The sequence below is a fragment of the Malania oleifera genome, chromosome 5 (genome assembly GCF_029873635.1).
Source record: "Malania oleifera isolate guangnan ecotype guangnan chromosome 5, ASM2987363v1, whole genome shotgun sequence".
NCBI lineage: Eukaryota > Viridiplantae > Streptophyta > Magnoliopsida > Santalales > Ximeniaceae > Malania > Malania oleifera.
The window spans coordinates 107,609,682-107,681,770 of record NC_080421.1 but is presented as its reverse complement, the minus strand read 5'-3'; the positions used below and the strand labels follow the sequence as shown (position 1 = coordinate 107,681,770).

Below are 72,089 nucleotides of genomic sequence, written 5' to 3'. Positions count from 1 at the left end.
CTCCTTGGCTTGAGTTCCTTAGAAACCCTTGAATCCATCATATGTTGCAGATCCCTTTTCCAATTTCTCCTTTCTTTCTTTCTTTCTTTCTTTCTTTCTTATTGCAGCTATGGAGGTGAAGTTGCAGAAGAGAAGAAGAAAAGGGCAACGAAGAAATTGAAGTGGATCAAATTCTGCAATTGATTGAGATTTGAGAGAGAGAGAGAGAGAGAGAGAGAGAACGGGAGAGGAAGAAGGGAGGTTGATAAACAGAGAGAGAAGACAAAAACCCAAGTTGCTTTCTTGCTCCCTCTCTTTCTTTCTTTTCATTCATTTAATATAAAGCTATGAAACAACTGTGCATATCACCACCTCCCCACCTTGCAGTAAACAAAACCACCTAGCATATGCATCCATATTAAGATATTTCAATGAGGAAATCAGCATGCCCTTGCCTCTCCCCACGCGTCCCCTGATTGGCTGCCAAGCGCGTGATCAATCCCTGGCTGTCACTTGGAGATCATCATATCATTGTGCTCATGCAGCTTTCCCGTCCCTGTTAACCAAGCCTAAGGTTATCTTGTGAATCTTGACATGCTAAATGTAAAAATGAATACAAATTCAGGGGAGTTTTCTTGCATCTAAGAATTTGGTGGGGAGGGGCACGTAATGGGCTTGTGTTACCAACTCCTACTGCTTCTAAATTTGGCCCACATATTTTTTATGGAAAAATACAACATCATTCTTCCTTGTAATTTCTTTTGTTTAGGATTATTCTTCTTGCAATAAGTCCGCCCATAGTTAATTGTTTGAAAAGTGTCTTTGGATGTATAAAATATTACAGGGACATTTTTTGCTTTAAAATATTTTTAATTAAATGTTTTTTGAAAACATAAAAGATTGATGATGAAATTATTTTAGTAAATTATTTAATGAAAATTAAATAGAAGACTTAAACTTAAAATTGACAAATGAGGAAAAGACTACAAATATAATATTTATTCGTAAATTTAGAGTTAATGAAGTTAAATTTGTACTAAAAAAAATATGAAAAATGGAAAAACTATAGGACCGGATGATATCCCAATTGAAATTTAGAAATGCTTAGGTGATAACGGAATTATATCGTTAACTAATTTATTTAACACAATTTTAAATATTAAAAAAAATGCTAGATAAATGGAGGAAAAAACACTTTAATACTTACATACAAAAATAAAGAAGATATTCAAATTTGTAATAACTATCATGGAATTAAACTAATGAGTCATGCGATTAAACTGTGGGAAATGATAGCTGAATAAAGATTAAGATTAGAAATGAAAGTTTCAAAAAATCAATTTGGTTTTATGTCTGAGAGATTTATTACAGAAGTTACATATCTTTTAAGAAAATTAATGAAAAGGTTTAGAAAAAATAAGAGGGACTTGTATATGACATGGTACCTAGGAAAGTTTTATAGTGGGTTTTAGAAAAAAAAAAAAAAAATGTATGTAGTAGATATACTGATGTCATTAATGATATGTACGATGAAATAATAACTAATGTAATGACTATAGATGAAAAAAATTAGAGAGTTTCCATTCACCATAGGTGTACATAAAGGATCTATTTTGAGCACTTATCTTTTTGCTTTAGTGATTACCATTTGGAAGCCTGCCCCTGACGGCAATTTCTCTACAAAAACGGCATGAGAGGCAGTGAGGAGCAGAAGTGATAATTTTGAGTGGAATTAGTGGTTTTTACATTCTCTAATGCCTAGAAGAATCTCAATGTGTTTATGAAAAGTCTAGTCTAGATGTTTGGCAATAAATGATAGAATTCAACAAAAAGAAATATTGATGGTTTCAGCTTGTGATTGTTGCATGTAAAGAAGTTAGGAAAACACTGATCACGTTCTTTCTTTAGGCGAGGTGGCTTCAAAGGTTTCGCGTCTGGCTAGTGTGATGTTGGGGATTCCTTTCCAACAGTTCCTTCCTTGGAAAAATAGAATTGCAAACTAGTTCCACTATACTTAAAAATCATCTATTAAAGGTATAATCGGTCTGATTCTATAATTGATTACGTGGTGTCTTTGGAATCAAAGATGCAAAGTAAGAATAGAAGGAGTTTACCAAAGTGCGGATCAGACGTAAAGAAGTGTTCGATATTAGGGTAGTTCTTTAGCTAAAAGCTCTAACTCTTTTCAAAAATTGAAGATATTGGACATTACAATTTTGAAAGAGTTTCAAATTCAGCATCAAGAAGTTTGCGTCAGGCCTACAAAAATTATCTTGTGGGTTAAACCCCCAACAGGGTGGATAAAACTTAATTGTGATTGGAGCTGTAGGGACAATCCGGGTACTTCAGGAGGTGGAGGAATCATTCAAGACTGTCATGACATGGTGAAAGCAATTTTTTCAAGCTATTTTGGTAATGGTACGAATAATAGTGCAGAACTAAAAGCAATTCTAGAAGGAATTCATTTATGAAAACGACTTTATTATTTTTAATGTGATTATTGAAAGTGACACAAGAATTGTTGTTGATTGGTTTCGGAAAGGTAAATGTACCTTGTGATATCTTTAAGATTTTTGGGAAGACCTTGTGGCGGAGCTAGATGGAGTGAAATTCATGGTAATTCATCAATATAAGAAAGACAATAGTGCGGCTGATTTTCTCCCTAGAAAAGAAGAAATGAGAAACAATGTTATCTACGAAGAATAACATTTTTACCACGTTCTCTAAAAGGTATCCTTTGGATTGATAGGTTGGGTCTTACTTCCATTCGTCATTAGTTCATCCTCTCGATTTTTGTTTGGTTGATTTAGATTTTTTAATTTTAGTTTATTTTAGTATTTTTGTTTTTACTAAGTCTATTTAGATTTGTTTCTTATTTAGTTTTGTTTGGATTTATAGTTCTATTTTGGTTGGTTGTTGGTATTATTTTTGGGAGGCCTTTAATGTCTTTTTTATCTATAATCTCTCAATACTTATCATGTAATCACGGTATTCCTCTACTAAAAGTGAGGGTATATCAGTAAATAATTTGAGGTACCACCATTCTTTAGTTTAAAAAAAAAAGGTGCATTCAAAATGAGGTTCTATGGCATATGCTCTTTGCATATGATATTGTATTGATATTGATGAAATTAGGGACGACGTAGAGGTTAAATTAGAACTATAGAGAGAAGTTCTTGAATTTAGAGGCTTTAAGATAAGTAAAAATAAGGCAAAATATATGAAATGTAATTTCAATAATGGTAGGAGCCTAGGAGGAATATTGGAGGACAAAGTTAAACTTGAAGACGAAGAAATAAATAACACTTGTAGATTTCGATACCTTGGATCTATAATGTAAGCTAAAGGAGCAATTGAAGATGATGTGATGCGTAGAGTTAAAATAGGTTAGGTAAAATGGATAAATATTTCAAGTGTGCTTTATGATCGTAGAATACCCTTAAAATTAAAAGAGAAATTTTATAGGATTGCTACAAAACCAGTTGTGCTATATGGATTAGAATTTTGGGTGACAAAAAAATAGATTATCTAAAATATAAACGTTGCCAAAATGAAAATGCTTAGATGGGTGAGTGGTATAACACTGAAAGATAAATTAAAGAGTAAACATATTTGCGGTAATTCAGGTGTAGCTCCTATAGAAAACAATATAAGCGAGGAGCGACTCAGATGATTTGAGCACTTGCAACATAGGTCACATAGTGCTCTAGTGAAGAATAGCAAGTTAGTTATTGTGGGGGGCAGTAGAAGGGATAGAGGTAGACTTAAAAAAACTTGAAATGAGATAGTGAGTAAGGATTTAATAACCATGAATTTGTCAAAAGAAATGGTCTATATTCACATAAATTGGCGGAAAATAATTCATATAGCCGCCCTACCTAGTGAGAGTTAGGTTTTGTTGTTGTTGTTGTAATCTAAAATAACAATTTACAAGTTTTTAAATGTCAACTTAAAGAAAAATGTTACAAGCTAAATTATTATTTTAAAAAAATCAATTTTTTTTGAATTGAAATTGTTGATGTTTTGACCAAAATATTTTCTATAAATTAAGGATTAAATAATTTTCACGCTAAGGAATTAAGAATGAAAATACACTTCATCAAAATTTAACTAAGAATATAAAATTTGATTACAGAAGAATTAACCTTTAAAGAAAATAAATTAAACTTAAAAGAATAACTTTGCAAATTCTAGAATCTCAAGAAAGTAAATATAAATTTGTAAAACTTCGACATGGTTTGACACATTTTATTATTTTTTTAATATTGTCATTTAATATATATATTTTTATCTAAGTCCAAAATTTCAAAATATATTTTTCTTAACTTGATTCTAGAATTTGTGCAAATGGATTTTAACAAATCGAGCAATGAATTAAATTCAACTTTGTGATTCCTTTAAACTTATTTGACTTAAATTTGATCCAAACTTTTGCATATATATAAAGAAATTATAAGTTTGTTTACACCATCGATCAGTTTTACAATTCTTAAAAACCAAGTATATTAAGAGCAAAATACCAAATTGGTCCCTAGATCACCACACATTTCTTAAGAGAAAGGATTTTGCAAATTCAAAAATCTTATATAAATAATGCTCTTAAAAACTTCGAGGAATGTTTTTACAATATAATCTTTTTAAAATTACTATTGAACCTTTAGATGTGGCCTAATTATTTGATAACCTCTCTTGATTTAAGTTCAATTTTTAGAATACGTTTTTGCTTAGACTAAAATTAATGCAAATAAGCATAGTTGAGTTGAATAATGAAGTATATTCGACTCGGTCATTCTTCGAAATTATTTTAAGTTTGACTTCTAGTAGAGGAAATAATAATAAGAAACTATATGTTTGTTTACTATTGGTTTTAACAAATCATATGAATCAAGTATATGAAAAGTAAAATGCCAATCTAATTTCTAGACCATTACACATAATTTCTTTAAAAAAAAAAAAAGATTTTTCAAATTTGATAGTATCAAAAGTAAATGCAAATTTAAAAAACTTCACGGAATGTTTTCACATTTTATTAGTTTTTAAGATCACCATTAGTGCCACTTGATGATTTGATAAACCCTCTTAGTCTAAGTCCAAGACAATTTCTATAATTTTTTTTTTCCTAACCGATATACTTCATGAAAACCAACTTCGTTGAATTGAGCAATACATAAAATTTAATACAAACTTCTACACATTTTTTAATATGACTTTCAGTAGAATAAATAATTAAAAAAATCGTAAGTTTGTTTACAACATCGGTTTGAACAAACCTTCTAAATGAAGTATCTAAAGAGTAAAATACTGAATCAGTCTCTAGACTACTACCTATTTTTTAAAAGAAATTATTAATATCTCAATGAGGAATCGAACATGTGACATTTGGGTCACCAAAGTCACTAGTCGCTCTTACCACTTGAGTTTGTCTACACTATTATTATTTTTTAAAAAAATATTATAATTTGAATGCATAAAGAGTAAAATACCGAACTCGTCCTTAAACCAATTAATGTTACATACTCATTGTCCAATCAGACCAACTCAAGTGGTAAGGGCGACGGGTAACTTTGGTGATCCCAATGTCACAGGTTTGATTCCCCCTTGAAATATTATGTCAATGAATTACTAGGGATGCGGTAATGGACGGACAGGTTTCATTCCCCAGATTTAGTGTCGTATCATAGTGTCCAAAGTGGCGCGGTGGTAGTTGGAGTCTCCGGGTTATAAAAAAATATATATATTACATATTTCTTGCAAAAATGGGATTGCTTAGGGTAAGAGGTATAGGGGTATATTCGTCTTTTGATGTTGGAATTATGTGGGAAGAATTGGGTAATTTCCTTGGGCTATCTAGAAGAAATATCACCAAAGATGTGGACTATATATTTTCAGTGGCGCTGGTGTCGCCACTATAGTGTGACTTGTAATACACGTCATGTGTGGGAATTAAGCGTGTGGACTTTCTTGCCAAATGTGGATATTTACCTTATGACCAATGGCCATGCTAGATTTATTTTGTATTATTATTATTATTATTATTATTGGGGGATAAGGATGATATCCGGGACATGGAAATTTGTTATTCAATGGAGGTAATTTTTTTTAATTAATTCATATCTTTGCAAATATTAAACATTGTAAAATTATTACCCATTAATAATTACCGTTATAATATTTGTGCACGCAGAGAATTTTCCTTATGATGTAATATTTATCAGAAAGTAAAACTCTATTTCACAGTCAAATCATTTTTTTTAATTATTATTTTCTTTGTAATTTTCTTGATAAAAGTCAACGCGATAGACTTCCTCTCTATTCCCTCTTTTATTTTTTTCCTTTATTAGATGCACCCACCAAATAGTTGTCTTCGAGAATTAATATTACTCTTAAAAAATATCGTTCCCACTACTAACATGAACTTTTTTTCAAAAATAAAATTTTTTTTTCGCAACTTTCTTCTTATAAGTCAATGAGATATCGACAGGCTCAGTCTCTCTCCCCCTTTAAATTTTCCTTTGTTGTATTTCATTCTTTGTCTCTTATCGAGTTGTATCAACAATTAGTCGTTTAAGTCTTTCATTAAAGTTTACCTTTCTCTTTTTTATTTTTCGATTTACTTATTACATCTTTCATTTGATATACCTCGCTTGTTTTTAATACAACCTAATCACGCGTGACAAATAGAGACAACCCAAGTAAAAGTCAGTAATAGTAGTCGTCTCCACTAAAATTCCATAATAGGGTCTAACCGTAAATTAAATTATCGTTCTCGAAAAGTATATTATCTCCATTAATGTTCCAAAGAAAGATTTAAGTTATTCCACTGATGCCCCATTCAATTTATTGCAATTTGTATAATCCTTCTAAGCAAAAATAGGTTTGTTCCTCACCTTAATCCAACTAAAAGGATCTTTTAGGGATACTCAAGTTGAGAACATAAAGTGACTTTTGAATGGGATGAATCAAACTTCTTGAAAACATGAAGACTTAGGTGGGTATCATACTACCATTAATCAATAGGTTAAAGTGACACTAAATTTGCATAGACATAATTCAAAATTTGATATTTTATAACTAATAACTAATATCCCATGGGAAAAAATCGATCTTACATGGTCTTTCTCAAGAAAAATAAAAAAGAAAAGACACAAAAAAAATACATTATTATTATTATTATTATTATTATTATTATTATATAATGGTATTTGAGACCATTTAAAAATTTGACTAATTTACTAATATAACGAACTCAATTCCCTATGGAATTCAATTGACTATCTTCTTTCACTTAAATACCAAGATTTAATTTGTGTATTCAATTAAAATATAAATCATATAAATAACTCTTCAAATTAATTCAACCTTATGCCTAATTAGAAAGTTCGTAAATCTATTTTAATTAAGAAAATTTTATTTAAATGTTCTGAACTAATTTTGGTGTAATATTAATGTAAAATACAGGAAAAAGAGAAAAAATTAACTTTTTATTTATCATTTTTTTATCTCATTAACAAGATTGAAATGAAAAAATAAAATTAAAATCAAATAATTATAAAATGATACAACTTTATTTATCATGGTATTGATTTTTTAATATTTTTTTACAAAATCTATAATTAAAGTTGGAGCCTAAAATGGAAAATTCTATTGGCATAGTCCCTAATAATTAGCGTTTAGAAAGGTTAGCCTCAAAATTTGACTTTTGTTTTGCAGATTTTTTTATTAAAGAAAAAAAAACTGAGCATGGTCTGAGTTTGGGGCCTGTTTGGTGAATCCATGCACGCACAAATTCATTTATCCATTTTTTTTTTCTAAATTCTCTACTTTTATTTTAATTAATTTATTTATTTATTTATTGATAATTCAGGGACTCTAGTCACCATCGCACGACTTTGGACTTTAAATACTATGGTGCGATACCAAATCTGAAAGGGTGAAAGTCATCCAACCATTGATGCACCGTTGGTAATTTACTGATATAATATTTTAAAATAAAAACGAACTCCTAACTCACCAAAATAACAAGTTGTCCTTAAGCTCTTTACTTTTATGGTCCTCCTTCCCTATGTTTTTGCAATTAAGGCCCTCAACTATTTATCATGTGATCCTTCTCTTCCCAATCTTTTCACCAGCAAGTATAAATTGAATGCAGTGCGTGGCTTGGGGGTTCAATTATTGTACAATTATATGGATGGGTAATTAATTATGTGTCCTCATTGGTGGAGACATGTTCATAAAAAGAATCACATTCACATCAATTGTAGAGAAAATATTTGTGTTGTTTGGTTTACATTAGTTGTAAATTCAAGTTGAGTGAAATTGTATTCAAATTTTTTTATTAAAATTTTAAATGAATTTAAATACAAGTTGAGCTCAGATCAGATTTGAATATATTTGTTTAAATTTATTCATAAAAGTATTGATCATATTTGAGTTAAGTAGAACTTACTCAAGTTGAGCTCTCATCAAACTTGAACACATTTGTTTGATTTTGTTCATTAAAATATTAATTGAGTTTACACGTTGAAATGAGCTTGACTATACTTAGGGGTGGCAAAATGGATTAGCAGGTCGGGTTGACAGATCGTAAGCGGATAAGTGTTAAACGAACTCGGATTCGGATTGACCAATTTACTAATGGGTGACTAACATATAAACTCAATCCCGCCCGTTTAATAAACGGGACCCATTAAGAACCCGTTTAAAAAATATAATTTATTTATTTTTTAATTTTTAAAAATATTTGAATCTAAAGAAAAAAAATTATGGGAAAAATAGGAGGAATGTTTAAAAGATACAATTTAAACATTCTAAGTAGACGGGTCACCCGATGAGTACCCAACCCAAACCTGCCTAACCCATTTATTAAACAGGTGGGTCACGAGTCACTCATCAAGTTTTGACCCATTTTGCCACCCGTAACTGTACTCAAGTTTATTGGTTTTTTTTTTTTTTTTTGAACTTAAATCGAGCTTAAATAAACTTATTTACACTTGTTAATTGAAGCATTAATTGAAGTTTTCGGTAGCCGAATTCGACCTCACATGCACTAAGCGGTTAGTGGATCGTGCGATGTTAGTATGTGTGAAGTCATTTTAGTAGAGCACCACACCTTGCACGTTTGTATTATGCAAGTGTAAAGGTCGATATGCATTCTATAGACTCAACTTTGGCTTATATTATTTTAGCGATAATTATAAAAATACAATTCCACAAGAAAAAAAAAATTATCTTTTCTAAATTCATAGAGACATAATTATTCAACAGAAACATGTCTTTATATTTATTTAAACCTTTGCAAATAAATTAGAAGGATTATTTTTTCCTTATTTTTCCCGCACTATTTTGACATGTCCATTTAACCATTTTTTAAAGAATAAAATAAAATAAAATGAATATTCATACAAATGACATGGAGGAATATCTCAATTTAGAGCATTATTTTAGCTAAAAAAAATACCGACCCCCTTTGTAATTTGACTAGAAAAAAAAAAATACACACTTTTCTTTAGATTTCGTAATTCCCTGATAATTTCGCACATTTAATTTTTAAGCACTTATAATTTGCCGTTAATTTATTATTGTCAAGCGAATGTAAATATTTCAAAAATTAAATGTTCAGGTTCGTAAAATTATTAAAAATTTTAGGGAGGTTCTTATTTTTTCACCAAACATCAGTACAATTTAGTAAAAATTAATTTCAAAATGTTAAAGAAAAATATATAGAGTGCATTTCTTCTTCATTTTCATTTGTAATAAATTCGATCATAGCAGTATATCGATGCGGAAGCATGCGTGATGACATATAGCTCATCAGTCCATTGTATTTAAAGGCTTCCATGGTGTAGTCAGACTCGGCGGTCTCAATATTTTAATAGATACATTAAAAAAAGAGATTCTAAGAGTGTTGTGTAGTCATCGTTGAAAAAAATATCATAAATGCACCCAAGAAGTAGTCAAATTTAACCTAATTTACACCTAACACACACACACACACACACACACATATATATATATATATATATATATATATATATATATATAGGCATTGAATGATACAAAGATGATGCAATCTGTATCTGTTTTGTTTTTTATTTTTTTAAAAATACTATCGTTTGGATAAGAGTTAAAGGGCAAAATTTTGATATATCCAAAATTAATAGACTTGTTCATGAGAGGAAATGGTTACGAAACCACCATTAACACCTCTGCATAATCGACATGCTAAAGTCAATATGCTCATTCATATATAGGGGTGGCAAAACGGATCGAAACTCGACGGGTGACGCATGACTTGCCCATTTAAATCGGGTCTGGATTTAATAAAAGTTGACTCGTTAATAAATAAATCAATCCGCACCCGACTCGTTTATTAGACAGGTTAGGTGGGTTCGGGTCGGGTCCCCCGGTTTATGACCCGTTTAAAAATAAAATGGAGTGTGTGTTTTTAAATGTCATTTTATATGAAATATTTAAAAAATTTTAAAATAAATAAATTATATTTTTTAAACGGGTGACCCGTTTATGACCTATTTAGTAAACGAGTAGATTTGAATTTACATAATAGTCACCCCTTAATAAACAGGTCCATCTGAACCCATTTAACCTCGACCCGTTTATGACCCGCTCGAACCCAACCCGTTTATGACCCACTCGAACCCGACCCGTTAACCCATTTTACCACCCCTACTCATTCATGAAAGGAAACAGTTATAAAATCATAATTAAAACCCCACATAAATGTCTTTAAATTTTTCATAACCATCATAAGCACAATAATGCACCCTTCAAATCCAAATGGAAAGAGGGTCAACCTCTACCAGGTATTTTGAGAGGAAGTAACCATCTCATTCTTATCTACTTCTTTCTACTGTTGCAATTCGAAACCTCCCACAGTCCCTAACTTAGGCATCGGAGTGATCATCTAGAGTACACATTGAGTCTTCTAAGCCATTCATGTTTGGTTCTTTTTTAAGTGGTCGCGGTCAAAGGACGATTCACAAAAGCCGTTTGATTTTCGGCAGCAACAAGATCAATAATTTTTAAATAATTTATTAATTAATAAAGTGCTATAGGACATATTTAGAAAATGTACGGAGTGTCTTTGAAATTTACCCAACCTAAAAATGCATTATTTACAATGAATTTGAGAATTTTCTGAGTCTTTGGAAGGTTTTTGTAAATGAATTGTCCAACAAATGAGTCTCATGGAATTGTGTACTTGGTCTGTATGAGTTAGCCTAGCAGTGTATAGAGTTTGGTCCAGATACATGTGTATCCAAATTTAAAACCTAAAATCTATCTTCCCAAACAAAACCTTATCCTATATTTTGAAACTTATAATCTGGACTTTGAATTTTGAATTTGTATAAATTTAGATAAATTGCAATATAAAATTATAATTCATTTCATTCAAATCTCTCAAATCCAAGTCCAAAACCTAAAATTCATACTCACAAACAGAAGTTTATAGTTTGGATCTCAAGTTCCAATTTTTATAAGTTCGAAAAAGATGTAGCATAAAATTATATTTAATTTTATTTAATCCTTATAAATTCAAATTAAATGTTTCAGTACATGTAATTGAACACAACAGTACAGTGTCGGCAATGTGTACCATACAAGTTTATGTGACACTATTTTATTGGTTGAGAAACACACTATCTTGTGACCTAAGCTTTTTTCATCATCTTTGACCTATATATTTATGTTATATTATCAAAATGTCATGTCGGGAAAACAATTTGATTGAAAAAAATAAAAGAAGAGAAATAGAAAATTTGCATGATAATTTAACCACGTCCCGAACATATATTTGAGAAAGCATTGCTAATTCTTAATTACACTATTTTATGATAATTATTAGTTCATAATTTTAATTCTTTCTACACATACAAAAATTTTAAAATATCCTCATGTTATTTTAATTTTAAGTAGATCATATCCTATTTGACCTTAAACTTAAAAATATAAAATAAAAATAAAAATAATAAAAGAATATAATCACAATTAGGCCTCTCTCTCTCTCTCTCTCTCTCTCTCTCTCTCTCTCTCTCTCTCTCTCCTCTCTCTCTCTCTCTCTCTCTCTCACACACGTTTAATTTAAGCTGCATGACAAATATTCTTACATAAGATTCAAAGACTCGTGCAATGGCCTGTCATCAATTAAATTTGTAAAAAATTAATAGTATTTCCTTTGGCATTATGTTGGGAAAAAGTAAATAATTATTAATGTACATAACATTCAAACTAATCCTCTAAAATTATCCTATCTAGATTCTAAACACATCAAGCATAGTGCAAAAGTTCAAGGAATGTCATTTTTAAAATAAAATAATTATATATTTTTTTCTTGGCGGCATAATTACTAATTAGATAAACCCTTCATCAAGTTTCATTTTGGTTCAGAAATATAAGATGCCACTAGAATGACATACTTTTTATTTTAAGAAACTTTTTTTGAGAGTGAAATGCCTTATAGTTATAGAAATCGTTTTCCTTACTTTTTATTACAATTTACAAAAATATGTGTTTTTTTTTTAAAATAATGGTGTTTAATTCCCTTTGAACACTTAGTTAATTCACCAACATAATAGCTCAGTTGGGTCAGTTCAAGTGGTAAGAATGACTTGTGACTGTGGTAATCCTGAGGTCACAAGTTTGGTTCCCCCTTGAGGCATTACGCCAATGAATTACCAAAGGTGTATCAATGGGCGGGCGGCTTTCACCTCCTGTGTAGAGATACGAAAATTATAATAATCAAATAATAAAGAGAAAGGGAAAATTTTAAAAAGGTCAAATCAGGGTTAGTCAACGAACGCCTTGGCTTTGTCAACAAACTCCTTATAGGATTCGTGGATGAGTCTTAGTGTCTCGTCGATGAAAAGATATCGAGATAGGGTAATTCAAACCTATTGGTTTGTCGACGAGCCCTTTACCTTCGTCGACGAAGCCACGTGGCAACAGATTATATAAAAGCGCAAAAAACAAAATTTGATGAAATTCAGTTGCTCTTCTCTCTCTCTCTCTCTCTCTCTCTAAAAATTTCGGTGCCTCTACCTTCTCTCTAAATTTTCAGCTTCGTCTCTCCCCACTTCGACGATCAGAAACTACCACAATGATCTTGGGGAGATTCTCTACAACTTAACTAGAGCAGAATTTTGATTTGAAAAGTTTGGGCACCATCCCAAAATCAGGGTAAGTGGTTATTTAAGGTATATTTGGTTAGTAGGCTTTTTCTGAGCCCAAATTTTTTTATTAAATATTGATATACTGGTGGTTGGGATGATTAAACTAGGGTGTTACGATTTCAAGGTTTGGGATTCCAAACACCACAGACATAGGTTAAGATCCCAGCAGGTGTTATCTCAAGAATCCAGGTAAAATGATACATAGACAATAGTTTAGGAAAATGTGAGTGTGAAGATTATACTGGTTGTCAGTTGATTGACAGGGAAATATATATATATATATATATATATATACAATTTCAGGATTTTGGAATTATGAACGTCGTGGGCGTGAGTTAGGAATTAGCAGACGAACTTAGTTTGTCAAGTAAGGGAAATATGTTATGCTAGAAATTTTAGAAATTGTTATCAGTAAAGTATATGTACTTTGGAATATGATTTACAGATGTTTAAATGAATTAAATTATATGTTTTCCAGAGCAGCATACAGTTCATAAATTATTTTATTATTAGGAAATACAGATTTCAAAATTTGGATTTATTTATTTAGTTGTGTGGCATGAGTTATTATCAAATCAGTACAGAATTTATACAGCTTTCTATATAACATGATTTACAGTATATGCACAGAAACATATATTATAGCAATTTCAGAATACCATGATATACAGGCTTCAGAACCATAACATTCAGATCTTATAGTACATTCAAATATTACAGATTATACAACATACTCAAATAAGATATTACAATTTTATGGTTATTTCAGTTGTATCAGAATCATGGTAAAATAATAAGATACATATATAATAGTATTATAGAGTATCAGATCCCTAATGAATCAGTTCAGTCGGTAGAGCATGGTACCGTAACTATTTCATATCAGAGTGCAACCACATATCTCAAATAATGTGTGGATTTCAGTCAACCGTGCCTTGGAGGGATTGCAAGCTCCCTAGAAATCTGGGTTGAGGTGGCTGGTTTGACGAGGAAGATGTCAGTTACCATGCCTTTGGAGGAATTGTAGAGTGGTCGGTCTGAGGATGATAGAATTTCAGTTGACTTATCCTGGTAGGCTAACCAGTGTTAAGTCCCGCCTACGCACAACCCTGTCATAAGGGGTTAAATCATGAGATACCGTTTTCTAGGGAAGTTTCACAGTTTTATATATATATATACAAAAATCAGCAGACTTACCTATAGATTATAAAAGTGTGATTAAATAGTAAGTTTAGAAACAACTGTATTTTAAACCACATAGGTGTGAGTTACACAGTATTATATTTTACCTATTATCTTAGTTCAGTTATTCTTTAGTTTATAGTTCATGTAAACTCAGATGTCATACACTGGTAATAGCATATTTCTTTTTACTGAGAGTTGTCTCATCCCAGTAATTCAACATTTTATAGGTAATCCAACTAGACGAGCAGATCAGGCTTGGAAATAGAGAGGTCATTTACACTGTCATGTCTGTAAGGTAAGTGTTTTCAGGGGGACGTATTTTTTAGTAGCATTCAGGGTTTTTTTTTGGTAGATATTGCTAGGAAGATGTGTAGTTATGTATATATGTTTTGGGGATAATACTAAATTCTGGTATTGTAATAATGATTGTACAGTTTTATGTTTTCCGTTGCATAAGTGTTTTCCAGTAGTCATTACAGGGGTATCAGAGTAAAAGGATTATCAGTTTATATATATATGGGAAAAAATGGTATGAATTTTGAGGTCATTACACCCCGGAATTGGTGTTGTACCATAATGTCCAAAGTGGCACGATAGTGGTTAGAGGCCCTGAGTTATCAAAAAAAAATCCACTGACATAATAAGCTCGCTCCTCTATATTTCTCCACTTAAATATCGAGGTATTATCTAAAATAGAAAGTCATAGCCCCTAATTATACTCGAATCTTGATTTTTAATAAGGAGTGCTTTAAGTTTACCATCTAAGGCTAAAATATTATTAACATCTCATTTTTTTTATTTCAAAATAATAATAATAATAATAATAGTAATAATAATGAAATAGGATTAACATTACATTTGTAGGAATTACGAAAATTTTCTTAGCCAAATGCAAGTTTAGTTAACTTCAAGCTATTCTTATTGGACAATTTAATTTTCTAGTACCCAAACTCAATATAGTTGTGGACATAGCCTCATATAGAAGTAGGCATAGCTAGGGTTTATACAAAGTCCAAAGTTCCATTTTATATAGTGTTCTATAAATTGAGTTTGTGCATTGGGCCAAGTACTAAATTCTAATCTTTCAATGCAATTTGAGAAAGGGCATGAAGTGAGCTAAGATGGGTTTTGACTAAAACATCCACCCTTTTGAGAGACCCTCATTTTAAAAATAAAATAAAATAAAATAAATGTGGACCTTGCTCATTGTAAGTTTTAATTTAAATTAAACTACCTAATTATGTAATTAACACTATTATTCAAACATTTATATATGTAATTTTATAATTATAAATAATTCGATTCAAGTATGTATGTAATTGTGTAATTATACATATACTTAGTTGGTTTAGTTTGGTTATCGTATCAAACCAATTAATATGGTATGTAATTATATAATTGGTTTACTTTAGATATGTTCGTAGCTATAATTTAAAATTAAACTACGTAACTCCATAATTAGCACTGCAAATTATTCAAAAATTTATGCACATAATTTTTGAATAATTTGAATTTTTCATTATGAACAGTTTGATTGGTTCGATTATCTATCCAATTCAAATTACATATATGCATGAGAATGAAGATATAAGTGGTCATTTGAATGTGAATGAGAAAAATAAAGAAGTTGTAAATGAGGTTAGTAATGCGGGTACACATAAAGTAGATGAAGTGAACTTGGCAGAGAAGAATAGTGGAGAGAAAGCCAAATTTTTTCAAGATCATAAGTCAGGGGTGTTAGGGGTGCAGGTAGAACTGGGTGGTTGTTCTAGGACTGCCCAAGAAATCAAAGTTTTTGATGGGGGGGGGGGGGAGAAGTTGAAAATGAGAAGGATAGGGAGGAGTTTATTGTGGAGGAAGTGGATGAGAGAGAGGGGGAAGAGGAGGGTTTGGTGTGTAGGGATAATTTTGATGTATTATCTGAGGGAGATATGGAGGTTTGCATTGATACTCAAATAGAATATTGTTCTAATCCAAGTAATGTGCCAGTGGAGGTATTGGAAGGAAGAAATAAAGAAGATGTGCAAGTGAGAAAGTTTAAGAGGGCTAAGGCAATGTTTCAAAAATTGAACTTATGATTGATAAAGTTATGTTTTGCAATATAAGAGGGTTGGGCACGTCAAGAGAAGATTAAAACAAATTGTGAAAGATCATAAAGTTTCAATTTTGGCTATTTCTGAACCTTTTCAAAATGTGGAAAAGATACGAAGATGGGCGGCGTATTTTCAATTTACTAATTTTTATTTTAATGTAGAGGAAGGTGGGAAGATTTGGTTAATGTGGAAAGATGATGTACAGGTTGATTGGGTGGGTGCTTCAAATCAATGTTTGACGGTTTTGTTAACAGAGGATAGAGGCTCTCTACTTTTTACCTTTGTTTATACTAAATGTTATCATATTGAGAGGAGAGAACAATTTCATGGGATTTCGAGTTTTTATGTGGCTTGGGTTGTTATGGGAGATTTTAATGTAATTCGGTCAGATGAGGAAAGGGTGGGAGGTCAACCTCGCTTGGGTTCGTCTATTGCTGAATTCAATGGTTGTATTAATAGATGTGGTTAATTGGATCTCAGATTCGAAGGAAGTCAATTTTCCTGGTATAATGGCCATCAAAGATTGATGAGAAGTTGGGCGAAACTTGACAGGGTACTGATTAATAATGTTTTTTATGTAAAATATGGTAAAGTTAAGACATCATTGTTGAAAAGAAATACTTTAGATCATTCTCCTATCATATTATAGCTAGGTGCGAGTATGGAGAGGTATGGGCCAATGCCTTTTAGATTTTAGAACATGTAGACGTCACATGAGGATTTTTTGAAAATAGTTGAAACATCTTGGAGAGAACATATAATGGCAGATTCAGGGTTTTGTAAATTGACGGGTAAATTGAAAAGGCTAAAACAAAGGCTTAGGGTGTGGAATAAACATACTTTTGGTCGTGTTGGTGGTATCATAGAAGAGTTGGAGGAAAGGGTGGAAAAATATAAGAATTTACTGCAGGCAGAGTACTCCGAATCAGTTGAAGAAGAGTTCCTTATTTATAAGGCTGAATTAGAGGTATGGTATAAAAGGGAAGAGACAAGGCTAGCGCAACAATCAAAGAAGAAATGACTAACTAATGGTGACCAAAATTCAAAGTTTTTCCATGTGGTGATTGCACAAAGAAGGCGTAACTCTTGTTTTAGTTCAATGGTGCTTCATGATGGTTCGGTGCTGGAAAATATGCAGATGGTTCATGATAAGGTTATGAATTATTTTGAGCAATTCTTGGGGCAGAATAGTTCAGTGCAAAGGCCAAATCTGGACAGTATTATCCAATCAATGGTTTTTGAGGATTTTATAAGACAGTTAAAGGAAGAACCGACTGAGGAGGAGGTATATGCAGCTATTTCTTCTATTTCTATGGACAGTAGCCCAGGACCGGATGGTTTTGGGTCTTCTTTCTATCTTACTTGCTGGGAGATTATTAAAAATGATGTGATGGAAGCGATAAAGGCATTCTTCAAAGGTGATATGTTGCCTCAATATTTTTTGTTCCTATTATATAGTTCTTATTCCAAAAGTAAAGGATCCTCAGTATTTTGATAAATTTCGCCCGATAAGCCTTTGTAACGTAATCTATAAAATTTTTTCCAAAATCCTTGTTGGCAAGCTAGCGTTGGTGATGGGTGATTTAATATCACTTGAGTAAGGTGCTTTTGTGAAAGGGAGGAGTATTTCTGAAAATATAATGTTTGCTCAAAAAATGACAAAATTATTACATAGGTGGGTGAGAGGAGGTAATATGATACTAAAACTTGACATAAGCAAAGTGTATGATCGAGTCGAGTGATAGATCAGATTTTCCATGCTCTTGGTTTTCCATATTGTTTTTGTAAGTTGATTCAGAAATGTATTTTTACTCCATGGTTTTCTGTTATGATGCATGACACTTACAGGGGTTTCTTCAAATCAAAAAAGGGTTCGAGGCAGAGGGATCCGTTGTCCCCGTATATTTTCATCATCATGGAAGAAGTTCTTTTTAGATTAATTCAAAAAAAAGATGACTGAGAAGCGGATTTTAACATTTTTGCATCCGAGTGGTGCTCCTATTATATCACATTTAATTTACGCGGATGATGTTGTTATATTTGCTAATGCTGGTAAAAAAATCTATTAGACAGTTAATGGAGGTGATCAAGGAGTATAAAAGCTTGACTGACCAAATGGTGAATAAAGATAAATCAGCTATTTTTTTTTCAAAGAAGTTGGGTGCTCATAGGAAGAGAGAAATTCTACAAGAGACTGATTTTATTGAAGGTAAATTTCCTTTTACATATTTGGGAGTGCCGATCGTGGATGGTAAATTGAAGGGCTATCATTTTGACCATATAATTCAAAAAATCAGTAAGAAAATTAAGGGCTGGAAAAGTAGACTGTTGTCTCAAGGAGGTCGTCTAGTTTTGTTGAGACATGCGCTTACGAGCATGTCACTGCATCTGTTAGATGTTCTAAATGCTCCGAAACTGGTGATAAAAAAAGATACAAGGTATGTTTGCCTCTTTTTTTGGGGGATTCAAGGATAGGAAAGAAAAAATAAAATGGAGGGCTTGGAAGAAATTGTGTGTTCATATGGAGGAGGGAAGCATAAGAGTAAGGGACATTTTGGAAGTGCAACGGTCATTGTTTGTGAAGTTTGGTTGGTAGTTATTAATACAAAATTCATTATAGGCTAGATTTTTTAAAGCTAAATATGTTAAAGGAGGTCATATTACTCTTTGCAAGACACATAGATTGGATTCTTCTTTTTGGAGGAAAATTCTGCAGTGTATGCCTAAGCTGTTAAGTAAATCTAAATGGAAGGTTAGAGAAGGAGATGTAAAATTGTGGTATGATAAGTTTCTGGATTCAGGACCTTTGTTTTCAGAATTTATAGATGGTGCACATTCACATATCAGATTAAAAGATTTGGTTATTAATAATGTGTGAGATGTGAAAAATTTGCAAAGGATTCTGGGTTTTAATAAAGTGGAAGTGATGGAAAGAGTTGGAAAACTTAGAAACTCTTTGGACATCCTGCTATGGCTCCTGGAAAAGAATGGTTGCTTTAATACAAAGTCGGCATGGGTTGTTATCAAAGTCAAAGCTCCAAAGTTTGATTAGGCAAAGTAGGTTTGGAACAAATGGTCACCGAAGAAAATTGCTATCTGTATGTGGAAGGCTGCTTTTGAGTGCTTAAGCGTTGATGAAAAGGTGAGAAAGGTGGGGGTATCACTTGCTTCAGCATGTGATTGTTGTGAGATGAGGCAATCAGAAGATGTGGAGCATGTTTTGAATAAGGGAGATCTTGCTACTGATATATGGAGGAAGGTTTTAGTGGAGGTAGGTGTACCTTTCCTTAGGCACCAAAGCGGGATAGAAAGAGTCCAAATATGGTTTAATAGGGATTTTCGATACTCTCAATTGGGAACATTGATGGGTTTGATTCCTTATTTAGTAGTTTGGAGGTTGTGGAGAAGGAGATGTGTGGCTAGAATGGAGGAAAAATTAGAGAGTAGTACAGATGTGTGGCTGTCCATTAAGAATTTGGTGGGGGGTTTTGAGTAAGAACATGACAGTAATGACTCATTTAAATGATGCTGATGTTCGGATATTACAGAATCTGGAAGTGCATATTATGAATAAAAAGAATAAAGTTATGCAACCTGTGAGATGACTAAAGTCGATGCAAGGGAGATTGAAACTAAATAGGGATGGGAGCAGCTTGGGCAACCCAAGGCTGGCGGGTGTTGGTGGCATCCTTAGAGACAGTACAGGTTCTTTTATTTTTTATTTTTAAAAATATTTTGGTTCTTATTCTAATAATGAAGCTGAATTGAGAGCAGTGAATGAAGGAATAAAGCTTTGCAAACAATTGGGTCATACCAGTATTGACATTGAATGTGATTCAAATATTGCAGTAAATTGGATAAGATCCAGTAAATGCTTTTGATGGTATTTGTGGGATTTATGGGAGCAACTTATTGGTTTATTGGAGGGAGTAGATTTTTCTATAAATCATTTTTATAGAGAAGGGAATAAAGTGGCAGATGCTTTGGTACACACACACACACACACACACACACACACACACACACACACACACACACATATATATATATATAATGTATTATTCATATGTACACCGACACACATATACAAATTATACATCCATATATACTTCATCTCATGTACGCATTTAATTATTATATGAATCATACGCCATTTTCATGCACTCAAGTTATACCTCCTTCATGTATGATCATATGTACGCATGCATAAATGCATAACACACTCTCAGCCTTGCACACACTTGTAAAAACATCCACCACGCACATGCATACATGTACACACACATGCATGCATCATTATACAAATGCATAACACACCCACACCTATGCATGCACACATGCACACGTAAATATACATATATGCATCTCACCCATGCATAAACATAAACATGCATGCATTCACTTACACACACATGCATATATCTATCATCATACATATCTTACGCACATGCATACATATAAACACACTCACACTCTTTCATGCATACATGCATACATATAAATACACACTGGCACACATAAATATGTACATATAAATGTGCATTCACACACTCTATCATATGTACATATACACCCATGCGAAAACATAAACATGCATGCATTCACTTACACATACACATGCATGCATGCATCATTATACATATATTCAACACACATGCATACACCAATGCACAAATGCATACACCCATGTACACATGCATGTATATGTAAAAACATACAGCACACACACTTTCACACACATGCATACGCACATGCACACATTTATAACACACTCACACCCATGCATGCACACATGCACACTTAAAAACATGCATCAAATACTATCACACTCACATGCGTGCACCATTATACACACCCCACATATATGAATATATACACACATGGATAACAGGCTCACACTCATTCAGGCATACCTGCATATGTGTAAATATGCATCACACAATGTCACACATAAATATACATGCATGCACATACACTGTCACACACACATACACATAAGCACGTGCATGCACTACCAACTATAATAACTAGAGAGAGAGAGAGAGAGAGAGAGAGAGAGAGAGAGAGAGAGAGAGAGAAAGCCCGAGGGAGAGTGAAAGAGTGAGAAGGGGCTAACATGTCATGATTTTAGGATGAGAAGGGGGGAGAAAGGGAGGGAACTTGAAGAAACCGAGAGGGAGAGAGATTAAGAGAGAGAATGGCTGAGGGAGAGAGAGTTTTTCCTCCTAAATTCTAATGCCCCCTCCAAACCGAGTTAACTCGGTTTGACCCAGGTCAAATCAGAGCTAACTATTGATATAGTTTAAAACAGCTGAACTAGTTTGACTTCTTGAGTCACCCTGATTTTTTTTTTTTATGTTAATTTATTTTAAATTCAAAAAAATGGAAAAAATAACAAGAAAATAAGAAAAATTAAAGAGAAAATAAAAAAAAACCAAAATAATAGACAAAAATTATGTGAGCCATTTTTTGTGACACCCCGATTTTCATACCATTTTTTTCTGGTAAATAATAAATATTAATCCAACATCAGTCACATCACAACTCTGATACCATATCAACACAACCCGACCCAAAGCGGGATACTGGGTGATCAGTCCATTATATAAAAACATACCTAACAGTAGAAGTCCATACATACCATCCAGAATACAAATAACCAGAGTTCTAAACATCCATATACATCCCCAAAAGTCCATAACATATCCTAAGGGATTACACAAATACATTCCCCAACACAAAATGCTTACCTTGTCTATTAGGGTACTAGCTCCCCTTTATCTCGGAGCTCTATCACCTAACCTGTTACGATTCCCTAAAATATTTAAATATTTGAGTGAGACAACTCTCAGTAAGACGTAATAAATTATTCACAATGTGTGGTAATATGAGTTCAATTACATCATATCACATTCCATTTTAATAAATACAACAGCTGGGAGAATATATATACTCATAATCATATATGTATGTAAAACATATTTTCAAAGCTCTCTTATCATTTTCATAATCATATACATACTTTCTCATTTCTCAAAATCATATTCACATTTTCTTTCATAAACTATTCTTTCTCATATTTATATTTCAATAGCTTTCATAAGCTTTTCTTTCTTATTCTCATTTTCACATTCTAGCCCATGGGTATCCTCATATAAATATCTCACATGCTTGTAACCCATGACTGTTCATTATCGTGTCTGTAATGAGTAATCATAATCCAGCACATGAATTTCCGCTAATATAAAATCCACAACGTGTTTGTAACTCATGGCTACCCTGAGGATAATCTTATCTCATCGTCATGCTTCCCCCCATGACTGGGTTATGCGGCCTAAAGGCTGGACCTAACCACGGTTGGCCTACCCAATTAGATCAAAGGGCGTATATGTAGTACGAATGGCCTACCCAATCCTGGTCCAAACCCCAAGAGGGCATCATAACCCTTCAGAGGCCCATTCAACTGTCTCGCCAAACTCTCCACGAGACTGTGTGGTTGCACTATCACCTCACTAGCAATGATACCATGCTCTCTATCAACAACAGTCCATTAGGGTACTCATTTCCACATTTTGATATTCACATTTCAATATTCTCACTTCAGTATTCACAATTCCATAATCACATTTCAGTATTCACAATTCAGTATTCACATTAAGTATTTACAATTCAGTATTCACATTTCATCTCATCACATCAGCAGTATTCTCATCATTTTTTGTTTCATTCTTCTCATAATAAATATCTCACTTCTCGTATTTCAAAATTTCTTAGTAAACATATCAATACCACATTTCATTATTTCCTAGTATATTGCACACACACATATATATATATATATATATATATATATATATATATATACACACCACAATTCTTCGTTTTTCCATAAAATCATTTTGTATGCCACTTTTCATCATTTCCATATAAAAATCTCATTTCATCACAATTATGTATATAATACATAATTAAATTTCATAACTTCATTTCTGAATAAAATAGTTCAGTATATATATATATATTTCATAATCTTATTTTCCTCAGCTCAAAACATATATCTCGATTTCAATTACATTCCCACTATAAACTTGTTATATCATATTTCTCATGCCACACAATTTTTGTCTAATATTTATAACATATTAATTATAGGTAAAATATCATATTTCATTTTCACATACTTTAAATCAACAATTCATTTTCCCAAAAATAGCTGTTATAATTTATTCCCTTTACCTGACTTACTGAGAGGCCCGTTAAAACCCAAATCATACGCCCATGACGTTCGAAACTCAAAACCCTAAAATTCACATTTTTCCCAAATCAATCAACTTATCTCCCAGAATATTTCTCATTTAGCACTTCCTAAGCCCTATATACTCCAAATAAACACTTAAACCCTAAAATATCTTACTTACCTTAATTATGGGATGGTGTCCAAAAACTCCAAATCAACAATCCGTTCTGGTTAAGTTGTAGAGAATCTCCCCACGAATCCTGTGGTAGCTTCTGATCATCAAAATGGACTTAAACAAAGCGAGAAATGAAGAGAGAAGGTGGGCTGGCCGAACCTAGAGAGAGAGAGAGAGAGAGAGAGAGAGAGAGAGAGAGAGAGAGAGAGAGAAAAGAGAGAAATGAAATTTCCTGTTGAAATTCTGATTTTAGCATATTTATAGACCACTGGCCACGTGGCTTCATCGACAAGACACATGCACTCGTCGAGGAACCACAGAAAATTGTTCGTCGACGAAGGTAATGGGTTCGTCAACGAACCCTTAATAGCCTGAAATTCTCCGCTCTTGGTATCTCCTTGTCAATGAGATGTGTGTACTTCCTCGACGAGACCTAGAGGGACATTTGTCGACAAAGACCATTGGTTCGTCGACGAATTCCTGTTGATCCCTTTTTTTTCCTTTTTCCCTCTCTTTCATTTCTTTTCTTTTATTACTTCCATAAATTAAATTTTCTGGCTCTCTAGATTTTTTACTCAAAATACGAAAAAATAAAAAAATTGAAAATCCCAAAAATAAAAAAATAGAGAAAATTATTTAAAACTATTGAAAATTTGCAAAAAAAAAAATATATATATATATATCTAAAAATTAGAGAAAATTCTAGAAAAAAAAAAAAAAACTTTGGCACCATTTTTTTTTCCCAATTTTGATCATTTTCTAGTGGTTTGCTTGTTGTGTGCCCTGTTTGGCACTTGAATGCACGTTTTCACTTCCTTTTATGTGTGCGTGTGTGTGTGTGTGCACCATCCCTATAAGGAATGTAAAAGAAGTATGGGATTACTTGATCCTAAATTATCACCTAAGAGGCGGAGATTCTAACCAAATCACATTGTATTTAGTGGTTCTATTAGAATTTTTGAATTACTATGCACACCTTGCATGCATTTTTGCATGAATTGTGATATTAATTGCATGTTGTGAATATGTATAATTGTTTCTTTTTCTTGCTTATGTTATTTTCTATTGACTGAGAATCTTGAAGAATTCTCTTTTAAATCTTAAAGGCTATATCTTTGCATGCCTTTGAGGTTTGAAGGCAGGAGATCTTTGCCTTATACAAGTCCTTCTAATGACTAAAGGTTAGGTTGTTAACTTTGGTGCAATCCCAAGAGGAGGGGGTGAATTAGTATTTAAAAAATTTTATCCCTAGGTCAATCCACTAACAACAGTATTATACAAGCCTAAGGTCAATCTAGTGCATATAAAATAAATCAATGTAAATATACAAGGGAATTTAAACTGCAATAGAAATTTAATCAAGCATGCACAATAAAGCAGTAAAGGAGACGACACCAGAAATGTTATCGAGGTTCGGCAAACTGCCTACATCCCCGCCTTGGCTAGCAAGCACAAGGATTACTATTATAAGCTCACTTAACGGGTGGAGCAGCACCTAAACAACCAGGTCAATTAACACAAGGCTAACCTCAACCTTTACAACCAAGTCAATTAACACAGGGCTGACCTCAACCTTTAACAACCAATCCTTACCGAGCTGGATTACCGCCCCCTCAGGCCACGCCTAGAATACAACAGATTTCTCAATAAAATTTGTGTACAACAAATATGCTTCTCAACTAAGCAGATTATGCACCAATGTAATCAATACACTACTGAATGATTTAATAAGATAAGCTCAGTGTAGTCTTAGTATCTACTCTCAAAGTTTTATGCAAATAATGCAATATGTAATGACTCAAGAAATAATGGTATTTTAAATAATAAAGAAAAGGGTAAAATGAAAATCGAACAGAAGGAGGCAGCAGCCTTCGTTGACAACGTGGCAGTATAGGCTCGTCGACGAAGGTGTGCCTAATCGACGAGAAAATACCGAGAGGTTGTTTTGGGTGACTCTAAATTTCGTCAACAAAGGGGAGAGTTCGTCGATGAATTTCCTCTTGACCTCATTGACTAGGTGACGTGGCTCGTTGATGAAACCCCTTGTATAAATAGCCTAAAACTCGGATTTAAACATAGAAAAATCAGGAAAATCACTCTCTCTCTCCTCTTTACGATTTCTCTCTCCTCTCTCTTCAATTTTGGCTTCGTCGTTCGCTGGATCGATGATCTAAGGCCACCAGACGCTCCTAGGTAAGTTCTCTCCAAATCTGTTGGAGCGGATCGTTGGTGGAAGCAAGTTGAAAATCATCCCTGAGTTGAGGTAAGACTTTTTATGCCAAATTTGGTCTTTTCATAGTTATAGGAAATGATATTCACTTGAAAATACTAAAGTTTAGTTATGAGAGTTGTTGAATTCAGGGTGTTGAATGAGGAGCCCTGTAGGTGCGGGACGAGTGGCTTTATGGGGGTTTATTTCCAGTGTCAAGTAAGGGAATAAACTGAAGCAATTATTTTTTATGCAAACTATTATTATTTATCAGCAATTAATTTTTAGAAAAGCATGTATTACATTTGAATATTATTGAAAAAAATGCATATTTGGGAAAATATTGTTGTTATACAGAAAATGTGATTTTAGAAAGAAATGTGCGAATTTACTCAGCTTTGTGTGGCATGAATATTATTTTTCATGAAATGTACTATGATATAACAATTTTATGAGTAAAGCATGTTTTCAAGGATTATGAAATAATATAGTACATTATGATTTTGGAAAATACATGATAATTGATTTATTTATTCAGAATGACATGTATGATATATTCGGTGCAAGGCCCTGATTGATAGCCGGTGCAAGGCCGTATTTATGAAATGTTTGGCGCAATGCCGTATTTATGAAATTATAGAAAATGCTATCAATCCATTTACGTTAAACGTTATATTATCATGTATTATACGTTATCAGAACCCAAATGTTAGTTTAGTTCAGTTTTAGGAGCATGGTATCGTAGTTATATAGATCAGATATCTATGTTCAGATTAGTGCTAACCACCCCACGAGGGGGTGGGAGATGGATAGTCGATGTGGCTTTCAGTGTAAAGTTGTAGACGTCCACCTGGCAATTCGGACCAGGGTGTGGCGGGCTCATCGTACTTATAGACATTTTTAACTCGGCAGTGGTCAGCCAGCCATTGTCGAGTCCCGCCTTCGGGTTGCACAACCCGTCATGGTGGGTAATACATGACATTAGCTAGCTATTCATCCTAGGTATGTTTTCAGTATTATTAGCTATACCAGATAGTTATGATTAGTATGATTTATTAAAATATGAAGGTATACGTTTATGTAGTTATTAAATGATTAATGTTTTCTAGTATGGAAAATGTACTGTATATCTATATGATCATTAAATATTCATGTTGCCACATAGGTGTATTTAGTTTATTTTCCCTTACTGAGAAGTGTCTCACCCCCGAACATTAAATAATTTTTAGGAAACCCAGAAATACCGACAAAGCGTGACCGCCGTTGAATCGGTTGTATAACCCTGCTAGGAGAGTAGTTTGGGCTAGGGTCAGGAGATTTTTGTTGTGGGATCCTAGTTGAATTTTTGATATTTTGGGGTTGTAAATGAATGCAGTATTACTGTGGATTGTAGTTAGCTCTAGTATTTTACATTTTATGGTTATGAGAATGTGATTTACATTTACTGCTACCTAAGTTTCCGTTGTGTATGACAGGTGTCCCCACTGCCGTCGGGTTCGGGTTGACTATTTTATTCATCATGTTTTATTATATGATAATATAAGCAGGTCGTTACACAATTAGTATGTGAGAGTGTAAGTGATAGGATCTTTGTGTCAAAATAATACTCTCAATCACAGTGCAGCAACAAAGATCACAAGTATGCTTCAAATATCTCAACAAATAATTTTCTCAAAATAAACCACAAGAGATATTCAAAAATGGTTTGTAAAAAATTATTTGATCTTTGTGTCAAGATGATTATATCAATCAAAAGATATAGCAACAAAGATCTTCAGCACACTAACAAATATCTCAAAATATTTTTCTCAAGATAAATCACGAGATATTTGAAATCGGTTTGTAAAATAGTATTTATCTTCAAGCACACTTCAAATACCTTCAAAAAATATTTTTCTCAAAATAAACCACAAAAGATATTTGAAATCGATTTTTAAAATATTATTTCACAACCAAAACGCAATACGAACTTTTGAGTATTGCAATGAATATGCAAAACTCAGAGGCTCAAGGAAGTTTTCCTACGGAAGACTTATTTATGAAGCCTCCTAGGAGAACTTGAAACTTACTCTTTATGAAAAGTAAATCTCAACTAGAACAAGAAAGAGAGAGTTTAAACTTGGTGAGATAAACACAAGAAAACTCTTACAAAGAAGTATTTGCAATATGAATGAGTAAGAGGAGTAGCATATGACTTGAATATGAGATTTTGGTTTTTTGAAAATCAGAGGATATTTGTAGCGACCCGAAGAATAATAGAATTTTAATAATAAGAGGGAGAGAAAATAGATACAGAAACAGGTTAGCAGAGATTTACATACAGGAGATTTTTCAATCCCATGGAGTGCCGATATCCATAGTCTCAGACCGTGATCCACGTTTTACATCACGGTTCTGGAGGAGTTTGCAGGAGGCACTAAGGACTCAGTTAGCATTCACTACAGCTTTTCACCCTCAGACTGATGGTCAGACTAAGAGAACCATCCAGGTATTGGAAGATATGCTTCATGCTTGTGTGCTAGACTTTGGAGGTAGCTGGATTCAATTTTTGCCACTAGTTGAATTTACTTATAATAACAGTTATCAGACTAGCATCGACATGGCACCCTATGAGGCATTATATGATAGGAGATGTAGATCTCCTCTTTTCTGGGATGAAGTAGGTGAAAGGCGAGTTTTGGGTCTAGAGATAATTCAACAAGCATGTGATAAAGTCCGACTTATTCGTGATAGGATTAGTGTAGCGCAGAGTCGACAGAAAAGTTATGCAGATACTTGCTGCTAAGAACTGGAATTTGGAGTAGGTGATCATGTTTTTCTAAGAATAACTCCACTGAAGGGGATTTTGAGATTTGGGAAGAAAGATAAGTTGAGTCCTAGGTTTATTGGCTCTTTTGAGATACTTGAGAGGATTGGGTCAGTAGCCTATCGGCTGGCTTTACCGTCATCTTTATTTCGAGTTCATGACGTATTTCATGTTTTTATGTTGAGGAAATATGTCCTAGATCCTTCCCATATGATCAGTCATGCAGAATTGGAGGTCAGTGAGGCTCTAGTATATGAAGAAGCTCCAGTACAGATCCTAGATAGGAAGGAACAAGAATTACACAATAAGAAGATACCATTAGTGAAAGTCTTATGGAGAAATCAAGCTATAGAAGAAGTTTCGTGGGAACTTGAAAGTGAAATTAGACAGAAATATCCCCATTTGTTTAGTGGGTCATAGCTATGATGTATAATTAAAGTAATAGTAATTTTATTTTGTTGAGTCTAATGTAATTGTAATGTAGAGTATAGGTTAGGTAGTATTTTGGTTTTGGGGGAAATTTTCTTTTATGGTTGTAATCTCCCAGAACTATTCATATAACCACGGTATTCCTCCGCCATAAGTAAGGGCAAGTAATAAAATAAGTAAACCCTTTTCTTTACAGAATGATAGAAGTATAAATAGAGATTCATATAGTAAATTTTGAGGACGAAATTTTATAAGGAGGGGAGAATGTAGTGACCCAAAGAATAATAGCATTTTAATAATAAGAGGGAGAGAAAATAGATACAGAAATAGAAAGAGGCCGTAGACTTCGTCTACGACATTACATTTTGGAGATAATATTAAATAATCATAATTTCAGAAAATTGCCAAGCTTCGTCGACGAACACAGGGTTTCGTCGACGAAGTCCTTAAGGATTTCGTCGATGAATACAGGGCTTCGTCGATGAGAAAATACCAAGAGACGGTTCGGGCTTCTCTGAATTTCGTTAACGAATACAGGGCTTCGTCAACAAATTTACTGAAGTATTTATCGACGAAGTGACGTGTCTCGTCGACGAACCTGGCCCTATAAATAGTGGAAACCCAGGATTTTTATCATTTTCACCGCGCCTCTCTCTCTCTCTCTCTCTCTCTCTCTCTCTCTCTCTCTCTCTCTCTCTCTCTCTCTCTCTCTCTCTACGTCACTCTTTCCCTTCTCTCTTCGTTTTCGGCCCTGCCAATCGCCGGATCGACAATTCGAAGCTACCACAACACTTCTGGCAGAGTTCTCTGCAAATCTGCCAGAGCAAATCGTCGGGAAAATAGAGTTGGATTTCATCCCAAATTCAGGGTAAGGTCTTTTAACATATTTTTGGCCTTATGGCAGTTATAGGAAATAATGTAGGTGGAGAAATACTGATATTATGTTATAGCATATGTTGGTTTCAGGGTGTTTTGTAGGAGGCCTTGCAGGTGTTAGGCTTGTATTCCCTAGGGCTTTCTACTAGTCAGGTAAGGGAAATATGGTATGGCAGGTATTTCTTAAAATACTATACAACTTATTTAATTATGAAAATTATGTATTTATGTATGGTATGGCTTGTGAATATGAATATGGTACAGGTATATGTTTTACGAATGCTAGTTTCATGATTTTTACGGATTTCAGTACCATGATTATGTGAATTTCAGTACTATAATTCATGGATTTTAGTACCATGATTATACAAATTTCAGTATTATGAATATGCAGTTTCAGTGTTATGAATAGATAATTCTCAACAGTACGACATATGAATTACAGTACACTTTATGCAGCATCATTGTTATTACGATTACTTCAGAATCATGGTAAATCAGATAGATATATATAAAAATATATTATATGATATCAAACCCTGTTGGACTTGCAACTACAGAGCACGGTACCGTTGCTACAAATATTATGTTACTTTATGAGTGCAACCACCTATTCAGATAATACATGGTAAGGTCAACCACCTAGGCTCTTGAAGAGGTTAGGCTCCCCATCCAGATATGGGTTGAGGTGGGTAGGTCGACTGACGGAGTACAGTGATTTATTCCTGATTGGCCAACCAGGGTACATCCAGCCTACGGGCCGCACAACCTTGTTATGAGGGGGCAAGTCATAACACACAGATAGCCATAGGGAACAGTTTCAGTTACTATTATATATGTACGGATTTACAGAAATAGGGACCCTACTTATGTACTCTAGAAGTACTTTGATTTATAACCTATAAAACTGCTATGTTAAACAACATGGAATGGGGTGGTGTATTTTATTATTTGTACTGTACTTTTGTATTCAGTTATTCATGTTGATATGAAAACAGATTTCATGATATATATATAGTAGCTCATTTGCCACACACTAGTAATAGCATATTTCTTCTTACTGAGCGTTAACTCATCCCAGTGTTGAAACATTTTTCAGGTGATCCAGGTAGGCGAGCAGATAAGGCTCGCAGGTAGAGGGGCGTCTGTAGTGCCCTATCAAAGAGTGAGTATATTTTGGGAATGATTTTGTAAACTCTTGCTAGTTGAGGGTATTTTGGGGAACAAGTATATGTACATATTTTGGGAAACATGTAGTACTCTGGTATTGTGTGGTATTGTATGTAATGATTTATGGTTATGTTTATATGATTTCGCTTCTTGCTGCTTAGGTTTATGGTTGGGTTTACCCTTCCCCCCAACATGGTATCAGAGCATGTAGAATATTAGTGTAAAAAAATAATAATTTATTAAGCGGGTCGTTACAATATTTGCTAATTATTATTACTAATCTCATACTAATTTTTGCAAAATGAGAGGGTATATGACTCCCCATAATTATAATTGCCCAGGACACATAGGGTATTATTAGGATTGTTTTAAAACGTTTTAGCACAATTAACCCCGTTTAAAATATTTTACCGCGGTAAAAAAAATTGTCTAACCCAAGAGCATCGGTCAACCAGACTTGAGGTTCGGTTGACCAAGTGACAAAGTTTGGTCAACCGGGAGAAATTTGAACTAAGAGTTCGGTCGACCAGTCTAAAGGTCCCAAGGGCGATTTTTCCATTTTCGCGTAGTTCAGTCGACCAGGTGATTTTGAACTATGAAGTTTGGTCGACAGAATGGTTGGAATCACCCACGTGGGGGTTCAATCGACCAGGGCATTACCCATATAAATCTGGTTGGTCGACCGAGGAGTCAAACATTGACCCGGTTGGAGTTCGGTCGACCAAGTTGTATGAACTTGGCAAGGTACGGTCAACCGTGCTATGGTCAAACCGTTGACCTTTAACCTGTTCAATCGACTGAGTGATTTACACTGTGAAAGTTCGGTCGACCGAAGCACTATTCAATGCACAATTTCGGTCCTATTCTTTATCAAAAGTCACCCTTGTTCATATAGGAATAAGTTTTAAGTTATAGGGGACTTTACATGTGATGATTAGGGACCTAGGGTCAATCTAAGGTTAATGGCCAAGGCTTTTCAACTATGCCCAAAAATCCGACATCAGTCGACCGAAGGGTGATCCCTAAGGTCCAACTATGGTCATTGAGTTATCCACCCTATCATGCATGTAATGTATTAATTATTATAGATCACTGAACTTTAATTATTACAGATTCGAATAACAACTTAATTAAATTACAATGAATAAACATTATGGGTCTTTGTCTTCTTTAAGCCCATGTGCGTGCACCATATGATACTTCCGATTGGTCCTGCACACAAACTCATAAACTATTAAATACCAAAGTATTTTTCATAATCAAAACGGGATATGACCTATAAGATCAACATAGGTAATAAGCAATATTGTAAAAATAAGGAACATTTTTAAGTAAATAATGTTCAAAATGATTTTAAGAGTTGTGTTCTTAGTACGCTTTTCGGAATCTTGAGGTGAGGATAGCCTCTGACCTTCGCAAGGCTATTCAATATTTAAAGTTCAGGTAATTGAATAAACTGAAGAATTAAGGTCTTGATCGGTCAATTTTGAAAGTAATCTCACGCTAACTAGGTATCATCCGCTAGACGAGTGTGAAAGGGTGATAACACCTTCCCTTTGCAAAACCGTACTCTTGAATCCAAACCTAATAATGCAAACTATTGCTTGTTGGCTTCATTGGATTTAGGTGACCAATGAACTAGTAGTATGTTAAATATGCGTTCTAACCGCACCTAAAATAAATAAATTAGTGGCGACTCCATTGTTTTTTTTTTTTTTTTTTAAGAAACCTATTTCTCAATCCAATATGTTACACCGGACTTCATATCCCATATATTATCGAGTCTGCCACTCAGTCGAAGTGATTCGAAGATTCAATCTCGCCCGTCACCTAGGGTCGGCCCTCCAGGACGTTGCGACACATATCATTTGAAATCCAACTACATAATTACTACTATAATTCATATATTTTTCAATTGAGTAACAAACCAAATAACCCCTCAAGAATAGCGGGGAGAAGTTGTGACAGTAATATTTGAATTTGTAAGTTTCACTCTATACCCAATAATTGGCTTTACATGCTTTAAAATTAAATAGACAAACGGGTTATGCTCTCCATTTATCGGCGGAGGAATATTAACCCATGTATAAATTAGTAGGGTCATAAATAAGTCAAATTATTTTATATAAATGGGTCAACAATGAGCTGACCCATTTGGATCAAACCCACCTTAACCATACCAACCCATTTAACATCTCTAAAATTACTTAATTCACTTTCCATTTTTTGTCATCATAAATTTTGAATAATTGGAGGAATTTCATTTGAATTTAGTTTAAAAATTAAATTATGCATAATGCACTATTTGGTTAAGAATTTTGATTAAATTTTTTACAAATTTTTATATGTTCTATGAAGAAATGAGTTAAAGATAAGCTTAAATGATTTTTGTTTTTAGATACTTGAAAAATCTACCATTTCAGTTAATTCAACTTTGGCTTATGTAATAAAAGTTCAACCAATTCAATCCATGTTTGGAAAAGGAAAAAAAAAAAAAAAAAGGATCTCACCAATACATAAATTGAATTTCGGTGGGCCCATATAGAGGAACCTTGTGGGGTCCATCTTCTATGTGTGTGAGAGAGAGAAAGAGGTGGCAAAGCAATGATTTGCCGTTATTAGTATTATATGATCCTAACCATGTCATTTCCCTAAATACAAAAGTACAAGAAGACATGTATGTATGTCATCTATGGACACATTTGTCACCTAACCACACAAAACTTCGTGGCCACCACTCCAAATTCCTTCTTGGAAATCATCAACTTATTAAATCACATATATAGAGACCAAGCTTAAAGCCTTTTCCCCCACTTCTTGCTTTAGAGCACAAATGGGTTGGAAGAAATGTGAACAAAATGTGAAGATGATCATTGCGCTGCTCGCAAGCTTTGCCACCTTTAAGGAACCATTTCACCTCCTCACACTCACTCTTCTTAGCCTCCTCCTCCCCCTCTCCTTTCTTTTACTATCAAGGCTTTCCATTGCTCACTATCTCCTAACCCTAAACCCTCCTCACCAAAACCCCTACTTCTCCCCTCTTCTCTCCATCTTCCTATACACAAACCCAACTCTTCTCCATGCTCTTGTCTCCATTGTCCTTGTGGCTTCTCTGGTCCACGGCTTCACCGGTCGGAGTACTACCTTTCTCAGCGAATCCCCGAGGCCTATTTTCCAACCCCATTTGTACGTTGCATGGGCTTTCCTAAGCACTCTACAAGTTTGTGTGTGTTTGGGGATCGAGGGGAGCATGTCCGCCGGAGTTGAGGGCTTTGGTGGCTTTGGAAACGAAAGAAGTTTGTTCAGTGGGGTGGTGTTTTTCATAGGCTTGCACGAAGCAATGTGTTATTGGTCGAGAATGGTGGTGAAGCCGGTGGTGGATGACACGGTTTTTGGGGTTGCAAAGGAGGAAAAGTGGGCTGAGAGGGTGGCTGCAGCCTTAAGCGTCGGTGGTTTGTGGTGGTGGAGGTTGAGGGACGAGGTCGGATTTCTGGTTATGGTGGTTGAGATCGAGAAGAAACTGTCAATGGGAGCTGGGTTGAATGAATTTGTTGGCTGGTGGCTGTATTACCTGACTGTGACCATTGGAATGGTCAGGGTTGTGAAGGGCATCATGTGGGTTGGAATGATTTTACTCTGCAGGGAAGTGGAAAGGAACAATCAGGAGCCACGAATGGTGGAAGACAAAGTCTAAAACATTGTTTCTTTTGAATTTTCTCATTACTTATTCTTTGAAAACTTTAAATTTGTGTCTCATGAATTTAAAAACAAAAATTGTAGCTATATATAAAATTTTGTCATCATCATTCTTTTAAAATTTTAAATTAAGCTCTGATTAATTTAAGAATAAAACATTGTAACCTTCCTACACTACCATGATCAAATCTGTCACATTATGTTCTGATGATTATTATGAGAGAGAGAGAGAGAGAGAGAGAGAGAGAGAGAGAGAGGAGTAAGGCTTCAGACTTAACTCCTAAAGGTAAAATGTTGCAAATAGCCATATTCCCAACTTAATCCACAAAAGTAAAATCTTAATTCCTACAAATCTCGTGAAAGCCAACATCTGTTCTTTGAAAACTTTAAATGCGTCACAAGATTTTAAAACAAAAATTGTAGCTATATATAAAATTTTGTCATCATCATTCTTTTAAAATTTTAAATTAAGCTCTGATTAATTTAAGAATCAAACATAGATGTGCCATGATCGAATCTGTCACATTATGTTCCGATGATTATTGTGTGTGTGTGTGTGTGTGTATGTGTGAGAGAGAGAGAGAGAGAGAGAGAGAGAGAGAGAGAGAGAGAGGCTTCAGACTTAACTCCTAAAGGTAAAATGTTGCAAATAGCCATATTCCCAACTTAATCCACAAAAGTAAAATCCTAATTCCTGCAAGTCTCATGAAAGCCAACATCTGGTTAGTGTCTGTCAACAAGGATGGAAGAAAATGGTTATGTATTTTGCAAGACTAGGTTACAAAGAGCTACCACAATAACAAGCTTGAAATATCTACTGTTCCCATTCACCCCCCAACAACCACACCCCCTCTCTCCCCCCGGTCGTTCTTTTATAAAGGGATGGGAAAAAATAATTGCCCAACTGACAAATGGCAGCTTGATGGAAACTATCAACCCAAAATAGAACTCACTACAATCCATCTATGCCACTAACACTATCCATCTGATTTCAGGAACTTCTTTATCAACAAAACTGCGATCGCAATGGCTAACCCAACAGCTGCCAAAGTGAACAACTGATCATCAAAAAGCCTCCATCCTTGAGCTCCTTGCCTCTGCAACTGCACATTTGGATCAACCGTAACCCGTCGTGTTACTCTCAATCCAGCGCTAAAACTGACTCGCAAGGGGCCCGCATTTGCATTCCAACGAACCTCACGCATGTCTTCCACAATCATATCATTCATTTCTGGGTTGGCAGCCTGCTCCACTCTTTCAGCTACAGCATCAGCATTCTGATGATCAACCTGGAGAGCATCACTTGCGCTGTTGACTGGGAGCTGTTCAGGCATCTGCGTAGAAGCTACTGGGGGAACCGGGGGTGCCTTCCTCAGCATATAATGATGAATCTATAATTCACAAAAGGCTCAGTTAGTGGAGGATGGAATAATCAAGAATTTGAACATTTTTTAAAATTTTCAATAAAACAATTTGTTCAGCGCAGGAGGTTTAAAAATTACAGTATTACAAATATGGGTAGATTTTGATCCAAGATCACTTAAAAAGAGCAAGCCCACAGTATTTTGCATAACGTGTTGAATGAGTCCATTGCTTTTCATGGCATACAAAACGTGTCTCAGAATGGAAGCAACCATTTCAAAATTTAAATATTTCTCATGATTTATTTTAATTTTCTGCTGTCAGCAACTTCTTGCACCTAAAAAAATTTTTTATCCTAATGACTCCAATTTAAATAATGAACATGTCAGTTCACACATCCACAAGCCCCCTACTCTAAAATAAATTTCAAGAACTCCCATATTTCACACCGATTTGGCAAATAACTGAAATTGATATTTGTCATAATTGTATTCTTAGGAAGAACTACAAGAAACACGTATTAAAAACTTTAAAAGTGAAAAATTACCTCATCAATTAGCATTTGACGTTGGGGAGTACCAAATTTTGGGGGTCCTTCACGAGATTTGATAGCTAGAGCCCGCCTATCTTTCTTAGGATAATCCAAAGAACCCAAAGCACCACCTGGGTCGGTGGGCATGAATGCAATCAATGCTACTAAAGCAGTTCGAACTGTCAAACATCAGCCAGGAGAATACAAATCGTCAATGGACAAAAAATCCTAGATAAAACTTGTCTAGAGGCAAAATAACCATGTACATAAATGATGCTTTGTGAATTTTGTAAAACAAAAGCAAATCCAGCAAAGCATATCCAAATTACATATTCTAAAAGACTCAACTCAAATATTTATCTAAATAGTTTTGCTAATACATCCACCAACCGTATACATGATCAGTGGATGCATGATCATGACAATTTTTTCATTTGCACAAAAAATTTGAATTTTCCACTCTTAGTTGTCCTTTGCCAGATTATTTCTGTCCAAAGATTTACTTGCCCAAAAATTCTATATTGGTGTAGCCTCCGCTTACATGCAGACAGAAAAATGGTGTAGCTCCATGATTTTAAGAACACTAACTTAAAATTGTCTGATAGTATTTAAATATGCTTATAAACTCATTCTTACAGAGCCATTCCCAAGCACAGAGAAAGGAGAACATAAACCTTGTTCGATTTAGATAATGAAAGAAATTCTATTAAGACATATTACAAGCTAAGAGGGCGAGATATCCAAGATGAGGGAAGGAACATCAAACCTCAATGCTTTCCACAAACAATTAGATAGAAATCCTCAAACATAAGACCATGAAGCATATCATATGTGACTTAAAAAAGTAACATATGGAAATCAGTTTCACAGTTCATTCATCCTGAACATCTAAAACATAGAACATATAAGACAAAATATGCCAAAAGAAAAACCAACTTACCACTCCATGATGGTTGCCAATGTTCGGGATGATGATTTGATATGCTTAGACATATCTTGGTTTGTGTTTCAAAGCGACCATTTGGCTGAGATAGGCACAGTAAAACTTTAAAAAGGACATCTGATGGATGATAAATTTAATCTAAAAATTGAAATTTAACTTGCTTAACCCCAAGATAACCACTAGACAAATGATAAACTTTAAAAGCTCCATGAAAGTTACTCAATATATGTGCATGGGCAAACACACACATCCACACACACAGATCTAAACAACATGAGTTAAGAGGGGAAATTAGGTCATTACAGTCAAAAGCATAAATGAAGGAGGCTGAAATGGGTACTCTGCAGGTAACTGGATCCTTCCATGATAAATTCCTCCTTCAAACTCAGAATCAGAAGGCCCTCTGATTGCAAATTGCCATTCAAATATATTATCCTGCTTATACAAGTAATCATTAGATAATCAAGCAAACAAAGAAACCTCCACGAATGAAAATAATCACGACACTGACAAAAAACAGGCACAGCGATTTCATTCAAAAAATGAAAAAATAGAACAATTTCAATTGCCAAATTAAAACATGGAGTGCAACCAGGAAGATTACAATTCATATTCCTTTTTTTGGTTCAAAAGTATGAATGAAAAGGCATGATGGTGGTGTGGCTGGTGCCAGCCCAAACACATCAATTGAGACCAAAAAAAAAAGTCAAAAAAAATCTAGCCAAATAGAGCGATCTGGGGTAGAAAGTCCAGAGCACCAATAAAACAAAGTACATATCAGAGCACTCTTTAGTTTCTATACCACATACTCCTTCCTTTGAAGGCTCTCATATTCCTTTCTTTCCAAATGTGCCAAATCACACAATGCTGTGCATCCATCCATGCTTTTCTAGTGATGGTCATGAGCCAATAGTTTGCAGCAACAAAGAACAAGATAAACCAGTTGGCATAAAGCAATAATGAACTGTTTCCAACCAGTTATCCACTTCTGACTTGGTTGTGAGAAATTTTAACACAAAAAGTAGAGTTTTTGCCATCTAACTGGTTATCTAACAGTTTCCATCATGTGTGGATGGATGTTGGTTCTATAGTTTCTTCCGTAAAGGCCTCGACATCCTCGAACTCAAAGTTCAAGTTTCAAATTCCAATCCACTCCATTCTTCCCAAAAAGACACAATAGCAGCCACCTTACCCCCCACCAAACAATTGAGACTTTTTATTAGCCTAATTTGGCACAACCCACAAGCAACAACAGTATCCACGATATGGTTACCATGTTGTGTGAAAAGGATGCAATCATCAATAATCAACCAGAAGGAAAGAGATCACAAGGGAAAAAAAAAAACAACTCACAAGCTCAGAAATGTGATCGCCTCAGCAAAATGATAAGCACGAAAGTTCAGAATAATTTTTTTTCTTTTTTTGGGGGGGGGGGGGGGGGGGGATGGGGTAGGGGTGGTTATGGGGAGAAAAAGAAGAATATACATTTTGGAGTTTTATACGTCATCATGCAAGTCAACATCACTATAGTTTTCAGCATCTTTTTTTAGCAAACAAAGTAAATATGGAGTTACAATATATTGAATTAAATGATAAATCTAGTCTGTTTACAAAATTCAGCAGCCTTGGTAAACAGTGTTAGAGGTCATATAAGTTTTTTAGTATTATTATTGAGTGTGTTAGTATGTTAATTAGTGAGAGTTATTAGTAAGGGTATTATTGTCATTAGAATGTAATTAAATTTGTATTAGAAATAGAGGTAGAGACCTATCTTCAAGTTAGATCATTTATTTTTAATCAAATATTAACATGGTACCAGAGCATGAATCTATCTAAACCCTATTTCCCTCAGTTGTTGCCAGAAAACACCATTCCCACGGTTGTTCTTCCCTAATCCACCTCTATCCCATACTAAAGCACAACCAACCGTATACCCATAATCAGAACCAACCCCCCCCCCCCCCCCCGACGACCCACCCCACAAAACCCCATCGCTGGAGGGCACTCCACGCGCCCCCACGTGCCAGCCAAATGCCGGCAAGGCCAATCCCTCGCACCGGCGCGTGAGTGCAATTCTGGCCACTTTTTTTTTTCTTCCTGTTGCCATGCTCCAATTCCTTCTTTATACTATATTATCAAGCTGTTAGGCCAGTTTTTTGCTCAAAAATTCAACCTTCTTTGACCATGCACTCGCAGTATTCCGTTACTTTATATTTAGGGTTTGCGAAGGCTTCCTTGTGAGTTTTTTGGAGCCATGGCAGCGTTCGTATGTTCAGTTGTGAGGCTGTGCCATGCTATATCCGTCAATGAGTTGTTCACCTTGTCCGTGATTGCGTCAATGCTTCACATGGTTTGTGATTGTTTCAATTATTGATTGTTTTTCTTGTTTTTGGTGTGATTGCTGATTTGTGAGTGCTGTGGCAGAGCTATATCCATTGGTGAGTTGTTCACCTTGTCTGTCAGTGCGACGGTGCTTCACATAGTCTGTGAATGTCCCGATTAGTTTTGAGTGTTCTTCGTGTTTTTGGTGTGATTGATGATTTGTGAGTGTTGAGATGGAATCTATGAATCCCAAAAATTTGTTTCCTACATTGCTGCCACAAATAACGACTCAAAAGTTGAATGGAAAGAACTATGTTCAATGATCTAAAGCTGTTTGGATTTATTTAGCAGGATTAGGGAAATCTGACCACTTGCTCCAATTTGATTCTTCGGATGAGAAGAGAAAAGGCGTGTGGGTTCAAGAAGATGAATTGATTGTTTCCCTTTTATGGAATTTGATGGAGCCACAAATTGCACGAATGTGTGTGCATCTAGATACGTGCAAGGAGATTTGGGATTATGTCAAGCTTCTATACTCCAGTAACATTACACGTATGTATGATTTATCCCAAGAGTACTTTCAATTACAACAAGGAGATAAGAGCATTGCAAATCATTTTGGAGAGATAAAGTGTATTCATGAGGAGCTTAACGTCGTCCAACCTATAACTGCCAGTGTTTGTGAGATGCAGAAGCAGAGGGAGTAGATGACAATTCTTCGTGTTCTAGCAAGTTTGAGACTTGGGTTTGAGGTAGTTCAGTCCCAAATACTTAGTAGTGTCGAGCTACCATCATTTGCTTATGTTTATTCTCGTGTCCTTCATGCTTCCTTTAACACTCATTCTACCTTCCTTTAGCACTCATTCTCCTGCTCTTGCATTTGGCTCTGAGAGGACATCTTTTGCTACACAGAGTGATTCTAGTTCTCTACCAAACAACTGCAAAAGTTATTGTGGTGGTTTGAGTAGTCGTAGTGGTAGAGACTAAAGAGGCAAAGGTACTCCTCGCAAGTGCACTCATTGTGGACGAAATAATCACAGCATTGAGTAGTGTTGGGATCTTACGACAGACCTTCACGTGTTGCCAATGCAGCCACCACTGATTTCACACCTTTGGGGGCAGCCAATGCAGCCACCACCGACTCCTCGCCTTTGGGGTTGAGTGGGGGGCAACATACTGTCTCTATGTCAAAAGAAAAGTATTCCAAGTTCCAGCAATATCAAGTATCACAACAAGCTTCTCTTCCCATTGCATTTCTTGCCCAAATGGGTAATCACACGGAATGCCTGTCATCCAGTGCTTCTCGTCCTAGTCCTTGGGTCATAGACTCTGCTGCCATTAATCATATCATAGGTATACCTAGCTTCTTTTCCACTCTTCAATGTCCCGCAAATTTACCTTGTGTTACTTGCTTATGGATCCACTACTGCAGTCAAGGGAATTGAGATTATAAATCCCAATACTTCTATTTCTCTTCCTTCAATTTTATGTATTCCAAAATTTCCTTTCAATCTTATGTCCCTTAGCAAAATTACTAAATTCATGAATTGTTTAGTGACATTCTTCCCTGATTCTGTGGTTATTCAGGATTTGAAGATGAGGAAGACGATTGGTGGAGGGCGTGAAGCTGGTGGACTCTATAACTTTGAGCCACTATCTCCTTCTACTGCCTGCACTATTGCTGCTACACTTTTCCGAATTCATTGTCGCTTGGGTCATCCTTCATTGGAAAAGTTAAAATGTCTTGTCCTAGTTTGAGTTATGTGTTTAGTCTCGATTGTGAGACATGTCCTAGTTTGAGTTCTGTGTTTAATCTCGATTGTGAGACATGTCAATTGGGAAAGCACCATCGTGTTTCTTTCGCTTCTTGGGTCAATAAACTGGTTGCAAGCCTTTTTATGTTAGTTCATTCAGATGTATAGGGTCCTAGTAGGATCGTATCCAAGTTGGGTTTCCAATACTTCATAACCTTTGTGGATGATTATTCAAGAATGACTTGGTTATATTTAATAAAAGATCGTTTTAAGTAATTTCATGTATTTTGTGCCTTTTGTTTTGAAATAAAGACTCAACTTGGTTTGCCAGTTCAAATGACGTGACAATGCAATAGAGTTTTTCAGTGCACAATTCACTACTTAGTTTGGTATTGCTCATCAATCATCATATGCCCACACTCCTCAACAAAATGAGGTTGTAGAGCAGAAAAATAGACATCTTCTTGAAATCACTCGCACTTTACTTTATCAAATGCATGTACCTAAAGTGTTTTGGAGTGATGCTATACTTAATGCTTGTTATCTTATCAACAAAATGCCATCCTCTATTTTTAGTGGTAAAATTCCCTACTCCATTCTCTTTCCTAATTCACCTTTATTTTCTCTTCCTCGTATATTTGGGTGTGTGTCCTTTGTTCATCAACTAACTCATGGGGTTGTTAACTTGGATCCTCGTGCTATAAAATGTGTCTTTCTAAGCTACTCGTATACTCAAAAGGATATCGTTGCTATAGTCCTATGCTACATCACTTCTTTGTTTTTGCTGATGTTACCTCCTTTAAGTCTACATCTTACTCCACCCAGTTACTAAGCGCTTCTGAGTTCAATGAGTTTCTTCCTTTGCCTAATCATCCAGATTCTACATTGCTGTCCTTGCCCAACCAACCAACCATCTGAGTCTCCATGTAGTTCGAGTCCTTCTCATCTCCTTAATCATCCTAATTTGCAGGTGTATTCACAACGGCAGCTCCAATGAAGAGAGTCCCCTCTAGCTTCTATTACCATGCTTTTGGTTTCTTTGTCTAATGATCATACTTCCCATGATGTTGATCCTCCTATTGTTGTTCGGAAAGGTAAACACACATGTACTCAATACGCCATTCCCAACTATGTTTCTTATGACTCCTTATCACCCTCCTATTATTGTTTTGTCATTGCTCTATCATCTACTACCCTTCCTAAATCTATTTCGAAAGCCCTAGCCCATTCAAAGTGGAGGTATGCTATGGTTGAAAAGATGAATGCTTTACACGACAATGGTACTTGAGACTTGGTACCTCTTCCTCCTGACAAGTATGTGGTCGGTCGTCGTTGTGTTTACACTGTGAAAGTCAAACCTGATGGTTCTGTGGTTCGCCTCAAGGCCCGTTTTGCTACTAAGGGATACACTGTGTATAATTTGAATTATTCTGATACTTTTTCTCCGATTGCCAAACTTACATCAGTACATCTATTCATCTCCTTGGCTAATACTTGTCACTGGCCTTTGCATTAGTTAGATGTAAAAAATGTCTTCTTGCATGGTGACCTTGAGGAGGAGGTTTATATGGAGCAACCACCTCGGTTTGTTGCTCAAGGGAAGTCAGGCTTAGTGTGTCGGCTCAAAGAAGACTTTATATGGTTTTAAAATAGTCTCCCAGAGCATGACATGGTTGCTCCAACGCTGTAGTACTTGAGTTTGGTCTTCGATGGTGTATTGTGGATCATTTCGTGTTTTATCATCATATTTCATCAAGTAGGATCCTTCTTGTTGTTTATGTGGATGATATTCTTATTACAGATGATGATGACAAAGGTATTCAAAGTCTCAAACTTTTTCTACAAACTAAGTTTTAGACCAAAGATTTGAGACCTCAAAATACTTCTAGGGTATAGAAGTATCAAGATCTTGTATCGAAACTATTGTGTTACAAAGGAAGTATGTTCTTGATCTGTTAGATGAAACTAACTTGTTGGGATCTAAACCGGTTGATACACCCATGGATCCTCACAAGAAGTTAATATCGGATATGGGTGATTTGTTACCTAATCCTGGACAATACCAAAGACTTGTAGGAAAGTTGAACTATCTCATAGTTACTCGATCGGATATATCTTTTGCAACAAGTGTTGTGAGTCAATTTCTAAATTCTCAGAGGACAAGTCATTGGGACACAGTAATTCGCATCTTGAGATATCTCAAAGGTGCACCTAAGAGAGGTCTTTTATGTCGTGATCAGGCTCACACTTATATCCATGGATATACAAATGTCAATTGGGCTGGATCGCCTTCCGATCAAAGATCCACCACTAGGTATTGTATCTTGGTTGGTGTTAATTTGGCTTCTTGGAAAAGTTAGAAACAAATTGTAATGGCAAGGTCAAGTGCTGAATCAGTATATAGAGCTATGACTTACACTACCTATGAACTTGTCTGGTTGAAGAACATTTTGGAAGAATTGGGTTTTCCGCATTCTCAACCTATGAAGTTGATGCGTGATAATCAAGCTGCTCTTCATATTGCCTTCAACTCGACCTTTCATGGGCGGAAGAAGCACATTGAAGTTGATTGCCACTTTGTTCGAGAAAAACTTGTGCAGAAGCTCATTACAACCACTTATGTCAAGTTGGACATGTAGCTTGCTGATTTGTTTACCAAAGCATTGGAGGGGTGCTCGTGTCAGATTCATTTGTAACAAGCTAGGAGCTTATGACATTTATGCTCCAGCTTGAGGGGGAGTGTTAGAGGTTATATAAGTCATTATGTCTTTTAGTATTATTATTATTGAGTACGCTAGAATGTTAATTAATGAGAGCAAGGGTATTATTTAAATTTGTATTATAAATAGAGGGAGAGACGTATCTTCAAGTTAGGTCATTCATTTTTAATCAAATCTTAACAACAAAATGCAAGGTTTCTATCCCAAATTGAAATGTGAAATCATGAGAAAACATAAATAGTTTCTTGATCCAAATACTAATTTGTAAAATCCATAAAAAAATTTCACAAAAGAAGTTAAGTAGCCAGACTACCGGGCCAAACTTCAAAATTCCTAGTACTACAAGGCCCTCACAAGGCTAAGATTCAAATCATCGAATGTGAGTCTACAACATGATTTACCAAGATTTCTTATTGCCATATTACTTGATTTATTTGAGTAAATTGGCACATGACATTAAATACACTGATGATGCTTATTAAATCTGAAATTTATAAAACAAAACGGCAAATGTTCAAATTTTTAAAAGATTTTCATAAATGCACTGTCACCAATTTGTACCATCATTCATGCTGGAAACTGTTAAACCTTGATACACATTGTTGGCCCACAACCTAATAGCTTAAGCTTTTAGGTAAAGTGGTAATCTAACATGGCATCACCACAGCAGGTTGCAAGGAGGTCCTGGCTTCTAGTCTTATTGACTGCTTTTTTGTTGTGGCATTTAAAAAATTATTTTATTCCCTATAATGGGTGTTATTTATCGTGTGTTTACTTCTCCACGAGTTGCATGTGCGGGGCAGTGTAAAGCTTGATATACATTGTTGGCCCACAACCTAATAGCTTAAGCTTTTAGGTAAAGTGGTAATCTAATAGAAACATTGGATAATTGAATGAAATGCATACAAAAACGCCAAGCTTTTCAGTTACCCAATATATGACAACTCTATAACATTTGCCTTGCTGCAAAAATCCAACCCATTGAATCACTTGAATTATTGGGGGAAAAAAAAGTATATATGCTGTTAAATCTTAATATATATTTTTGGCCCACAACTTAACAACTTAAGCTCTTAGCAAAGTGGTTCCTAAAATGGTATGAGAGCAGGTTACTAGGAGGTCCTGGGTTCAAGTCTTGTTGCTCGTGTACTTGTGTGGTGTTTAAAATTACTTTATTCCCTATCATGGTGTTATTTATCATGTAGTATCTCCCTACGTGCAGTCAGGCTGCGCATGTACTTGTGTGGTGTTTAAAATTACTTTATTCCCTATCACGGGTGTTACTTATCGTGCAGTATCTCCCCATGTGCAGTCAGGCTGCATGTACGGGAGAGTGTTAAAGCTTGATATACATGTTGGTCCACAACCTAACAGCTTAAGCTTTTAAGTAAAGCGTTATTCTAACATATGCATTTTTTTTTCGCCGATATTTATATCTTGAAATAACTATGTTTTAAGCATAAAAAGAACAGCGTGGAAGGTAACAATGAATACCAAAGTATTTACACATTTCGAAGAATTTCTTATCTTCTAGATCATATCCATACAGACGATGAATCGAGATTCTCCTACTCAGCATCAAATTTTTATTTCCAAAAATACCCCTGTATAAATATTAACTGAATGAAAAAGCAATTGAGGATATAGGAAAATATTGCAGATCCCATAATTAACCAAAAATAACATATAGAGAAAACACACACACACAGAGATATATGCACATATATTATAAATAACTCAAAACTAAACCATAACTACCTAATCCACTTCTTTAAGATCCTAAAATATCCCCATACAAATTTTAAATTTAGATAAAATAAAATATTAGTATTTGACCATATTTGTCCTGCAACTTGCAATAATTCATAGAGTTAGAAAGCAACTCTTGTTTCACTAATGATGTTGATATCAAGTTATTTTAGTTAAAAATTTTATATTTCAGCATTCATTCGCTCATAGCCAAACACAAGCACCATATGAATTTTGCACATCCAAGCCAACTTTCATTTTTCGTTTTGCTAAGCCATATTCAAGACAACCTAGGAAGTCCTCTATCCATAGAAAATGAATCTCTAGATCAACTACAGAAAATTATGAGCATAAACAACAAGAATATATCATTGATCATTTCAGATCCAAATTTAATAAAAGCAACACATACATGACTATGATCAAAACAACTTCAGCTAAAGGGGAAATTTAAGTTATGGGACATTTTTATCACACTGTAGAAAAGAGTGTTTGCTATCATGAGATTCTAGGGTTCGATAAACCTACCTCAAGAGGAAGGCTCATGAAATCATCAGAAGGGTTCTCTTGCATCTCCTTCACCTCTTGTAAGATTCTCTTCACAGCAGGGTTCTTCAGGTTGTGCTTCTCCTCGGCCATGGCACAAGTCAGATCCAGCAGCGTCAGTAACCGACTTTTCCTCTATGGATATCACAATGTAAATATCAACTGTAGGCACTGAAAAGATAAGGGAAGTGAAGGAGAGACATGAGTTTTAGACACGATTTCAATTAAACAAAAGAAAATCATGTTTTGTAAAGATTTTTATATGTTTGTGTTTGAAAATGTATTCAGAAAGATTAATCTTGGAGATACATTTTCAACCAACCTAATTTTAAATTGTTGCCATAAAATAACAATATTTTGAAGAAAAACAATAAAAGGTAATAAAAGTGTACAATGTCCCCACCCTAATTTAAAAATATATATTTTTGATAAATATTTTTTTAAGAAAATACAATTCTAAAATATTTTTAAGTGTAATACATTTTGCAAAATAAGCGCAAAATTGAATTAGTTTTTAAAAATTTCTGTAAATGAATATATTTTCCTTCTTTTATCTTTTTAATAACAAAATAAGATATATTATATAAAAAAGAAGAACATGGAAGCCCACAGAAAATACACACATCAAAGAGAAAAGAAAGAAAGAAAAGAAACAATATAACCCAGGAAATCTCTTTTCAAACCCTTTCCACTGTAACTTACGGAGTTCTTCAAATTTGCTAATTCCCAATGACCCTACATCATTCGACTTCTGCCACCATCAATATGCATTTCATTTCCTCCAAGGCTCCAATATCACTCAACTTTAAATCCATTTTATCCAAAAGATCTTGAGCTTCTAACTCCTTCTTAGGTATTCCCTCCACTAGGGTAACCAAAATTCCATCCCAACGCTGGTAACCAACCCATGATTATCAAAAATAGAAACTCCCACCAATCCTTCCTACGAGGGAGGATGGACGTTAGACAAAATACCCTACTTCATCACAAGAATTAGAAATGCACCTCTATTATTCTCAAATCTCATCCAACAACAACAATCCCACTCCCTCCCCCCTCCCCACAAAAACCAGAGTCAAAATTCACTAATATCACACATTCTGAATGTTGAAAGGTCCTCCCATTTATTTACCTATGTTCCTTTACCAACCCCATTACTAAATCTAACTCCTTCTTAGCATGAAACTTCGACAATACTTACTCTCCTTTAGAATCTCTCCTCAATAACTTTGCCCCATGACTCACCAAAATCTTCTCGCTAGGAAGTTTGTCTAGGTCTTTTAGTCAAAAAAATAAGCCTGGCCATTTTGGTTTCTCTTCTCAGTACAATGCCCATTGTATGCTTTCAAGCCAAATCATTAATTTATTTTCATTGGCATCTTCCAAATTAACTATACTGTTTGTGGGCACACATTACGTGCATGCTCCACAACTCTCAATTTTTTAAAAGTTCAAAAAAATTATAAAAAAAATAAGCAAGAATTAAATAATATAAGGGCATTTGGGGATAATTATGGGTAGTTACAAAGATGTTTTGGGATAATTATAAATAGTTATAGATATATATTTGACATAATAATAAGGGTATTTTGGGAAAGTTATGAGTAGTTATAGGAGTATTTTAGAATAATTATACGTAATTATAGGAATAAATTTGATATTTTTAAAAAAGGACACCAAAGGGGGAATCCCCTTTATAGTATTAGAGAAGCAGAGCACGGTATGTACAACAAATTAATTATATTCAGATTTTTTTTAAGCATTAAAAAAGAAATCAAAAGTGCGGATATTAAGACCTGCATACTTCTGCGATTAGAATATAATTAGAATATATTTAAATGACAAAAAATGAGAAATATTTGGATGGACAATAGGCACCCTGCGGTGCAAAGGTAGTCAAATAGAGTTGGCTGTCATTTACTTCGGTACTATTTGTTCAATACATCAACAAGAGAATATAATGGGAATAATCACAAAATAAGAACTGCCACACAGCAGCAGCAGCAGCAGCAGCAGCAAGAATAAATACAAAAAAAAAATAGCAATGGTAGTGATGTAGGACAAGAAGCAAGACCTTGGGAAGATCCTTGTTGGAGAATCCTTGAGTAGAATTGGATTGAGAATTGTTAAGTTTAAATGTTTAGTTAGTAGTTTACTATGTGTTTAGTTTAATTAAGATAGTATTATCTGTATTCGGGGGATTGTTTGTAGTATTTGTGTATTCTAGTTGTTTGTTCGTAATTCATGTTATTTAGGAGTATTAGTGCAATTTCATGTGCTTATAGGCTTTCTTATTGTTAGTGGTTATTTAGTCATTTAGCATTATTATTATGTGTTAAGAGTTATGTTAATAAGTGCGAGTTAGTAAAGGTGTGAAGGTCATTGGTATTGTACTTGAAATGTACTATAAATAGAGGGAGAGACCTATCATTGATGTAAGGTCTTCCATTTCACCCAATTATTCAACATGGTATCGGAGCAAGATCTGAACTAAGCCCTAATTGCATGACCGCCGCTAAATCAAACCCTAAACATCATAATACCACTCAACCGGCTGCAGTAGAAGGGTCATCAGCATCACCAAGCAGCTTCAGTAGTTGCCAAAAAAAAACAGCAGTTACCAGAAAAATCCTGGATGCTGCTGCCTCTCCAACACCTCAAGAAATACCTTATATTTTGCAAAACTAACCATATAGCAAGCCACAGAACCTGCTGATCTGCCAGCCCTCAAAATTTCATAGCCAGAAGATCCTTCATGCACCCCCATGCGCCAGAAGAAAGCCGGCAGTTCCAAGCCATTTTACTCTGATTTCCCCTCCAATGTTTTGAATCCTTCCTCACGCCATAATACCAAGTTGTTTGTCATCTTTTTTGTACAAAGGTATCACCTTTTTAAGCTGTTCTTGTGCGGCATTCCAGGAATGATTGCTTGCTAATGCCTGAAGCTATTGGTCAATAATTATAGAGTTCATTGAGGCCTGAAACAGTGATATTGCTGTGTTCTTGATTCATTTTTTTATCCTTCTTGTTCATTGTGTGCTTGTGGTTTGCTCCGGTTGTTGAACATTGTGTGTTGGGATGGTGTCCATGAATTCCAGGAGGGTGTTGTTCACTGTGTACTTCATATGTTCTACTGTATAGAAGCTGTTCAGTAATGTTAGAGCTGCATGTTGGTTTCTTGGGGATGTGTTCAAGTCTCTTGAAGCAGGGGCAGCATTTATAAATTGATTTTGCAGGGTTGTGGCAGTGCCATGTCTAGTCGTTTAAGTCTTTTGGAGCAGTGACAGCATTTATACATGGATTTTGTAGGGTTGTGGCAGTGCTATGTCCAGTAGTTGGTGACTCGTTCGTGGTTGAATCAACGGCTGACTCGTTTATGTTTGCTTCAGTTGGTCTGAAAATTCACTTGTGGATGTTTTGAACAGAAGTTCACATTTTTAAGAATCCCAATAGTATTTTGTTCGCTCTGCATTTCTGATTTGCTGCTGTATCAAGGTCGTGTGTGTGTTGGGAGGGTGTCCTCAAATCCCAAAAGTGTGTTTCCATCATCAGGCATTTAGCCAGGTGAACAGCGTACTATAACTATCTCGGAGGAAGAGTATTCAAGGTTCCTATATTATCAAACATCCCAACAAGCATCTCATCACATTGCATCTTTCGCATAGAAGGTAATCCTACAGTCTGTATGTCATCTGGTATCTCTCCCACTAGGCCTTGATTTGTCGACTCTGCTGCTACTGACCATGTGACAGGTGTAACCAACTTCTTTTCTGCCCTCCATTATCCTAAAAATCTACCTTAAGTTACCCTTGCTGATGGGTTCACAACTGCAGTTAAAGGGATAGGAACACTAAATTTAACTCCCTCCATCTCTCTTTCTTCTGTTTTATACATTCCTAAGTTCCCTTTCAAACATATGTCAGTTAGCAAGCTTACAAAGGCACTGAATTGCTCGATAACCTTCTTTCCTGATTCTGTGATCATTCAGGAACTAAAGATGAGGAAGACAACTGGTACAAGGCGTGAGGCTCGTGGATTTTACAACTTTGAGTCGCTCTCTTCTCCCATTGCCTGCACAGCCGCTGCTACACTGCTTCAAATCCATCGTCGCCTTGGCCATCCATCCTTAGACAAATTAAAACAACTAGTTCCTACCTTAAGTTCGATGTCTAGTCTTAAGAATGAGTCTTGTCAGTTGGCAAAACATCATTGTGTTCCCTTTGCTTCCTGAATCAACAAACGGGCAAATAGTCCTTTCATGCTCGTCCATTCTGATGTTCGGGGTCCGAGATGAGTCACGTCAAAATTAGGGTTTCGGTACTTTGTTACATTTTTCGATGACTACTCCAAGATGACTTGGTTGTATTTAATGAAAGATTGTTCTGTGTTGTTTAATATCTCTTGTGCCTTTTGTTTTCAAATAAAGACTTAGTTTGATATGCCAATCACGATACTTCATAGTGATAATGCTAAGGTGTACTTCAGTACCCAATTTAGTACCTATATAACTAATTATAATATGATTCATCAGTCTTCTTGTGCCCACACTCCACAACAAAATGGAGTTGCACAAAAAAAAAAAAATTGACATATTCTCGAAATCACTCATACCCTATTGTATCAAATGAATGTCCCTAAAATTTTTCGGAGTGATACCATGCTCTTTACTAGCTCTCTAATTAATAAAATGCCATCCTCTATCATTGGTGGTAAAATCTTATATTCAGTTATCTTCCCTGAGGCACCTTTGTTCTCCCTTCCTCCTCGTATATTAGGTTGTGTGTCTTTTGTCCATCAATTAACTCCAGGAATGGATAAGTTGGATCCTCATGCTATCAAATGCATTTCTCTAGGGTATTCCTATACTTAAAAGGGATATCGATGTTATCGCTCTACTTTAGATTGATTCTTTGTCTCTGCTGATGTTACCTTTTTTGAGTCTACACCATGCTACTTTGATTCCCTGAGTTTTGTTGACCTTAATGAATCCCTTCTTCTGCCTGGTTTTTGAGATCCTAACTTAATATTTGTGTCGAATCCTCCAACATCTTCATCCAATTTGAGTCCTTCTCATCGCTTTGATCATCCCAATTTGCAGGTATACACATGGTGACTCAAAGAAGGAGAGCCTCGTCTAGCTTCCACTCCTACGCCTTTAGTTCCCTCGTTGGATGATTCTATTTCCCAAGATGTTGATCCGCTCATTGTTATTCGAAAAGGTGAGCGTAATTGTACCCAACATCCCATCTCTAATTTTGTTTGTTATGATTTCTTGTCACTCTCATATTACTATTTTGTTAGTATTTTGTCTTCTATTGCCATACCAAAATCTATTTTTGAAGTCCTATGCCCATTCTAGGTGGAGGAATGCAATGATAGAAGAGATGTGTGCTCTACACGATAATGATACTTTCTGTCTTCCTCCTGATAAGTCTATGGTTGGTTGTTGTTGGGTGTCACTACGAAGGTTAACCCAAATGGTTCCTTGGCTCGATTAAAGGCACGTTTTTTTGCTAAGGGATATACTTAGGTGTAAGGCCTGGACTATTTAGACAAGTTCTCCCCTGTAGCCAAACTCGCCTCAATACGTTTGTTCATCTCCTTAGCCACCACCTACCACTGGCCTCTACACCAGTTAGACATGAAGAATGCTTTCCTACATGGTGATCTTCAATAGAAGGTCTATATGAAGCAAGCACCTGGGTTAGTTGCTTAGGAGGACTTAGATTTAGTGTGCCAACTCAAGAAGTCACTATATGGCTTAAAACAGTTTCCAAGGACATGGTTTGGCCGCTTTAGTATTGTATTACTTGAACTTGGCCTTCAACAGTGTGCAATAGATCATTCTATATTTTATCACCATACTCCATCCGAAAGGATTCTGCTTATAGTGTATGTGGATGATATTGTGATTACTGATGATGATGATCAAGGTATTCAAAGCCTAAAGCATTTCCTATAGAGTAAGTTTCAAATAAAGGATTTGGGACCATTGAAGTACTTCTTGGGTATAGAAGTATTGAGATCTTGTACAGAAATTGTCTTGTCTCAAAAGAAGTATGTTCTTGATATTTTAGATAAGACGAGGTTGTTGGGATCCAAACCTGTTGATACACCTATGGATCCCAATAGTAAGTTACTGCTAGATATAAGTGATTTGTTCCCTAACCCAGGACAGTACCTAAAACTCGTTGGAAAATTGAATTATCTTACAATCACTCGACTAGATATATCCTTCGCAACAAGTATTATGAGTCAGCTTCTTGATTCCCTGAGAACAAGTCGTTGGAATGCAATAATTCACATTTTGAGATATCTCACAGGTGCACTAGGGAAAGGTCATCAAGATCGAGGCCACACTTATATTCAGGGATATACAGATGCAAATTGGGTCAAGTTGCCTTCCGACCAAAGATCCACAACTAGCTATTATGTGTTAGAATTATGTTCATAAGTGTGTGTTAGTAAGGGTATTATGGTCATTGGCATAGTACTTGATATATATTAAAAATAAAGAGAGACCTATCATTGATGTAAGGTCTTCTATTTTACCCAATTATTCAACACTTATAAATAGTTTATGAAAGCCATGTTGTAGCAGTTGTTGATGAATTTGAATTGAAGTGAACGTTAGTTTCCCCCTTGTATCCCCTCTCTCCTACCTTCCCCTTCCTTCTCTTCAAATTTCTTCATGGCTGCAAAACCTTAATGTTGCCCCTGCATTAGGTAGCAACAAAAGTAATCGAATGTTGTATTTTAATTTAATAATTTCGTAAGCCACCACTGCATCCACAACATGCACACCAGCCAAAATTACCCATATAGCAATAAGATATTGAGAAACTTACAAGAAACATCCCTTCTCTTCCTCAATACCAATTATTCATGTAAGCACGGTTTAGAAGAGCATAATCAATTAATAAAAGCAACATGAATTGTAAGCCAAGAAATAGAACAGTGAAACACAAAGAATGGGTACAAGAACAAGTATTTGATCCGAGGACACCTTATTCCCCAACCAACTGTTCTACCACTCAGGTTGGGCTCTAGATGTAGAAAAGGCAGTTTGTTTCCACAGCCAATCATAATAATAGGAAAAGTAGCAATTTTATTCTATTTTTTTATTTTTGTGTATGAGTACAACTCTTTGATCCTAGGACATCTTATTCCCCAGCCAACTGTCCTACCACCCAACTCGGGCTCTATGCGTAGAAAAGGCAGCTTGTTTCCACAGCAAATCACAATAATCATCTTTCACAAAGGTTTCATGCGTCTCAACTAATCTTCCAAACCAACAAAAAAATGGAAAAGTAATATTGCTGAAATCTGTTACGGAGATTAACTTGAAAAGAAGTAGAATAGTGAAAATTATTTATTTTTCTTTAGAAAAGAAGATGATGTATTAAGATAAAGAAAGAGAAATTACATGATATGCAAGGACAAGAATTCCTCAACAAAGCAAAAATAAAAATCAAAATAAAACTACACAAACATTACCCAAGAAACCCCCTCTTTAAACCCTTCCAATCAGAATTCACCGAACACATCAATTTTGCTAATTCCCTCTGACCCTTCTAAACCTTAGATTTACCAGCATCCATCCGAATTTCATTTCCTCCATAATCTGACATGTGTAGACCCATTTCATCCAACAAATCCTGAGTTTGAAGATTTTCCTCAAAGACCACCTCTATAGGCAAGGGAAAAATTCCATATTTTCCCAATTTCTTTTCTTCTGTACCATCATTTCCAAAAATACTAATTTCCTCCAATCCTTCCAATGGAGGAGGTGGTACATATGTAAAATCCCCAAGTTTATTAGATGAATTAGAAACATAATCATATTGTCCCCAAATTTCATCTAAAAGCAAGCTCCCATTACAATCACAACCATTGATGTCCACACTGTCATTATCTGAAAAATCTCCCCAAACTTTTTTCCCTTGCAGCTACTCAATCCCTTACTGGTCCCCACCCTTCTGGCCAAGTGATTCTTCCATTATGCTACATTTACCTCCTCGCATCTCTTCTCAACACTTTTCTTGTTATCTCAGCAAAACTAGCTCGCTTCTCTTCAAACTTTTTCCTCAATTCAGCACCCATTAGTTCTGCTTTCTGATGAACATAAACCCTGAACATATCCAAATTTTCTCTCTTACTATTTGATTTCCAACACCCCCCCCCCCCCCCCAAAAAAAAACCAGCATTGTTCCCCTAACTGTCGACCTCACAAGTATCATGATTGGTAATGAAACCCCTTCCTTTGTTAATCACACTAGAAGACCCACAAGAGGCCTTTTCTACTACTGGAATTTGTTGTTCCACTAAAAGAATAGAATCATCAACAAAAATCCCAATATTGCTTGGAAAAAAACTTTCCTTTGACTGCCACTTTCCCTCTAATCCTTTCGGTACTCTTGCTTCTTACTAATGAAGAATAAGAACCTTCTTGATCATCATGATTTTGCTTAGGAAATGAGCATTGTAAGATAGGGTTTGCACCTGGATTCTGCTTGGAAGACAACGTATCTATTAAGTCCCTTGGCTGTCTACACCCGTTAATGAGAGAAAACTGGGTTTAAAATGTAGGTTGCTCTTGAACTCCCTCAATTTGCGGTCCAAGTTTTGTTAGCTGCTGCTCCAATTGAGAGTTTCCTTCTATTACATCTTCTTGCAAATGTGCTTTTTCAATCCTTCACTACCAGACGCATAGTCTTGGTCTTTAAAAATACCAGCAGAAGAGTCTTCTTGGGCCTTATTTGAAAATTGAACATCTAGAATATTTGTTTCAGCCTGTTGCTCTATCAGCATTATTCAAACAAAGGGCCTGTTTAAAAAAATGACCCAACTGAAAATGGCGCATCTCAGATGAAACCTCCTTTGTTCCCAAAAAATGGCCAAAATCTTTTTTACCAGGAATATGGACTTGTTCAATTCATTGGCCTACCTTGGTTAAAAAAGAAGCTCCTCCTATTTTCAATTACCTGGCCTCGGTCCAAAACAAAAACCAAACATCCTGGCCCAAAATTTGCCTCATCTTGTTCAAGCACAACCCTAGCCGCCCCTGCTATCTTTGCAACTTCTTCTGCAACCCTAGATGCCCTAACTTTTTGGACATTCTCCGATTAATTAGCTGTAATTTCCAGCAACAAAACCACAGGTTCCTTCAATTACAACTCACCCCCACACTGAAAACAAATCATGTCTTTGCCATACTCTACACTCTGCTTCCATGTTTGGATACGGCTTCGACAAACATCACCTTTGCCTCTCTTCCCTTCCGACACCACTTGACTCCACGATCCAGGAGCCGAAGGGCTTGCTTCACCTTTACCTTCAGATTCATGACAAAATTCCTCAATTATCTCGCAGAAACCCTTTGCAGAACTTCATCATCCTTCACATTTAGCACCGCCAAGGACAAATACTGAATATCGCTTACCTTTCCACCCCAGTCTTAACTCCAAAATTTTCCCACCCTGGTCCATCGAATTGACAATTGGTACTGTGTGTTTCCAAGACAAACCCTTCAAAAACCCCTTTCCATCCAACCAATAATTGATAGAGCATCATTAAACCAACTTATGGCCTCTTTGGAGAATCTTACCAATCTATTACAAGAAATATTGTTCTCAAGAACGAACTTGTAAGGGGCTTCCCCCACCTTAACGATTCTTAAATTGAAGGAATCTCAGATTGAAGGTCTTCCCTTCAATCTGAATCAGACGAATTTTCATCGTTCACTTCTTTCGAAACCATATCTCAGTGCACGAGGGAGAGAGAGAGAGAGAGAGCGAGAGAGGAGATAGTGAAGATTATACCTATTCTATAACCCATCCATCATTTCTGATATAAAGTTCAGTTCTGGGGAAGGCTATAAAGAGCTAGAAATTCCTTAATCTTGGTATCTCTTGCAGGCCCCTAATGCTCTCCAGCAAAAATCTTCGACTGCTCACTATCAGTTTCCTTCTTTCATTAGGGATCTCTCTGTTTAAGTTGACATTGAGAACCTTGGCTTCATCATTTTCTCCAACACTATCATTGTAATAAAATCCCTTATCCACCACGGTCTTCACCACATCAATTCAGCATTGGGCCTCCAAGCTTTTGAAGGGTAGTTTCCTCCCATAAAATGAAAACCCTAAGAAGCTCTCTCATTTTCTATCTTAGGGCCATTGCACATATAAATCCCTAAAGAAGAAGTGGCCAATGTACCATAGATTGGACTTATGGACAGAGAACCAAACCTATGTCTGCAAAAACATCCCAATTGAAAAAATGCAAGGACAAAAGGAGGAGGAAGAAGAAGAAGAAGAAGAAGAAGAAGAAGAAAAAGAAGAAGAAGAAGAGGAGGAGGAGGACGCAAAGAAGAAGCAACAACCAGGCCATTTGTGTCATTAGGTGCATAGTAATCACAATTGTTAACCATGACTTCATTTCCTCTCTGACAAATACTACTGTGGAACTATTGCATGATGATGCAGTGCCGTGGGAGAGATAACATGAAATTGAAGAGAGGAAGGGAGGGGAAGAGAGGAGAGAGGGGATACAAGGGGGAATCACATGTTCAACTCAATACAAATTCATCAACAACTACCTATAACATGGCTTTCACACATATTTATAGGAAACCCTCTTTACATACACATATACCCCTAAAATTACATGAAACTACAAACATACCCTTAAAATACTCATAATCCTATACTAATTAAACTAAACATACAATTAACTACTAACTAAACCCAACAATCCCTTGACCTAGTTCTTCTTAATTATTCTCCAATAAGGATCTTCCCATGATCTTACTTCTTGTTCTAGATCAAATCTCCCCCAATTAGAAAAATTACAGCCTTGAAGAATTTTGAAATGTTGGTGGATTTGAGGCAAGGAACAAACTTAGACTCTTCAAAAGCTAGTGCTAGAGTGAGAGAAGAAACCATGTTCCATTGTAGCACTAGCACCATAGGCTTAAATTGGGAATTGGCATCAATGAACTCGTCGAGAACGACAAACTCCATAATAGTGTTTGAAGACCTTGGATGTTTCAAGCACATGAATTTTCCTCCTTGCAGTGTCTTCAAGTTGAGTAACTCTAAAAAATTCTGTCTTGGTTGGTTGGTAGGGCGGGCTTCAAAACAATCTTCTTACTATTACAATGAAAGACATATGTTCTTAAATCCTTGAGTCACACCCAAATTGTATAACCAAGGAGTATATGGCCAATATTCATGGGTATGACATCACACCAAGTATTATCAAAATATTCATTCATTTTGATAGGAACTTAGATTTATCACAAACATATAGAGTTATCAACCCAAGATACGTCATAAGACTTTGGAAAGGGTTGCAGATTAAATTGCATACAAATGACTCCATTTTTAGAAACCAAATTCATAGGATATCTTCCATCAATGATGAGTTCTCAAACATTTTCTCCACATTTAAGAAAGGTATGCAATGGCTTGATATTATGCCCAGAGTATGACGAAAGCAATCATTTGTTGACTTTTTGAGTTCGATCTCTGTTTTGATACTAACAAAGCACAAGGATCTAATGTGTGTGTTGAGTTCTTAAACAGGTTTATATCTCATATCGCACACATGAAAAGGAGAAGTGGAAGCCAAGACAGGACTTAAAGCACATACAACTTGGTGTGTTCCACGATGAATTAAAGAGCAAAAGAAGAAGGCATATTTGTTTTCACTTGTAATGCATTTGTTTTTTATATTTTGGTTTGTAATAATGCATAGCATACATGATGTGAATGCCAAGCTCAGGATGACCGTAGACAAACCCTAAGGACCAACACTTTTCACGAAAAAAATTTTTCTTAATAACTAATTGGTTAGGGTCAAAGATTAGAGCTAAAATGAATTTCACAAAGACAGTCAACCGACGTTGGTTTTTTATCGACTGACCAATTATGTGTTATAGCCCTTAGCAGACCGACCACACTCAAAACCTGAAGTCAAAGCTTAACTTGACTCGGTCGACCAACCGATTTTGAACTGAGGTTTCACAGTCGACCGACCACACCGTAAGCTTGAAGTCAAAGTTTGACTAAGGCTCGGTCAACCGACCTAGTTTTGAACATACCATCCACGGTCGACCGAACGGTCAAATTGTACTTTTCATTGTACTCAACCAACAGACCATTTAGTTCAAATTTATCACGACCAACCAAACTTCAAGCCCGGCAAACCGAACCTAAGCCTCGGTCGACCAAACCTACGAAGGATCGAAAATCGCCTTGACTCAGCCGACCAGTCACTATCCCACGGTCAACCGAACCTCTCAGGTTCATAATTTTTTACCGCGGCAATCAGGGTTAAATTTTAATTAAACATTTTTAAAAATCCCTAATATGTCCCTAACGGTCAAAATCTTCCAAGGTCTATATATATCCCCTCATTACTCATTTTTAAGTATTCAAATTAGCTGAGAAAATCCTCTCAAAATTAATTTTTGTACTTCATTCCTATATACTCTCTTATTCATTATTCTTTTAAAAAAACTTAAAAAGAGAGCATATATCTCGAGGATTCTTACTTCAAAGCAAAAATCATTTAACTCTCTTTTCATTCTTCATTTGAAAAATCTATTTTGAAAGACAGGTTTTATTTAGAGCATTTTTATTCAAAGCATTTTACTCTCGATATTCATACTTTGAATATCATTCTTTTTTAGAGTAAGATTCTTAGTTCTCCCATATAATTTTGTTGATAAATATTATTGGAAGAAAATTTCTATCAGTTATCTTTGAAAGTCTTGAGCACATACTTTTCATTCATATATCTTTGTGCTTGGAAAAGTCTGTTTGCATTTGTGCTTTCATAGAAAAATCTTTATCTTGCAAAAATTATTTCCCCTACACCTTTCATTGAAAAATATTTTGGAGAAAAGTTTCATTTGAAAAATACACATTCTAACTTGAGCTTCACTTCATATCATCTGTGAGTGCATTTGTGCTTCATATTGTACACCATTTGCTTGTTAAGCATCCTATTTGTACAAAATTTATTGAATATTGTTGTATTCCCGACGTGTGGTCCAAAGAGGATTGCACTAGTCTATAACGTGCACCGGATTGCTTTGACCCAGTTAAGAAAACACCGGATGGTTTAGATCCGGTTAGAAAAACCGAGTACACCTTTTTAAGATGTGGCTGTAAAGGTTGGGGTCAGCCCTATGAATCTGACCTGCGGTATTCCCTTGCCTAGTAAGGAAAGGGTAGTGTAATCTGTGTCGCTCCACCCGTTAAGTAAGCATTTAGTGAATCCTCTTGCATGTGAGCTTAAGGCAGGGACATAGGCAATTTTGGCCGAACCCCGATAATATTTCTTGTGTCTGATTTTAATTTCCGCAATTTAATTTATGTACTTGAATGCTAAGTTTTTATTATTGTGAATGATTAGGAAATACTGAGTCTGCTGTATCTGTTTGTTTATCAGCTCAGTTTTACATTGTTGGGTAATTGGTATTTGCTTAGACAGATCCTAGGTTGAGCGATACTGATTGTGGATTTGAATTGAACCTAGAAATAAATTTTTAAATACCCAATTCACCCCCCTCTTGGGAACACACCAATTCCAACATCTTTTTTTCAGCAAGTTGTCACCATCTTGCTGGATTATTTATATTTACTGCAACTATATATCACCAAAGCCTTAACACAATTACCCAAAAGCCTAACTCCTGATTTCTCAAGAACTATCTCGAATTCACCTTTGATCTTGAGTGTCTGCAAATATGAAACAAATTCACTTTCAAAAATCACAAAATGTAGCAATAAAACCTGATTTTTAGCTATTGATATGTTCCTTGAGAATGGAAAGAGGGGAGAGAGGATGGAGCCATGTCATTTGAAATAAAAATTAACTCTAATAAAATAGAATAGCTATTGAAAGCCAACTAAATTTACCAAATGAGAGAAAGTAGGAAATTTTTCATCTTACGCTGCTTGATTAAGCTTTTTTCCAAATGTAGTAAAAATGTTAAATTTGGAGAAAGACATTTTTCTCTATATTATTATTCAGCATTACATGTGTGTATATACATGATTCAAGGAAACAAGATCCCAAATTACTCCTAAATATCTGCTTTATAATAATTACACAATAATTGGAAAATAAAAAGTGTAGATATTTCTCTAATACTCCCCCTCAAGTTGGAGCATGGAGATCCGTAATGCCCAACTTGCATGATAAGTTTTGAAAATGTTCACGACCCAAGGCTTTGGTGAAGATATCGGCAAGATGACTGTGGGTAGGAATATGCTTAGTAAAGAAGAGGCCAACCCGTAACTTTTCATGAACAATATGACAATCGATTTCTATATGTTTTGTACGTTCGTGGAGAACAGGATTCTGGGCAATGTGAAGAGCCGCTTGGTTGTCATAATATAAGAGCATAGGCTGGGAATGCAGTACACCAAGATCATTTAAAAGAGTTTTGAGCCATGTAAGTTCATAAGTAGTGGAAGCAAGTGCCCGGTACTCAGCTTTGGCGGAGGAGCGAGAGACTGTAAATTGTTTCTTAGTGCGCCAGGAAATTGGACTAGTGCCCAACTGAGCGAGAAAACCAGTGGTGGAGCGGCAAGTAAGGGGACAACTAGCCCAATCCGAATCAAAATAGGCTGAGACTTGAAGAGTGTTGGCAGTAGGAAAAAATAAGTCTTGGCCTGGAGATACCTTAATGTAACGAAGAACACGTATAGCAGCATCATAATGTGGTCGTCTGGGCTGGTGCATAAATTGACTGAGAATGTTGACTAGAAATACAATGTCGGGACGAGTGATGGTGAGATATATCAAATGTCCAACGAGTCGCCGAAACGAGCTTGGATCAGAGAGAAGATCACCATCAGTATTAGTGAGCTTGAGATTTTGTTTCATGGGAAAGTTGGCACGATGAGCACCAAGATGACCGCTATCAGTGAGGATGTCAAGAGCATATTTTCGTTGATTAAGAAATATGTTAGTGGGAGAGCGAGCAACTTCAAGGCCAAGGAAATATTTCAGCTTGCCAAGATCCTTTAGTTTGAATTTTTGAGCAAGCATGGCCTTGAAAGTGCTAATATCGGAGAGATCATTTCCTGCCATGAGAATGTCATCAACATAAACAAGTATAAGAGTAAAAGACTGACCCCGAGAGCGAGTGAAAAGAGAGTGATCAACCTAAGATTGGATGAAACCCTCAGTAAGTAAAACAGAAGATAATTTAGAGAACCAATTGCGAGAGGCTTGCTTAAGGCCATAAAAGGATTTCTGAAGACGACAAACACAAGTCTCCCCCTGTTTGCAATAACCCGATAGAAGGGTCATATAAACCTCTTCATCAAGGTCACCATGGAGAAAAGCGTTATTGACGTCCAATTGAAGGAGATGTCAATTCCGAGCTGCAGCCACTACAAGAACACACCTAACAGTAACTAATTTAGCAACAAGAGCAAAAGTGTCATGATAATCCAAACCTTCTACCTAAGTGTAGCCCTTGGCCACCAAACGAGCTTTTTGTCGCTCTATGGATCCATCGGCCCGAATTTTTATTTTGAACACCCATTTACAGTCAATTGATTTTTTTTTAGGTGGAAGGTGTTGAAGAACCCATGTATGATTGGCTTCTAAGGTTTGAATTTCAGAAGCCATGGCATCACGCCAATGTGGGTGTAGCATACCTTGAGAATATGAGGTGGATTCGGGATGTTGGGACATAATAGAAAGAAAAGTCATATGCTCATCAGAAAAACGATGATAAGATAAAAAGGAGGAGAGACAATGAACCGTACCTGAGGAAGATCATGAAACCTATGAAGTCATGGAAGACTTTGGTAAAATAAGACAGATATAATCATCCAAGTAAGAAGGATGTGTGATAGCTCGTTTGGGCCGTGAAGAGATGGGTTGAGGGGGTGGTAGGGAAGGGGGTGAGGGTGAGGGTGTAGGTGTGGATGGTTGGATAGGTAAAGGGTAGGAAGGGTGTATATCAGGAATAGGAAGGGGAAGGGCTGAAGAGGATGTAGGAGTTGGAGGTATGAGATGATAGGGAAAAACATTTTCTTCAAAAGTGACATCACGGGAGACGAAAATTTTTTTGTCATCAAGATTGTATACACGATAAGTCTTATGATGAGCAAGATAACCTAAGAAAACACATCAAAGAGCACGAGGAGAGAATTTATCGAGATGTTGGCGAACGGTTTGGGCATAGCACAAGCACCCAAACACTCGCAAGTGTGTATACGATGGTGGTTTCTGAAAAAGAAATTCATAAGGGGACTTATGATTGAGGCTGGGTGAATGAGTGTGGTTAATTAAATAAGTGGCTGTGAGAATGCATTCACCCCAAAAGGAGATGGGAAGATTAACTTGAAAACGTAAACACTGAGCTACATTAAGAAGATGATGATGTTTATGCTCGGCAACACCATTCTGTTGAGGTGTATCCATATATGTGCGCTCGTGAAAAATGCCTTGATCATGGAAAAAATTTTGAAGTGGAGTGAATAGAAATTCTCTACCATAATCAGTGCGCACGTGCTTAATGGTGCAATTGAATTAATTTTTAACCATGGCGCAAAAATTTTTAAGACAAGAGAAAGTATCAGATTTCATATGCATAAGATAGACCCATGTAGCACACAAGTAGTCATCCACGATTGTTAAAACATAATGTGCACCAAAAAGTGAAGTTGTAGGATAACTACCCCATATGTCACAATAAATCCAATTAAAACAAAATGTGTTATTATTTGTATTCAAAGAAAAAGGTAAACGAGTGTGCTTTGCTCTAGCACAAATATCACAAGGTAAATGAGAAGAAGAAATATTTAAGGTTTTCGGAATGCATGAGATAGAAGGGTGACCAAGACGTTGATACCAAAGAGTAGGGTCAGAAACACGCTAAGAGTGGAAAACTGAGGCGGAGAGAGGTTTATAATGGTAAAATCCATCCCGTACTTCACACGTTCCAATCAGCCTCCTCGTTGATAGGTCCTAAAAAACACAAAAGGTAGGAAAAAATATAGCAACACAATTGAGATCAGTGGTAAGTTTGCTGATGGACAATAACTTAAATTTAAATGAAGGCAAATAAAGAACATTAGAAAGAGAGAAATTAGGAGAAAAACGCATAGTGTCGATATGAGTTACAAGAACAATGTCACCATTTGGAAGCTTAATGGGGCATGGCTAATTAAGAATTTTAATATTATCAAGAGAAGACAAATTGGAAGTCATATGATCATACGCACCTAAATCGACAATCCATTCAGTATTAAAAAAAGAAGCAGAGTGACAAGAGGCAAGGTTACCAGCAAAATTGGCAAAATTGGTGTTCAAGGGCGATAAAAGATCCAAGAGTTGACGGTATTGTTCGCTGATGAGTCCAGGGATAGCAATCTCAGAAGAAGATGAAGAACCTATGACAATATTTGCAACCATTGAAGAACCAGATGTGATGTTGGTCATATTGCAGATTAATTCAGGAGAAACAAACTACCGAATCGGGTCAGATCTGATCTCTTTTCCAAGTGGAGATGCGGAGAAACAGAGAGGATGTGAGCTTGAGGATCTACTGCTAGAAAACTATCCAAAGACAAGAATGATGCCGGAGTCGGAGCAACAAGCAAAGATGTCACCCGAAAATGATCAACCGAAAAATTGCCGCCGGAGCTGAGATGGTTGGATCGCCGGAAAAACAGAGCTAAGATGGATCACCGAAAAACTACGAACAGAAACCAACTGAGACGACGAACTAGAACTGAGAGAGACTGCACCGGAGATGGGAAAGAACTGTTGGATAACTGAGGTATGATGGAGACGATGCCAGAGCTGCTGTGAGTACCGAAATTGAGAGCTATAACTGAGCTGGGAGGAGAGATATGACGCCGGCGACTTAACGGTGCACTGAGATGAGGTCGAAGAAGGTGGAAGACGCCGAGAACTGAGAACAAACGAGAGACTGAGAGACTTCCGAAGAGGTTAAGCGTACGCCGAGCGAAGGGGTCTGGCCGGAGAAGACAACCGGACTGAGACAACTCCGAGAGATGCCGAAAAAAAAACAGGGAGTCAAGAGACAGAGACTCGGCGTGGCGTGACTGGCGTCAGCAACTCACAGAGTCGCAGTGCAGAGGGGCAGAAGCGAAAATTGAGAAGGTGACTGGTGAGCTTCTCGGCTTCTCACGGGTCGTGAAGACTGAGAAAGTGAGGCAAATCGCCGGAGTAAAAAATAGCAACAAAGAGAGACGGTGGTTTGCCAGAAACTGAGCACGAACTGAAGGGGATGCCAAAAAACTAAAAAAACAAGGAATGTCGGACAAGAGAATGAGAGAGGGAAAAACTAAGGGCTTGCAAATCGGATGGGAAAACCACGTCCAGACGACGACGCAGAATCGGTGATCGAGCGGAGGGAGGATGAGATGGCGACGGCAAAGAAGGTTAGAAAAAAACTAGGTTTTGAATGTAACCATTCTCCCATGCTCTGATACCATGTGAAATTTGGAGAAAAATATTTTTCTCTATATTATTATTCAGCATTACATGGGTGTATATATATACATGTGTCAAGGAAACAAGATCCCAAATTACTCCTAAATATCTGCTCTATAATAATTACACAATAATTAGAAAATGGAAAGTGTAGATATTTCTCTAATGAAAAACATGAAAGGGTAACAAGACAAAAAAAATTTCATGAACAAAGATAGATACATAGTAGCTATTCAGAATGGCATTACCCAAGGAGAGATCATTGAGGGAATTTAACAAAAACATAACAAGCAGGCATTTTAAAATGACTCAGGCTAATAAAATTGGCATTCATTCAGTCATTTTAACAAACAAATCAAAAAAAGCTACATCAAACTAATAATAGACATTGGTTAACACATTTTAACAAACACATCACAGCAGATGCATCAAACAGATACCAGTTAATCTATTAGTCCTTCATTGAGACATTTTAACAAACAAGATAAGGGGCTGTTCAAGTGTAGGTTCATCAAGCATAGCCTCATAAACACCGCTGCACAAATTTAAGCATTCGAGAACCATTGAGACATTTTCACAAACATGTCAAGAGCATGCAGATCAAACATAACATCATCTACCCTGCAGCCCCAAATCTAACCATTCCAGCACCGTAAAAGGAATGAATATTACTGGCTTCGAAGATGACGCTATTGAAGCTGGAATAAAAGGTAGAAATCATACCGTCAGGGACCGCTAACCGGAAAACAGAGGCGCCTATGTCGGTGATGTGCTTCAGCCATGTACTAACTCCGTGACAACCTCCGAGGCTCAGAGTACTTAGCTTGAATCATCACCGCTGGTCCGCCATTTCCACCTCCGGGAATTTGGATTCCAGCAATCTATTTTCCAGATTGAGCGTGTTCGTCTACACCCAGCCTATTTTCCTGCTATTTTGAATTGATGAAATGTGAATTAATATTTAATACAGAAAACTATTTGTCGGGAGATGATTTCTTTGCGGATTGGAATTCAAAAATCCTCGAGATTAGTAACAAATGATAAAAAATAAAATAAATAATTAATAAATGAATAGGTTGCCCCCTGGGCAAGTCACTTTGGCTTCTTGGGCAAGTTTCGCTATATGTCAAATCTATCAAATTAAATGAATTAAGTTGTTAGGTCCAAAAAATTAATATTAAAAAATATTGAAAAGTTTGTTGGCAAGATTATACAAGTGTTTCAATGTATCGTATAGCTCTAATAAATGATTTTTAATTTTAGAAAATTTTTTTAGTTTATAATTTTTATTTTAAAAAAATTATAAAAATCTTAATGTTATAAAATAATATAGAAATAAATAAACGTAAATAATCAGAAAATAATGAAAACAGGCAAAATAAAAAATAAAAATAAATAAATAATAAATAAAAATGAGACTGAATTTACGTGGTTCGGTTTATACATACTCCATGGGCGAATGAGATTTGAAATCTACTATTTTAAGAGGAATTATAAAATATATCTATCTTTTGTACAAATATCTCACCTTCTTACCTTACAAAATATCTCACTTTCTCTTTTCTCTCTTGCTTCTTTCTTCTCTATTTTCTACACGCGCAATATTCTGCACTCTACACTCTTCGTTTTTTTTCTCCTTATCTCAATCAGGTGATTCCCTTTATATAACCGTAGGAGGAGCAAGTAATATATTCTTTTATAATTAAAAGGACAAGTGGGTTTGTCTGATAATAATAATGGATTCACATGCATGGGAAACATGAGGGAGATGGGGCAGGTATGTTGAAGACACGGATGGTGACATCCACCATTCATTGCATCACACTCCCCCTTGGATGTTACACATATATTAACTTATCTAACAAGATCTTTAAAATGTCTCATTCCGATAAGATGAACTAGTCTCTTGAATGTTATAGTTGGCAAAGTCTTGGTGAATAAATCTGCTAGATTATCACTTGATTGGATCTATTGTACATTTATATCGACATTTTTCTGAAGTTTATGCGTATAGAAAAATTTTGGAGAGATATGTTTTGTCCTATCACCCTTTATGTATTCTCCTCTCAGTTAAGCTATACATGCGGCGTTGTCTTCATATAAAACTGTTGGAATATCCTTGATTGATTGAAGGCTGCAATTTTCTTGGATATGAGAAATCATTGATCTAAGTCACACGCATTCTCTACTAGTTTCATGAATAGCTAATATTTCAGAATGATTGGAGAATGTTCTTGTAATTGTCTGCTTCACTGATTTCTAAGATATAACCATTTTTTCATAAAAAAGTACATATCCAGTTTGAGATTTAGCATTGTGAGGATCAGATAGATATCCAACATCTGTATGTCCTACTAGTTGAAATTTAGAATTAAACGAGTAAAATAGACTCAAATCAAATGTACCTCTCAAATTTAACGTAGAATGTATTTAATTCCATTCCAGTATCATCGAGTAAGAGCGGAGTTATATCTTGCTAGTAGATTTACAGCAAATGCAATTTCAAGTCTAGTACAATTTGCCAGATGCATCAAAGAATCGATAGCACTTAAATATGGTACTTCAAGACCAAGTAATTCTTCCCCCTCATCACTAGGTCGAAATGGATCTTTCTTAACATCAAGTGATCGCACCATTATTGGAGATCCCAAAGGATGAACTTTATCCATATAGAATTGTTTCAATACCTTTTCGGTATATTTAGATTGATGAACAAAAATTCCGCCATTTAAATGTTCAATCTGTAGGCCAATACAATATGTTGTCTTTCCTAAATCTTTCTTCTCAAATTCTGCCTTTAAATAATTAGCAATTTTAGTGAGCTCTTCAAAAGTCCCAACTAAATTCAAATCATCAACATAAACAGCAATTATAACAAATCCAGATTCTGATCTTTTAATAAAAACGCATTGACAAATTAGATTGTGTATGAATCCTTCTTTCACTAGGTACTTACTTAATCGATTGTACCACATGCGCCCAAATTACTTTAATCCATATAAGGAACGTTGGAGTTTGACTGAATATAAATTACTAGGTTTTGCTTTAGGAAACTCAAAATCTTCAAGGATTTTCATATAAATTTCACTATCGAACGATCCATATATGTATGATGTTACTACGTCCATAAGACACATGCTCAGTTGTTCAGCAACTGTTAGGCCAATTAGGAATCTAAAAGTGATGTCATCCATTACAGGAAAATATGTCTCTTTATAATCAATTCCGAGTTTCTGCGAGAAACCTTGTGCCACAAGTCTTGCTTTATATTGAGTAATTTCATTATTTTCATTTTGCTTGCGTACAAATGCCCATTTGTATCCAACGGGTTAGACATCTTCTGGTGTCTGGACTATAGGTCAAAAAACTTTTCTTTTAAAAGAGAGTTTATTTCTGATGTGATAGCCTCTTTCCATTTTGGTTGATCACTTCTATATTGACATTCATCCACAGATTTTGGTTCAGGATCCTCATTACTTTTGGTAATGTCAGTAGCTACTGCATATACAAATATATTATTGACAACAACTTTATTTCTATCCCACATTTCTCCTATGTAATGTATTGAGATCTCATTATTATTTTCAGGTACCCGTCCCTTTTCAGGGGTTGTCTCTTTAGGAGTTTTCTCTTCAGAAGATTCCTCTTTAGGAGGAGATTTCTCTTTAAGAGATTCTATAATAGGGATTTCATTTTAAGGAGAAATGGGTTTGTGAATGTTGATTGGATTACTTACCTCTGTAACCTCTTCTAAAGTGTTTACAGATTTTAATTTTCTCCTTATGGGAATCTTATCTTTTGCACCAGTAGGCCTTCCACGTTTAACTTGCGGTTTAGATTTATTAGCCGGCTGTTGTCCTTCAGGGACATCAATATGTGTTGGAATATTTGCAGCAAGTATATAAAATTTTAGTATTGCCTTGGTATCTACAAAAGAATCAGGTAACTGATTTGCAATCCCTTGCAAATGAATACTCTTTTGAACTTCAAGTTCACATTGATTTGTACGAGAATCTAAATGAGATAAACTCATGGCATTCCATGTGATTTCACACTGTGCTTCATTCACTAATTTTGCTCCCCCTAATATAGGGAATACCGTTTCATCATAATGACAATCTTGAAACCGTGCTTTAAACAAGTCACCTGTTAAAGGTTCAAGATATCTAATAATAGAAGGAGAATCAAAACCAACATAGATACCAAGTTTACGTCGAGGACCCATTTTAGTTCTTTGAGGAGGGGCAATAGAAACATATACTATACAACCAAAAGTTCTTAAATAAGAAATATCAGGTTGTTTCCTAGAGGCTAATTGTATGGGTGAAAGATTATCATAAGCAATTGGTCTTATACGAACTAGACATGCAGTATGAAGAATAGCACATCCTCAAACAGATATGGGCAATTTTGTTCTCATAATCATAAGCCTAGCAATAAGTTGAAGTCTCTTAATAAAAGATTCGGCTAATCCATTTTGTGTATGGGTATGAGCAACAGGATGTTCAACATCTATTCCAAGTAACAAGCAATAGTTATCAAAAGTTTGGGATGCAAACTCACCAACATTATCCATACAAATCGATTTAATTGGATAATCGGGAAAATGAGCTTGTAATCTAATCAGTTGAGAAGGAAGCCAAGCAAAAGCAACATTTCGAGTAGAAAATAGAGAAACATGTGACCATCTAGTAGATGTATCAATTAAAACCATAAAGTATCTAAATGGTCCAGATGGTGAATTTATTGGTCTACATATATCACCATGAATTCTTTGTAAGAAACTGGGTGACTCAAAATTTACTTTCGAAACAGATGGTTTGACAATTAATTTCCCTTGAGAGCAAACAGTACACATGAAATCTCTAGACAAAAGAATCTTTTGGTTCTTAAGTGGATGACCATATGAGTTTTCAATGATTCTTCGCATCATTACATCTCCAAGATGTCCAAGACGATCATGTCAAAGTGTAAATAACTTTGGGTCATTGCACTTCTAGTACAAGACATTATATGATTCAACTACTTTAATCTTTGTATAATATAGTCCAGAAGACAAGATTGACAACTTTTCTAAAATTTGTTTTTTCCCAAATATAATGGAAGTAATGTAAAGGAATTTTTTACTGCCTTCATTTGTGGTTTCAATATGATACCCATTGAGTCTTAAATCTTTAAAGTTTAACGGATTTTTTTTGGATCTACTAGAGTATAAAGCTTCATCAATTTGTAATAAAGTGCCATTGGGTAACTTTTATTAGCTCTCCCAGAGTCTTCAATCAAATTTGTAAACCCAGATATTGTATTAACATGTGTTGATGATATTTTCAAATAATAGAAATATTTTCTATCTCAGAGAATTTTGTGTTGTAACACTGTCGGCTAAACAAACTTCTTTCATAGACATCTTAGGCTCGTTCAAAGCTTTAAGATAATTTTCACTACAGCAAATATTTTAAAAACTCATTACTATAATAATAGCAACAATTTATCAAAATACAGTATCACTTACTATATACGTGTTCTAAAATATTACATCATTACTTTCATCTGGATTTACAAGGAAATCAGCAACATCGAGATATGCAGAGTTTGACTGTTCAGTATCAAGGTCCATTGGAACAATATTATCGGAAAAATTTGTTTCAATTTCTTTACTCTTTTACTTTTTTCTTTTATGGATGCTTGGTATAAATCTACCAAGTGTCTGGGCATACGACAGGTACGTGACCAATGACCTTTTCCTCCGCATCTGTAACATTTAGTTTCATAGTGTTTGAGTCATTGATTCTGATCATTTGCCCTCTTCTGGGGGTCATCCCTCTTCTGGGGGGTTGTTACCTTACGTCGATGCCAATAATTATTTTGACCACGACAGCGACCATACCCACGACCATTCCTGCGGCCTAGCCCTCGACCACGATATGTGTTTACATTCATTTCAGAAAATGGGGTCGAACTAGTTGGACGGGTTTGGTGATTTCTCATCAAAAGCTCGTTATTTTTTTTTTAGTGACAAGAAGATATGATATAAGTTCGGAAAATTTAGTAAATTTTCTTTCCCTATATTGTTGTTGCAGGAGCATATTAGTGGGATGGAAAGTAGTAAAAAAAAATTTTAACATGTCTTCATCAGTAATATTTTCTCCATGTAACTTTAACTTCGAGCTAATTTTATGTAGAACTGAGTTATATTCGCTAACAGTTTTAAAATCTGACAACCTTAGGTGCAACCATTCATATCGAGTTTTTGGTAAAATCACTATTTTTTTATAGTCAAACCTATCATTTGAATTTCTCCATAGGACAAGTGGGTCTTTAATAATGAGGTATTCTGTTTTTAATTTTTCTTCTAAATGATGTCGGATAAAGATCATGGCTTTAGTGCGATCATATTGGGATGTGGAATTTCCATCTAATATTGTATTTCCTAAGTTCATTGCATTCAAATGAATTTTTACATCAAGAATCCATGAGAGATAGTTGTTGCCTTTAATGTTAAAGGGAACAAACTCAACTTTGCTTAGGCTCGAAATTTGAATAAATTAACAATAATAAAGAGATTTAGAAAAGCGAAACATACTAACTAAAATAATACATAAATAGTAATATAATTTTTTTTCA

General features: G+C 35.4%; 3 protein-coding genes across 5 annotated transcripts in view; 1 reads left to right on the top strand and 2 right to left on the bottom strand.

Moving 5' to 3' along the window:
• The window catches only part of LOC131156778 (probable WRKY transcription factor 69), a 2,296-nt gene extending 1,911 nt beyond the window's left edge, over positions 1 to 385 (bottom strand). Inside the window, exon 1 of one of the 2 annotated variants that reach the window (XM_058110725.1) lies at positions 1 to 385. In XM_058110725.1, the coding sequence (XP_057966708.1) occupies positions 1 to 41 (41 nt within the window). In that variant the 5' untranslated portion in view covers positions 42 to 385. The other variant, XM_058110724.1, reaches the window with a different exon arrangement.
• Positions 386 to 34,179: 33,794 nt separating this feature from the next.
• Positions 34,180 to 35,040, top strand: LOC131156107 (uncharacterized). Its single transcript, XM_058109553.1, has one exon. It carries the CDS (start codon positions 34,180 to 34,182, stop codon positions 35,038 to 35,040), a length of 861 nt encoding a protein of 286 aa, XP_057965536.1.
• A 617-nt stretch (positions 35,041 to 35,657) lies between these two features.
• Positions 35,658 to 66,679, bottom strand: LOC131156777 (ubiquitin-conjugating enzyme E2 32-like). 2 transcript variants are annotated; one of them, XM_058110721.1, is made up of 6 exons: positions 66,189 to 66,679; positions 46,953 to 47,141; positions 38,183 to 38,314; positions 37,877 to 37,961; positions 36,952 to 37,115; positions 35,658 to 36,433 (listed from the first exon to the last, which is right to left on the bottom strand). In XM_058110721.1, the coding sequence occupies exons 2-6, from the start codon at positions 47,061 to 47,063 to the stop codon at positions 36,020 to 36,022; spliced, it is 906 nt and encodes a 301-aa protein (XP_057966704.1). In that variant the 5' UTR covers positions 47,064 to 47,141; positions 66,189 to 66,679; the 3' UTR covers positions 35,658 to 36,019. The 2 variants fall into 2 exon arrangements, with proteins under 2 accessions (XP_057966704.1, XP_057966706.1); XM_058110723.1 differs by having other exon boundaries at positions 46,953 to 47,105; positions 66,189 to 66,502.
• Between the last annotated feature and the right edge of the window lie 5,410 nt (positions 66,680 to 72,089).

Bases quoted from the DNA above. Each gene is read 5' to 3' on its own strand.
- LOC131156777 (XM_058110721.1), bottom strand. From the start codon at position 47,063: ATGGCCGAGGAGAAGCACAACCTGAAGAACCCTGCTGTGAAGAGAATC. The intron at 38,315-46,952 runs GTAGGTTTATCG...TTGTATAAGCAG, and splicing joins TCATGAGCCTTCCTCTTGAG to GATAATATATTTGAATGGCA. The intron at 36,434-36,951 runs GTAATTTTTCAC...TGTGAATTATAG, and splicing joins GTCAAATGCTAATTGATGAG to ATTCATCATTATATGCTGAG.
- LOC131156107 (XM_058109553.1), top strand. From the start codon at position 34,180: ATGGGTTGGAAGAAATGTGAACAAAATGTGAAGATGATCATTGCGCTG.